The sequence below is a fragment of the Schistocerca gregaria genome, chromosome 1 (assembly GCF_023897955.1).
Source record: "Schistocerca gregaria isolate iqSchGreg1 chromosome 1, iqSchGreg1.2, whole genome shotgun sequence".
NCBI lineage: Eukaryota > Metazoa > Arthropoda > Insecta > Orthoptera > Acrididae > Schistocerca > Schistocerca gregaria.
In genome coordinates this window covers 1,136,434,813-1,136,506,901 of record NC_064920.1, presented here as the reverse complement: position 1 = coordinate 1,136,506,901, position 72,089 = coordinate 1,136,434,813, and the positions used below count along the sequence as shown (strand labels likewise).

The 72,089-nt window shown below is 44.1% G+C and overlaps 1 protein-coding gene across 1 annotated transcript; it reads left to right on the top strand.

The window, feature by feature from the left end:
- The first annotated feature begins 22,889 nt into the window (after positions 1 to 22,889).
- Positions 22,890 to 63,607, top strand: LOC126318397 (uncharacterized). The gene is made up of 3 exons (XM_049993380.1): positions 22,890 to 22,994; positions 45,145 to 45,456; positions 60,794 to 63,607. The coding sequence occupies exons 1-3, from the start codon at positions 22,990 to 22,992 to the stop codon at positions 60,930 to 60,932; spliced, it is 456 nt and encodes a 151-aa protein (XP_049849337.1). The 5' UTR covers positions 22,890 to 22,989; the 3' UTR covers positions 60,933 to 63,607.
- The last annotated feature ends 8,482 nt before the right edge of the window (positions 63,608 to 72,089 follow it).

Below are 72,089 nucleotides of genomic sequence, written 5' to 3'. Positions count from 1 at the left end.
TGTTCTCTAGACCGAAATATGGGAGTTTGTCTGGTTTTTGTTCAAATGGTTCAAATGGCTCTAAGCACTACGGGACTTAACATCTGAGGTCATCAGTCACATAGATTTGAAACTAATTAAACCTAACCAACGTAAGGACATCACAACCATCCATGCCCGAGGTAGGATTCAAACCTGCGACCGCAGCAGTCACGCGGTTCCGGACTGAAGCGCCAAGAACCGCCCCGTCACAGCGGCCATCCCACTTGCCATCTGTCTCCCCTTAGCGACCGAGAGCGAGTAGATATGTCACTGATAACAGACAAGCAAAAGTCCTTGAAATACCCAGAAATCAATGTGGGACGCACGCCAAATGTATCCATTATGATAGTGCGGCGATATTTGACGGTAATGGCCTGTGGCAGCAGACATCCGACTCGAATGCCTTCGCTAACAGCACAACATCGCCTGCGTCACCCCTTCTGGGCTCGTGACCATATCGGTTGAACTCTAGACGACTGAAAAACTGCATCATGGTCAGATGAGTTCCGATTTCAGTTCATAAGACCTGATGGTAGGGTTCGAGCGTGGCGCAGACCCCACGAAGCCACAGACCCAAGTTGTCAACAAGGCACTGTGCAAGGTGGGGATGGCTCCTTTATGGTGTGGAATGTGTTTACATGGAATGGACTGGATCCTCTAGTCCAACTCAACGGATCATTGGCTGGAAATGGTTATGTTTGGCTACTTGGAGAGAAATTGCAGCCATTCATGGCCTTCATGTAGGAAACCTGTCATTGGGCCACAACTGTTCGCTATTGATTTGAAGAACATTCGACACTTCGAGCGAATGACCTGGCCACCCAGACCGCCGGACGTGAATCCCATAGAAACAATTTTGGGGCTTAATAGAGAAAGGTCAATTAGTGAAGAAAATCCTGCACTTTGACAGTCCATGCAAGCATACCACAAAAAACTTTGGTCATTCCCTGACGAGAAATCACATCGCCTCAGTTCGTCGAGCCTCCATAACGCCCTTGAGACGCGTCGCATTAAGCTAGAGGCTCTCCTTGATATGATGCAACAGAGCTACCAGACTGCTGGGATGCTGACTCTCACATATTAAGGACCCTGGCTGTGCCCCGCCTTGCACGTCTCCACAATGTTACCTTTCAATTACACTAATGGCCATTAAAATTGTTAAACCACGAAGATGACGTGCTACAGACGCGAAATTTAACCGACACAAGAAGATGCTGTGACATGCAAATGATTAGCGTTTCAGAGCATTCACAGAAGGTTGGCGCCGGTGGCGACAGCTACAAAGTGCTGACATGAGGAAAGTTTCCAACCGATTTCTCATACACAAACAGCAGATGACAGGCGTTGCCTGGAGAAACGTTGTTGTGATGCCTCCTGTAAGAAGAAGAAATGCGTTTCCGACTTTGGTAAAGGTCAGATTGTAGCCTATCGCGATTACGGTTTATCTTATCCCAACACTGCTGCTGCGTTGGTCGAGATCCAATGGCTGTTAGCAGAATACGGAATCGGTGCGTTCAGGACGGTAATACGGAACGTCGTGCTGGGTCCCAACAGCCTCGTATCACTAGCAGTCGAGACGACAGGCATCTTATCCGCATGGCTGTAACGGATCGTGCAGCCACGTCTCGATCCCTGAGTCAACAGATGGGGACGTTTGCAAGACACCAACCATCTGCACGAACAGTTCGACGACGTTTGCAGCAGCATGGACTATTAGCTCGGAGACCATGGCTGGGGTTACCCTTGATGCTGCATCACAGACAGCAGCGCCTGCAGTGGTGTACTCAAGGACGAACCTGGGTCCACGACTGGCAAAACGTCATCTTTTCTGATGAATCCAGATTCTGTTTACAGCATCATCATGGTCGCATCCGTGTTTGGCGACATCGCGGTAAACGCACATTGGAAGCGTGCATTCGTCATCGCCATACTGGCGTATCACCCGGCGTGATGGTATGGGGTGCCTTTGGTTACACGTCTCGGTCACCTCTTGTTCGCATTGACGGCACTTTGAACAGTGGACGTTACATTTCAGATGTGTTACGACCCGCGGCTCTACTCTTCATTCGAGCCCTGCGAAATCCTACAATTCAGCAGGATAATGCACGACCGCATAATGCCGGTCCTGTACGGGCCGGTGTGGATACAGAATATGTTGGACTGCTGCCGTGGCCAGCACATTCTCCAGATCCGTCACCAATTGAAAACGTCTGGTCAATGGTGGCCGAGCAATTGGCTCGTCACAATACACCAGTCACTACTCTTGATTAGTGTATGGTATCGTGTTGAGTTGCCTGGGCAGCTGTACATGTATACGTCATCCAAGCTCTGTGTGACTCAATGCCCAGGTGTATAAAGGCTGTTATTACGGCCAGAAGTGGTTGTTCTGGGTACTGATTTCTCAGAATCAATGAACCCAAATTGCGCGAAAATGTAATCACATGTCAGTTCTAGTATAATATATTTGTCCATTGAATACCCGTTTATCATCTGCATTTCTTCTCGGTGTAGCAATTTCAATGGCCATTAGTTTACATATCCCAAGATGGCATTTTGCCAGTGGTTTGGCTGTTCGGCTGGTATACTGGCCAGCATGTATTCCATATGTCCCTTCAATGGAAAAAATTTTGCCATGGTTTGCCGAGAGAATGGCTCGCCATTACTGGTTATTTATCTTGGCATTTAGTTAGCATGGAATGTCGTAACCGCATCTGTCATCCAAATTCAGTTGGACATTATGCCCAATGCGAGATATAACCGTTTTTGCTTCCAATGGCGGAAGTCTATATACTATATCTCACCCCATGAATGTCCGTCAGTAAGCCATTGGGAGAGCACCCCACAGATCGACGTTGGAGCCAGTGTCTTGCCCCATCAATAACGTCTCATTTTCCACGTGCAGCTTCGCGCGAAATGCATCATTCATCGGGCCAAACAGATGGAGAAAAATGTGACAGCCCCATGAAATTTGTCGTAAAGAATGAGAAGTTCGGTTGCATTTTTGTAGCGACGAGCACGCTCAAGTGGTTTCTTCATTTCCCAAAGAGCAGCCCATTCCATGCAGCATGAGGGATCATTGCAGCATCAAACAGAATAGCCCTTTCAGAGTCGCAGAAGAACGTCGCCCTGACTTAACCGGCTAAGAGTTCTGTTTGAAATTTTCTTCAGATAAGGGGTAGTGTGGTGCCATTCGATGGATTGCCGTTTTGTTACCGATTCGAAGCGATGAACCCATGTTTCATCGCCTGTGAAGATGTTCGTCAAAAATTGTCACGATCAGCCTCTTGATGTGTAAGCAGTTCTGCACAGATGGTCCTTCGTTGTCTTTCATTGCGCCGACCGGCGTGGCCGCGCGGTTCTAGGCGCTACAGTCTGGAACCGCGCGACTGCTACGGTCGCAGGTTCGACTCCTGCGTCGGGCATGGATGTGTGTTCTGTTACTAGGTTAATTATGTTTAAGTAGTTCTACGTTCTAGGGAATTGATGACTTCAGAAGTTAAGTCCCATAGTGCTCAGAGCCATTTCAACCACATATCCTTCATTGTCTTCTGTAAGGTGGCAAGTCCAGCGGGCACACACTTTAGTGAACCCCAATTGGTGTGCAGGAGAGTGTCAGCACTACCATCAGAGTCATCCAGATGTGTAGCGAGGTGTTTGATTGTGATCCAGCGATCACCTCGAATGGGAGTGCCAGCAGTACCAACAGTGTTGGAGTCACTGCTGCCTGAGGCCGGCCGGCAAGAGGAGATGGGAAAGGTTTGCACGGCCTTGTTACGATGATAAATAAGCCGCCTTGTTACGTCAATTTGAAACTGGACGAGAAAAAAAGTGTTGCCTTACTTATTTATCACTCTTTGCATTTTTTAGAATATTGTTTCGGAGTCACGTCTTCTGACTGAATCGATGCGGCCCACCACTAATTCCTGACGACTCTCAACCTCTTCATCTCAGTATAGCACATGTATCGTACTCTTATCTTCCCGTATAGTTTATCCCTGTAGCATCATTGACGTTATTCTTTGTGGTCTTAACACATGTCATGTCAGCCTGTTCCATTGTCTTGTCAGTGTTTTCCATATCTTGCATTCTTTGGCGGTTTTATGGAGTCTCCTCTTTCCCTATCAAACTGTCTCATTTTCAATATCCTTCAGTACTACTACGTGACAGAGGCTTCGTTTCTCTTCTTTTACAGTTTTTCCCACAGTCCATGGTTCACTGCCTTGAAAGACTGTGCTGCAAACTTACATTACCCGAAACGGCTTCCACAGATTAAGATGTACAGTGGTCAGGATTGGCCACTTAGCTTGTGTTAATCCGCATTTAATGTCCCCTTTGCATTGTCCGCCGTGTGTTATTATCCCTCCAAAGTAGCAGAATTCCTTGGCTGCGCCCGTAGTCCCTAATTCTGATGATAAGTTTATCGGTATTCTTATTTCTCCTCTTCCTTATTCCTTTCCTCTGTCTTCAGCACTCTCAACAAACATATTCTATACTCATTACACTTTCCAAAAAGAATCAGAGACGATTGAGAGTTTCAGAGGAAATATTAGTCAACTTTTGTCTCAAATAGGTAGAGGGGAGCCAGTAGAAGACGTTCAAAAATGGTTCAGATGGCTCTGAGCACTATGGGACTTAACATCTGAGATCATCAGTCCCCTAGACTTAGAACTACTTAAACCCAACTAACCTAAGGACATCACACACTTCCATGCCCGAGGGAGGATTCAAACCTGCGACCGGAGTAGCAGCGAAGTTCCCGACTGAAGCACCTACAACCGCTCGGCCTTAGCGGCCGGCTACACTTTTCATTCCAGTGAACACATTCTCAAATCTTTCCTCAATTTCACTGAGAAGCATAATCAGCGAACCTTATCATTGATGTCTTTTGACCCTTAACTTCAGTCCCCTGTTACACCCTTATTTTAGTTTCGCCATTGCTTCCTTATTGTATAGACTGAGCCGTAGGCGTGAAAGACTACATTCCAATCTCAGGCAGTTCATCTCGACGAATTCCTTCAAATATTTCAAGACATAGACACCCACGTACTACCTCTCACGAAGAACTGGTTGAAACAAAGTATTCCCACAACTTCGGTAAATCTAGACGGCTACATCTTTCTAAGACACGACGGATGTAACAGGCGAGGGGGTGGAGTATGAGCGTACATAAGCTTTGGTTTATCACCTACTATGCCACACATATCCAACAATAATGAAAATAAAATAGTGGAACATATGTTGATAAAGATCAAATCTCTCATCCGAAAATGTCTAATATGTCTCCTCTACAAACCTCCTGCTTCGAAACTGCTCTCCGAAGTCTTGAATCGACATACGAAAATATTATCATACCTGATGACGCTAAAACAAATTTTGTATACAGTATTCCGTCCAATGTGAAACTGACGGTTTCTTCTTCAAACGTGCTCCTATCCGGCATGTGAAAATCAGTCATGGGTATATTTGCAACAAAATCCTCAAATATCTGCACCTTGCACCTTGCATGTTCACCCATGATAATTTTCATGACGTACTCGTATTGCAAAAAGAAACGGCAACTGAATCCATACCGAGACATCAAACACATTGAAACTTCCTGGAAGATTAAAACTGTGAGACTGACCATTGTTTGTTCTACAGGGACCACGCGATTTCGCGGGTAGTAGAATCAGTCTCTAGGCGACACGGACCTGTAGTTTTGACACCATGTTGCAGTAGATTACGGAGCGTCTTATGTCTCAGACATTCAGGGAATCTGCCGGTTCATCGAATTAATCAGTTTGCAGTCCTGTAGCTCTCTAGTCACGAGAATTAGACAGATCGTAGTTACGTCTAGTGCCGCTTACTCTTAATACACAAAGAGCCTCTCGGCAGCCCTCACTTTTGCTTGCTTAACCTCTGTACTCGTTCATGTTCCATGATTTCTTGTGAGTCATTCCTCTTTACTAGGCAAGCACTGTATCCCGGTCGTTAAGCAATAATACTCTGTAGCACCTGCATTACTGCCAATAATATCCGTGCTTTTTCATAATTAAAAAAATGTTTCAATCTTCTTGGAAACTTATTTACAAGTCGCTGTTTGGATTCCGTAGAAACACTGGAACACGTGAGGCAATACTGACCTTACGACGTATCTTAGAAGAAAGAATAAGGAAAGGCAAACCTACGTTTCTAGCATTTGTAGACTTAGAGAAAGCTTTTGACAATGTTGACTGGAATACTCTCTTTCAAATTCTAAAGGTGGCAGGGGTAAAATACAGGGAGCGAAAGGCTATTTACAATTTGTACAGAAACCAGATGTCAGTTATAAGAGTCGAGGGATATGAAAGGGAAGCAGTGGTTGGGAAGGGAGTAAGACAGGGTTGTAGCCTCTCCCCGATGTTATTCAATCTGTATATTGAGCAAGCAGTAAAGGAAAAAAAAGAAAAATTCGGAGTATGTATTAAAATCCATAGAGAAGAAATAAAAACTTTGAGGTTCGCCGATGACACTGTAATTTTGTCAGAGGCAGCAAAGGACTTGGAAGAGCAGTTCAATGGAATGGACAGTGTCTTGAAAGGAGGATATAAGATTAACATCAACAAAAGCAAAACGAGGATAATGGAATGTAGTCGAATTAAGTCGGGTGATGCTGAGGGAATTAGATTAGGAAATGAGACACTTAAAGTAGTAAAGGAGTTTTGCTATTTGGGGAGCAAAATAACTGAAGTCGAAGTAGAGAGGATATCAAATGTAGACTGGCAATGGCAAGGAAAGCGTTTCTGAAGAAGAGAAATTTGTTAACATCGAGTATAGATTTAAGTGTCAAGAAGTTCACAAAAAAAATGGTTCAAATGGCTCTGAGCACTATGGGACTCAACTGCTGTGGTCATTAGTCCCCTAGAACTTAGAACTACTTAAACCTAACTAACCTAAGGACATCACACACATCCATGCCCGAGGCAGGATTCGAACCTGCGACCGTAGCAGTCGCATGATTCCGGACTGCGCGCCTACAACCGCGAGACCACCGCGGGCTGTCAAGAAGTCATTTATGAAAGTATTTGTATGGAGTGTAGCCATGTATGGAAGTGAAACATGGACGATAAATAGGTTGGACAGGGAGAGAATAGAAGCTTTCGAAATGTGGTGCTACAGAAGAATGCTGAAGATTAGATGGGCAGATCACATAACTAATGAGGAGGTACTGAATAGGATTGGGGAGAAGAGAAGTTTGTGGAACAACTTGACCAGAAGAAGGGATCGGTTGGTAGGACATGTTCTGGGGCACCAAGGGATCACCAATTTGGCATTGGAGGTCAGTGTGGAGAGTAAAAATCGTAGAGGGAGACCAAGAGATGAATTCACTAAGCAGGTTCAGAAGGAAGTAGGTTGCAGTAGGTACTGGGGGATGAAGAAGCTTGCACAGGATAGAGTAGCGTGGAGAGCTGCATCAAACCAGTCTCAGGACTGAAGAGCACAACAACAACAACATAAGACAATATATCTGTTGAATCTGCATTCGACTCTTATTGGAATACGAGGATGGTTTGATAATTCTGGTAAAAAAGCAAGAAAAAATATTTGTTTCGTCGCCAGCTCACCTTACTTCTCGACGTAGACTGCTTTGAGGAATATACACTTCGTCCAGCGATCCTACAGTTATTTTATCCCACAGGAAAAGTAGGTACTGTCAAACTCTTCAAAACACTCGTGGACTTCAGCTATCCCTTCCTCTTATGAAGATATCTTCGCAGCAAGCCAGTGTTTCAGCTTAGGAAACAGAAAGAAGTGACTTGGAGCTAAGTCTTGTGAATAGGGTGGATGCGGGAACTATTCAATGTCCAGTTCGTGTAATGTCGCTATTGTAATCGCTGGTGTGTGGACGGTGCGTTATCGTGGTGAAAGAGTACTATTTTGGGGGTCTACCTTGGTCTTTATTCATCCAAAGAGGGTTAAAATGATCCAACAACAAAAATTATAGAATCCAGTTATGATTCTGCCTTTCTTCCAGTAATTTACTACAATTATACCTTGGGAAGCCCGGAAAATAGTGGCCATCATCATACCAGCTGACAATATGGTCCTTGTCGTCTTCGGTACACTTTCGCCAGCCTTTGTCAACTAATGATGAATCCAAATTTCATCAAAAGTCGCAAATCACCTTTAAACCTTTTGGGAACTGCGATTAAATATCGCCAGACATTCTGCTGAAACGTTATGCCACATAAGCTTTTCGTCAACTGTGTGCACTCTCATTAGGGAGGACGACGGTTCAAACCTGCGTCCGGAAATCCCGATTTAGGTTCTCCGTGATTTGCCTAAATCGCTTCAGGTAAATGCCGAGCTGGTTACTTTGACAGGGCACTGCCGATTTCCTTCCTCATCCGTCCCTAATCCAAGCTTCTGCTCCGTCTCTAATGACCTCGCTGTCCATGGGATGTTGAACACTAATCTCCTTCTCCTCCTGAACTGTGTGCAGTCGCGCTACCTATCTCACACACAATTTGTTCATAGACAGTTCTCCATGCAGGGTATTATGCACTCGTTCAGCTGAGATGCCTTTAGTCTCAGAAATCTCAGAATCTATTCTAGCAATTGTGAAGTACCGTATCATAGATTTTGTCAATGCTTTCCTTTGTGGTGATCTCAGTTGGTCAGCCGGGGCGCGCTTCCTCCTCGGTGCTCGTCCGACCACATTTAAATTCATTAATCCAAAAGTAAATGGTTTTAAGTTATGTTTTAGAACCCATGTGAACTTCTGTTTTGACTTGTGAAGCAATTCAAACCCTCAAATGAAAATGGTTAATTACATCAAGAAACCCGGTTTTCTCCATTTTCAAATGGCTCAAATGGCTTTGAGCACTCTGGGACTTAACATCTGAGGTCATCAGTGCCCTAGAACTTAGAACTACTTAAACCTAACTAACCTAAGGACATCACACACACCGATGCCCGAGGTAGGATTCGATCCGGCAACCGTAACGATAGCGCGGTTCCACACTGAAGCGCCTAGAATAGCTCGGCCACTCCGGCGGCTTTCCATTTTCAACTGCAGTTGACTTACTAATCAATTCAGAGTGCCGTCAGTAATGAATTGTACACATTACACTGTTACAGTTCTCTATACGGCACTTTGAATAACCAAGCTTACCAACCATGTAGGTGCTACAAGATTGTTCCATTCTTTCACGGAAATTTACCAGACTTATCACACCGCCTTCCTATAGTACTATGCGGTTTTGTCTTTAATTTTGTTACTTAGGCCTCCACTTGCCCTCCCATCCCGCGAAGATAATTGCGCCAGCTGTAAGGGAAGTGTTTGATGCTTAAATAAACGGTCAGGAGAGCGAGCTGGGACAGACGATTATGCATTTTAAGCTACGAAGGTAAGGTGAAAGACTTTTTTTCCAAGCGGTTTTAGTCGAGAAGCTCCGTCGAGCAAAACATCAATGAAACTGGACAGGTAAAGTAAATTTTTTTCCGCTAGAAACCAGGACCCAGCACTTGGCGAGAGCTGTGTGCACACCTGGAAGGACTTGGACAGCACACCTATCAATTTCTTTCCCCCTTTTTTTTTCCTCCCCTCTCCTCACAACCCACTGGTTGGGCCCCAGGGCTAAATCCTTAATATACGACGTCGCAATATTCTGCCGGACCGGGAACTCGGGGGGCAGTGGTGGTAAATAAATCCCGTTATCGCAGGCTGTTAGAGCGCACACGGAAGACGGTAGCGGCGTCCGTGAAATATGGCGGAATATTCTTTGTGAGCTGCGGGTCCTAGTGGCCGGAGCGAGCGGGCTGTATCAGATGCGAGCGCCCTATTGTCTGTCGTGTTAATTTCCTGTGCCGGCCGACCCTTGCGGACGCCGACGCCGTATGTCACCCGGGCGGCCGTACGTCCACTGCATGCGGCGTCGCGTTGGACCATCCCCCCCTTGCTGTGACGGAGGGCACTCCGAAGTCCGGGCGTTGCTGCGGCATCTGGTTACAAACCGGGGCAGTCGTCTCAGTAGTGGATGACATGTAGTCAAGAGTGACGCACGAATGCACAGCTTCTTAATGGTGTTTGTTGTAACAGTCTCAGCTGCAAATAGTCACACTTGTTAACTTCTCTGTCCACTTACCTTAATGTGACCACCGCCTGTGATAGACCTCAACTACACAGAGACGGGGCAAGTGGCAACACTATCAGTGGAACATACACAGGATGTTACAAAAAGGTATGGCCAAACTTTCAGGAAACATTCCTCACACACAAATAAAGAAAAGATGTTATGTGGACATGTGTCCTGAAACGCTTAATTTCCATGTTAGAGCTCATTTTAGTTTCATCAGTATGTACTGCAGTTCCTCGATTCACCGCCAGTTGGCCCAATTGAAGGAAGGTAATGATGACTTCGGTGCTTGTGTTGACATGCGACTCATTGCTCTACAGTACTAGCATCAAGCACATCAGTACGTAGCATCAACAGGTTAGTGGTCACCACGAACCTGATTTTGCAGTCAGTGCAATGTTTACAAATGCGGCGTTGGCAGATGCCCATTTGATGTATTAGCACGGGGTAATAGCCGTGACGCGGTACGTTTGTATCGAGACAGATTTCCAGAACGAAGGTGTCCCGAGAGGAAGACGTTCAGACGTTCGAAGCAATTGATCGGCATCTTAGGGAGCACGGAACATTCCAGCCTATGACTCGCGACTGGGGAAGACCTAGAACGACGAGGACACCTGCAATGGACGAGGCAATTCTTCGTGCAGTTGACGATAACCCTAATGTCAGCGTCAGAGAAGTAGCTGCTGTAGAAGGTAACGTTGACCACGTCACTGTATGGAGAGTGCTACGGGAGAACCAGTTGTTTCCGCACCATGTACAGCGTATGCAGGCACTATCAGCAGCTGATTCGCCTCCACGGGTACACTTCTGCGAATGGTTCATCCAACAATGTGTCAATCCTCATTTCAGTGCACATGTTCTCTTTACGGATGAGGCTTCATTTCAACGTGATCAAATTGTAAATTTTCACAATCAACATGTGTGGGCTGACGTTCTGTGAACGTTTGGGCAGGCATTGTTGGTGATGTCTTGATTGGGCCCCATGTTCTTCCACCTACGCTGAATGGAGCACGTTATCATGATTTCATACGGGATACTCTACCTGTGCTGCTAGAACATGTGCCTTTACAAGTACGACACAACATGTGGTTTATGCACTATGGAGCTCCTGCACATTTCAGTCGAAGTGTTCGTACGCTTCTCAACAACAGATTCGGTGACCGATGGATTGGTAGAGGCGTAACAATTCCATGGCCTCCACGCTCTCCTGAGCTCAACCCTCTTGACTTTCATTTATGGGGGCATTTGAAAGCTCTTGTCTACGCAACCTCGGTACCAAATGTAGGGACTCTTCGTGTTCGTATTGTGGACGACTGTGATACAATACGCCATTCTCCATGGCTGCATCAGCGCATCAGGGATTCCATACGACGGAGGGTGGATGCATGTATCCTCGCTAACGGAGGACATTTTGAACATTTCCTGTAACAAAGTGTTTGAAATCACGCTGGTACGCTCTGTTGCTGTGTGTTTCCATTCCATGATTAATGTGATTTGGAGAGAAGTAATAAAATGAGCTCTAACATGGAAAGTAAGCGTTTCTGGACACATGTCCACATAACAGATTTTCTTTCTTTGTGTGTGAGGAATGTTTCCTGAACGTTTGGCTGTCCTTTTTTGTAACACCCTGTATAAGGCGTGTCCGGTGGGGGAAGAGGAGGAGAGGGGAGGGCGGGATGCTAAAAAAAACCCACAGTGAACTCGCTGCTGTAATTCGGAAAAGGGCAAGATCATTGGCTTTCCGGCCAAAGGTGGAATCGTATCCGAAACGGCTATGTTTCAAAAATGACTTTGAGCACTATGCGACTTAACTTCTGAAGTCATCAGTCGCCTAGAACTTAGAACTAATTAAACCAAACTAACCTAAGGACGTCACACACATCCATTCCGGAGGCAGGATTCGAACCTGCGACCGTAGCGGTCCCACGGTTCCAGACTGTAGCGCCTAGAACCGGCTAAGTTTGCAAACAGTTCGTGTGCTGCCGTTGTTAAAATACACCCTGCGTGAAAAAACAGCGCTATCCAAAAGTGGAGCCTAGATAGATGGTACACCATGGCCCTTAGATAACAGGTGTCAACGATGGCTTTCAGGAAGTGTACGTACGAACGGATGTGCTCAGATGAAGCAAGGTGGCTAAAAACGGTTCAAATGGCTCTAAGCTCTATGTGACTTAACTCAAATGGCTCTGAGCACTATGGGACTTTACTTGTGAGGTCATCAGTCCCCTAGACATAGAACTACTGAAACCTAACAACCAAAGGACATCACACACATCCATGCTCGAGACAGGATTCGAACCTGCGATGCTAGCAGCAACGCGGGTCCGGATTGAAGGGCCTAGAACCGCTCGGCCTCAACGGCCGGCGAAGGTGGCTACCAACGGTGTCTCCAACAAGACCGTTCAGCGAACGTTGCTTGTGTGGGCCACTGCTGCAGGGGCCTGGTTCTGACTAATTTGGCACAAATGTGCATTTTTAACTATCTCATTTAGATAGACAAGATGACAGAATATAATTCACGTAGTACCAATATCATATGCGTCGTAGGCCTACTAGCAGCAAACCGTTTTGTGTTAGGAAACAGATTCACATTTCATTTGTACGATCCAGTATCTCAGGATGAGACCGAAAAAGTAATAATAGTTCGAAATTTTAATATAATTTTGGAATCGTCGGTAAAGCAGATGCCAGACTGAGATTCATTGGAAGAATCCTAAGGAAATGCAAACCGAAAACAAAGGAAGTAGGTTGCAGTACGCTTGTTCGCTCACTGCTTGAATACTGCTCAACAGTGTGGGATCCGTACCAGATAGGGTTGATACAAGAGATAGAGAAGATCCAACGGAGAGCAGCGCGCTTCGTTACAGGATCATTTACTAATCGCGAAAGCGTTACGGAGTTGATAGATAAACTCCAGTGGAAGACTCTGCAGGAGAGACGCTCAGTAGCTCGGTACGGGCTTTTGTTAAAGTTTCGAGAACATACCTTCACCGAAGAGTCAAGGAGTATATTGCTCCCTCCTACATATATCTCGCGAAGAGACCATGATGATAAAATCAGAGAGATTAGAGCCCACACAAAAGCATACCGACAATCCTTCTTTCCACGAACAATACCAGACCGGAATAGAAGGGAGAACCGATAGAGGTACTCAGGGTACCCTCCGCCACACACCGTCAGGTGGCTTGCGGAGTATGGATGTAGATGTAGATGTACTTCCGTATAATTTGTGTGACGTTCCCGTTTCTTCTCCTTCCTCTTTCTAACAAACAACTTGGTCATCACTAATACTGTAACTATTCCTGCCATTGTCGAAACGTATTCTCCGGTTCACATCGCTAACCCTGCCAGAATTACCGGTTTAGTTGTCCCACATTTCTTCTCCGATTAGACATTATTACGTATTAGACAACGCATTTTCCGCACTATTCTGAAAACAGAATTACGCAGTTATTAATCCTTAGTAGAGCAGCGGTCTGGCTAACATTTTCTATCAAAATTTCATTTTATTGCGTACTCCGAGCAGATAATGTTCAGTCTTTGTTATACCCGAAACGGCTAAGTTTTAACCAGTTCGTGTGCTGGTGTCGTTAAAATCATCGTGCATGGCAAAATAGGTCTATCCAAAAATGGAGACTAGGTAAGTGGTACACCATGGGCCATAGATGACGGGGATGAACGACGGCTTATAAGTAGGCTGTTAAGGTTTTAATGTTGGTAGCACCACGTAGAGCTCTGTATGAAAACCACTGACTGTGCTGTGTGCAGTCTGTGGCTGGTTTGCACTGTTGGAATATTTGCTATTGTAGTGTTGGGCCGTTGGATGTGAGCAGCTTGCAGCGTTGTACAGTTGGAGGTGAGCTGCCAGCAGTGGTGGATGTGGGGAGAGAGATGGGAGAGTTTTCAGAGCGGACGATCTGGACGTGTGTTCGCCAGAAAAAGGAAATTTGTAACACTGGATGTCATAAACTATATATGACTTTTGAACACTATCAAGGTAAATACATTGTTTGTTCTCCATCAATATCTTTCATTTTCTAACTACACTTCTGGAAATTGAAATAAGAACACCGTGAATTCATTGTCCCAGGAAGGGGAAACTTTATTGACACATTCCTGGCGTCAGATACATCACATGATCACACTGATAGAACCACGGGCACATAGACACAGGCAACAGAGCATGCACAATGTCGGCACTAGTACAGTGTATATCCACCATTCGCAGCAATGCAGGCTGCTGTTCTCCCATGGAGACGGTCGAAGAGATGCTGGATGTAGGCCTGTGGAACAGCTTGCCATGCCATTTCCACCTGGCGCCTCAGTTGGACCAGCGTTCGTGCTGGACGTGCAGACCGCGTGAGACGACGCTTCATCCAGTCCCAAACATGCTCAATGGGGGACAGATCCGGAGATCTTGCTCGCCAGGGTAGTTGACTTACACCTTCTAGAGCACGTTGGGTGGCACGGGATACATGCGGACGTGCATTGTCCTGTTGGAACAGCAAGTTCCCTTGCCGGTCTAGGAATGGTAGAACGATGGGTTCGATGACGATTTGGATGTACCGTGCACTATTCAGTGCCCCCTCGACGATCACCAGAGGTGTACGGCCAGTGTAGGAGATCGCTCCCCACACCATGATGCCGGGTGTTGACCCTGTGTGCCTCGGTCGTATGCAGTCCTGATTGTGGCGCTCACCTGCACGGCGCCAAACACGCATACGACCATCATTGGCACCAAGGCAAAAGCGACTCTCATCGCTGAAGCGACACGTCTCCATTCGTCCCTCCATTCACGCCTGTCGCGACACCACTGGAGGCGGGCTGCACGATGTTGGGGCGTGAGCGGAAGACGGCCTAACGGTGTGCGGGACCGTAGCCCAGCTTCATGGAGACGGTTGCGAATGGTCCTCGCCGATACCCCAGGAGCAACAGTGTCCCTAATTTGCTGGGAAGTGGCGGTGCGGTCCCCTACGGCACTGCGTAGGATCCTACGGTCTTGGCGTGCATCCGTGCGTCGCTGCGGTCGGGTCCTAGGTCGAATGCACGTGCACCTTCCGCCGACCACTGGTGACAACATCGATGTACTGTGGAGACTTCACGCCCCACGTGTTGAGCAATTCGGCGGTACGTCCACCCGGCCTCCCGCATGCCCACTATACGCCCTCGCTCAAAGTCCGTCAACTGCACATACGGTTCACGTCCACGCTGTCGCGGCATGCTACCAGTGTTAAAGACTGCTATGGAGCTCCGTATGCCACGGCAAACTGGCTGACACTGACGGCGGCGGTGCACAAATGCTGCGCAACTAGCGCCATTCGACGGACAACACCGCGGGTCCTGGTGTGTCCGCTGTGCCGTGCGTGTGATCATTGCTTGTACAGCCCTCTCGCAGTGTCCGGAGCAAGTATGGTGGGTCTGACACACCGGTGTCAATGTGTTCTTTTTTCCATTTCCAGGAGTGTATGCCTATCAGTAGTTAGTGCATTCAAGAGTTTGAATCTTTTATCTAGCTGGTAGTATTTGCGCTCGCTGTATTGCAGTAGTGCGAGTAACGAAGATTTTTGTGAGGTAAGTGATTCACGAAAGGTTTAGGTTATTGTTACTCAGGGGCATTCTTTTGTAGGGATTATTGAAAATTAGATTGCGTTGCTCTAAAAATATTGTGTGTCAGTTTAGTGTTGATCAGAATAAGTAAAGAGTGAAATGTCTGAGTACGTTCAGTTTTGCTCAGCTGTTTGAAAATCAAATAACGTAGAGGTTTTCCACCACTGTCAATTATAATTTTTTTTCTAAGGATATGTTTCAGGCTTTGGAGATGTGTACGGTCGAACACACGTGCAACTGTTGAGCAACTTACCGCTCAGATGAAGCAAGGAGGCTACCAACACTATCTCCCTAACGACCGTTCAGTGGACGTTGCTGCGCATGGGCCTCCGCTGTAGGTGCCTGGTTCAGGCAACCCATACGGACTGCTCTCCATCGGTGTCAAAAGGTGCAATTTGCGCGCCAGTACTGAAACTATATTTATACTGTGTGGCGGCAGGTGGCCTTTTCCGATTCACGTTTTATGCGCCATCAGACAGATAGATGCAAGCATGTACGTTGCGAAACGTACCCTCCATCACACACCGTCAGTTGGCTTGCGGAGTATGGATGTAGATGTAGAAACGTCTGAAAGCAAATAAGGACGAAGCGTCATGGTCGGCGTAATGTTTTCGTGTCTTTCACTGGGTGATCTCGTGATTCTGTGGGTCAACAAAAATATGCGCCTATTCCTGGCGACACCGTTCATCCCATCATACAGTCGGATTTTCCTCGGAACAGTAGGATCTTCCAGCAGGACAATGCAACATGGTTCGAAGAGGACAAGGATGGGTTAACTGCACTCCCCGGGCAACCGTGCACCCCGTATATGAAACAAGTTGAGAATCTGTGAGAACACCTTCATCTGTCTGTTCGTGCCGTGGATCCGCAGCCGAGAAACCTAGCGCAGATGGATGCGGTATTGGAGTAGGAATGGTTCCATAAAGCTGTCGGTACCCTCCAGAACCTCACTGATTCTTCTTCTATGTGTCGTAACTGTCTGTACTGCAAAATGTGGCTATTCGGGCTTTTGAAAGGAGGTCATGTTAAGGGAAGGTCTACTATCACTTGGTTCAAAGAATCGATTTTTTACACTGCATTTTTGGATCCATAAAAGTGTTTAGAATCAACTCATGAAACGGATTTTCGGAATACGGAACAGAAATGTTTGTTATTCACGGTGGAACAAAGAAATGTACCTGCCTGAAATCGGCCGTTTTCACTTACCAGTTTTTTTCTTTCTTTCGGAGGACGAGTTATTGTACCGGTGCTTGGGAGGAAACACTTAAACTCAAATGAATGTTTGAACGCGTGTGTTTGGAAGATAGCCCCCAAGCATTTGCATTCAGGTGGGAAGACTGCGGAGATTGCGACTTTTCTGGCAGTGAGCAGCTTCAACGAAGGGTATTCAGCAATCCTGTAAGCCATAACTACGATGGACTCAATTCGGACGACCACCAGATTCAAGCGGCCGAAAACCGCTTGACACCGGCCGTACGAGCGGCTCTCGAGCAGCACAGGATATCCCAGATCGAGCAGAACGCCCTCTATGAGGAAGAGGAAGGACTAGTTTAGGGACTCTGAATAGCAGATTGAAGGTAAATTGCATAATATTGAATTTATATGTAGTCAAAACTTCAGACGCGTTTTTCTCGAAATGACTTTTTTTTATCGCGCGGTATGCTAATGGCAAATCTAGTGAACCGGTGGGCGCTATTCTTTATTTCCAACGAAGCTAACTAAATTGTCTAGGAGTTGAACCACTTTTATTCCGATCCATCAACTGTAAAGATTTTTACTTGGCCGACGAAGTCGAAAACACGGTGAAAAAACACTATTTCTTTGAAATGGCCGCCATTTTGTTTCCTGTGGTACAAATAACTTAAGCGAGGTACAACTCCTAAATAATCTTATATACTTCACTAATGTCAACTCGATTTTCATTTCAGACGCGCCGGCTGACCTGAGACATACAGCGCTTGGAGTTCTACATCGAAATTTTGTTTCGTTCCGACGGCACTTCCGCCATTTTCACCAAATTTGACATTTACATCTACAATACGTGGTAGGGAAACTAGAAAATCTGTAAAGGGAAATGCAAAGGCTCAATCTAGATACAGTAGGGGTCAGTGAAGTGAAGTGGAAGGAAGACAAGGATTTCTGGTCAGATGAGTATCGGGTAATATCAACAGCAGCAGAAAATGGTATAACAGGTGCATGATTCGTTATGAATAGGAAGGTAGGGCAGAGGGTTTGTTACTGTGAACTGTTCAGTGACCGGGTTGTTCTAATCAGAATCGACAGCAGACCAACACCGACAACGATAGTTCAGGTATACATGCTGACGTCGCAAGCTGAAGATGAACAGATAGAGAAAGTGTATGAGGATATTGAAAGGGTAATGCACTATGTAAAGGGGGACGAAAATCTAATAGTCATGGGCGACTGGAATGCAGTTGTAGGGGAAGGAGTAGAAGAAAAGGTTACAGGAGAATATGGGCTTGGGACAAGGAATGATAGAGGAGAAAGACTAATTAAGTTCTGTAACAAGTTTCAGCTAGTAATAGCGAATACCCTGTTCAAGAATCACAAGAGGAGGAGGTATACTTGGAAAAGGCCGGGAGATACGGGAAGATTTCAATTAGATTACATCATGGTCAGACAGAGATTCCGAAATCAGATACTGGATTGTAAGGCGTACCCAGGAGCAGATATAGACTCAGATCACAATATAGTAGTGATGAAGAGTAGGCTGAAGTTCAAGACACTAGTCACGAAGAATCAATACGCAAAGAAGTGGGATACGTAAGTTCTAAGGAATGACGAGATACGTTTGAAGTTCTCTAACGCTATAGATACAGCAATAAGGAATGGCGCAGTAGGCAACACAGTTGAAGAGGAATGGACGTCTCTAAAAAGGGCCATCACAGAAGTTGGGAAGGAAAACATAGGTACAAAGAAGTTAGCTGCGAAGAAACCATGGGTAACAGAAGAAATACTTCAGTTGATTGATGAAAGGAGGAAGTACAAACATGTTACGGGAAAATCAGGAATACAGAAATACAAGTCGCTGAGGAATGAAATAAATAGGAAGTGCAGGGAAGCTAAGACGAAATGGATGCAGGAAAAATGTGAAGACATCGAAAAAGATAAGATTGTAGGAAGGACAGACTCAGCATACAGGAAAGTCAAAACAACTTTTGGTGACATTAAAAGCAACGGTGGTAACATTAAGAGTGCAACGGGAATTCCACATTGAAAGCCTCTATGAGGGTGAAGATTTGTCTGATGTGATAGAAGAAGAAACAGGGGACGATTTAGAAGAGATAGGGGATCCAGTATTAGAATCGGAATTTAAAAGAGCTTTGGAGGACTTACGGTCAAAAAAGGCAAAAGCGATAGATAAAATTCCATCAGAATTTCTAAAATCATTAGGAGAAGTGGCAACAAAACGACTATTCACGTTGGTGTGTAGAGTATATGAGTCTGGCGACATACCATCTGACTTTCGGAAAAGCATCATCCACCCAATTCCGAAGACGGCAAGAGCTGACAAGTGCGAGAATTATCGCACAATCAGTTTAACAGCTCATGCATCGAAGATGCTTACAAGAATAATATACAGAAGAATGGAAAAGAAAATTGAGAATGCGCTAGGTGCCGATCAGTTTGGCTTTAGGAAAAGTAAAGGCACGAGAGAGGCAATTCTGACGTTACGCCTAATAATGGAAGCAAGGCTAAAGAAAAGTCAAGACACGTTCATAGGATTTGTCGACCTGGAGAAAGCGTTCGACAACATAAAATGGTGCAAGCTGTTCGAGATTCTGAAAAAAATTGGGGTAAGGTATAGGGAGAGACGGGTCATATACAATACGTACAACAACCAAGAGGGAACAATAAGAGTGGACGATCAAGCACGAAGTGCTCGTGTTAAGAAGGGAGTAAGACAAGGCTATAGCCTTTCGCCCCTACTCTTCAATTTGTACATCGAGGAAGCAATGATGGAAATAAAAGAAAGGCTAAGGAGTGGAATTAAAATACAAGGTGAAAGGATATCAATGATACGATTCGCTGATTACATTGCTATCGTGAGTGAAAGTGAAGAAGAATTAAATGATCTGCTGAACTGAATGAAAAGTCTATGTAGTACACAGTATGGTTTGAGAGTAAATCGGAGAAAGACAAAGGTAATGAGAAGTAGTAGAAATAAGAACAGCGAGAAACTTAACATCAGGTTTGATGATAACCAAGTCAATGAAGTTGAGGAATTCTGCTACCTAGGCAGTAAAATAACCAATGACGGACGGAGCAAGGAGGACATCAAAAGCAGACTCGCTATGGCAAAAAAGGCATTTCTGGCCAAGAGAAGTCTACTAATATTAAATACCGGATAATTTGAGGAAGAAATTTCTGAGGATGTACGTCTCGAGTACAGCACTGTATGGTAGTGAAACATGGACTGTGGGAATACCGGAACAGAAGAGAATCGAAGCATTTGAGATGTGGTGCTATAGACGAGTGTTGAAAATTATTTGGACTGATAAGGTAAGGAATGAGGAGGTTCTACCCAGAATCGGAGAGGAAAAGAATATGTGGAAAACACTGATAAGGAGAAGGGACAGGATGATAGGACATCTGCTAAGACATGAGGGAATGACTTCCATGGTACTAGAGGGAGCTGTAGAGGACAAAAACTGTAGAGAAAGACAGAGATTTGAATACGTCAAGCAAATAATTGAGGACGTAAAATTATCAAAAATCATGCTTTTTTCGGGCCAAAGATAGTAAACCTCCCTTTAAAGTGACTGGAGGCCGCAGTTTCGATCATATTTAACAGTCATTGTCACATCTAAACATAGAGCCTTGTTAGGCGCACAGTTGTTTACCCCATTTTCGGTCATTGCAACGGTGTGTCGTGCAAGAGCAGCAGGAGAGCGGACGAGGGGAGCTCCTGATTGGTGCAAGTGACGCCGTGGTCGAGCTGGCCGCAAGCACAGACGGTGGGACAACCAGCTGCAGCAAGTGAAACCAGTAACATCTTCTGGAGGCAGAGCCATCAGCACAATGCAAGCAGTGGACAAGCCTGCGGGTTGTTCAAAAAGATATCGGGCTTGCAGCCGGTCGTCGTAATCTTCATTGCACGATATTTCGGCTGGACAACTGTTAGCCATCTTCAGGGGAGTCGAACGAGGACTGACAAAGACGTTCTCCGGTCCGTCTTATATAGTGCGCTGATGGTACTGCCGCCCATGAGTTCCAGTCGCGGAGACAGCGACAGCGCCCTCGATGGTGGAACTCCAAGACTAAGCTGCCGTCGGTATTGTCGCAGGCCGAAGCTGTCGTAGTCTTCTGGAGTCTTCGTCTCGAGTAAATTTCGGGGATGAGGAGATTCCACGCGTTATTCAATTGGTAACCACTGTCCCGGTTCATCAGATTTCCTGCGATGTGTATTTCAACGGATTATTTGCTAACAGAATCCCAAAAGCTGTTGCTGTGGCCATACTCCTTTGAATGTCCGTTGGAAATACAATGTTCCGCAACTGCAGACATACTGGATTGCAGTAGGCGACTGCTACGTTGATTTTCTATACAACGCTCTTCCACTGTACTGCGTTTTATGTCCTATACCATATTGACACGTTTTTGTAACTGTAAGCTTAGTCAAGACAAACAGAAATATGTACAACTTCTGGTTCTCTTGCTGTCACAATAAATAAGACCCGACTGAGGTTGCACAGAGATCCCGTACGAGAACTATAAGTATGCTTCTAAATATTAGAGTAATAGTAGTAGAAAGAAGTAAAGACCAGGAAAAATAGTATTACAGAGCCGGCCGTTATGGCCGAGCGGTTCTAGGCGCTTCAGTCCGGAACCGCGCAACTGCTACGGTCACAGGTTCGAATCCAGCCTCAGACATGGATGTGTGTGATGTCCTTAGATTAGTTAGGTTTAAGTAGTTCTAAGTTCTAGGCGAATGATGACCTCAGATTTTAAGTCCTATAGTGCTCAGAGACATTTGAACCATCTTTTAGTATTACAAACAATGTAAACTTAATTCAATATTCAGAACAGAAAAAATATGAAAAAGGAAAACAAGTAGGTTATTATGAAAATTCACGTAAATGTAGTTCAATATGCAAAGGTTCGTTGCTTCAATCAAGAGAGTGGGCTAAGACACACAAATAAATAAGTAATTTAAGAAAAATCGTCAACATCACAGTCATTATGCTTTATTACCAACCCGTTGCATATATTGGTATATGGACGTTTTTTGAATATTTCCCCGGGGTAGTACTCTAATGTTATCGCTTCCAAAACATTGACAAGACAGTGGAAATAACTGGAAATTTCAATAGTTGTATTTTTGCACAAAACATGATATTGTACCGTTAACACAACAAACTGCCGCCGAATGTAAACATTGTTTGTGTGCTTCATGTAACAATAACTTGGGTTGTAAATTTCACTAAACTGCATTCACTTCACTGTTAATAAGGTAATTTTCTGTCGGATCGGCTGCTGCGGACGACAATACTCTCACCTCACCGATCTCATTGTCAAAATTTCCTACCCATTCGGAGTGAGTGATTGCATCAACTGCTCTTATTTTCACAATCATAAATCCCTTTATTCATTATCTTCACCGCTGTTATTATCTGAAGTGGTCAAATAAAGTGTAAATCTAGAGTTTTTCATTTAATTTTCATATGACGTGCGACCCAGAACGCAAAATCGTTCGAATTTCAGTACTCTGGCACGCGATAAATTTATACCACACACATTTGCTTCTGAACAACGGAAAAGGTGGTTGTAAGAGTTCCTAGATTTATAAAGCGATTAGAAAGGCCTAAATTGAAACTCACAATGTGTTGACAGGTAACCAGAGTTACAGTAGTTCACAGGACACTGGCAAGCTATAATCCATTAGACGCTTTCGTAGGACAAAGATATTAATTGCTTTTGTATCGATTGGCGTGCTTCGTGCGTTAGATGTTCTTTAGAAAATGAAATAACAACTGTTTTCTTCGGACGCGTTGGACTATACGTATCGAACGACGTACTACACACGTTAGACGTGCTTTAGAAAATGAAATAACTCGTTGCTTAGGAAGCGAGGGAACGTACGTCAGCAACGTAGCTGCGAACGTATATAAGACTGTTGTCTGAAAACCCTGGCTCAAGTTCTCCATGGTCAGCAGAATCTTCCCACGCCGAAGTTCACGTGGCTCAATCTAACGCAATCATCATACTGCAATACGATCCTCGCCTTTACCGTGGCAACTTTATGGAGTAAGTACACTCGAAACGAAATTTACTAGAAACAAACATAGATTGTTGTCAAATTATTGTAATGTTGGAATGAACGTGAAATCTAAAAAAAAAAATGGTTCAAATGGCTCTGAGCACTATGGGACTTAACTTCGCAGGTCATCAGTCCCCTAGAACTTAGAACTACTTAAACCTAACTAACCTACGAATATCACACACATCCATGCCCGAGGCAGAATTCGAACCTGCGACCGTAGCAGTCGCGCGTTTCTAGGCTGAAACGCCTAGAACCGCTCAGCCACTCCGGCCGGCCGTTAAATCTAAGATGCTGTGCCAAGTTCCCCGTTTTAAAATAGCGATTCACCACTGAGAGGTCGTATTGAAACCATAGTTTGTACAAGTGCGTGAGAATTAATAGTTACTGGACGAGTTCTCAAAGCTACGCTGTCACCAGAGGGACTGTGCCTCAAATTCACAGGAACAGCTGATTGTGCTCTGATTAAAAGTGTACCTAATAGAAGTTTTCCGCGTATACTCCAAGGTATCCGGTCTCTTTAACGATAATAATAAAGAAACGGCAACAACGCCACAACAGATATGGCTCTAACCACTATGGGACTTAACATCTGAGGTCATCAGTCCCCTAGACTTAGAACTACTGGTCTAGGCAGGATTCGAACCTGCGACCGTAGTAGCAGCGCGGTGACGGACTGAAGCGCCTAGAAACGCTGGGCAACAAATGCCGGCGTAGCCACTGTACTTTCGCAGTATACTAAACGAGGTATCGAAGTTACCTACGACTGAATTCATGCCATCATTTGATTTCATGTCCATACCAACTGTTATATGAAGATATTTTTATGGGTTGACTGATTTCAGTTGTAATTCAATGATATAGTACTTTTGGAGTGCATTATGTAAAGTCCACACTTTTACATTCGTGATGTCTAAAGCAAGTTGCCATACGCCGCATAACTTTAAATCTTATTAAAATCTCACTGAATATTTGTGTCTCTTTGTTTCAGACAATGCACCGTCATAGATGACTGCATCATTTGCAGAATGTCTAACACATTTTCCTGCGGCATTTTTCGGTGACTGTCAGCCATTGTAACATGCTGCGTCGATCCTATCAAGAAATCCTGAGTACAGTCACAAATTCAGTTTGAATCTAATGATTCTCGACAATAAAGAAATATTACTGACGGTGTTTCGCATGGTTTTCAGATTATTATATCAGAAAAAGCGCAAGTTACTCTTCACTTTATCAATGTCTTCGGAACCGCTAGGCCACAGCGGCCGGTCACAACAGATAAGCTATATGAAACACGTTTGGCTGTCAAAATGGCAATCCTTTAAGCTTTTAATGACTATTGCAGCAGAATTTCAACGAACAACTCCCACAATGCTTAAAGGTCTCTGGTCCTATGCAAAGGCAGTTAGTGGTACCAAAGTTAATAAGCAGACACTCATGAGCGAGACTTGGACTGAAACTGAGGGTAACACAGGAAAAACAGAAACCTTGCTCTCCACTCTCAAATATTGCTTTACAGATGAAAATGCAAGTTTCTCACTACTGCAAAGATCACTGGCGTTACCGTTAAGACTAGCTGGAGCTAAGAACACTGAAAAAGACCTATGGAAACACAACAGATTCTGTACGTAATTGGCGGCTGAGGTAGATCTTCTTTTAACCATAATATACCGTCGATTCCCCTAACAAAACATTGCGCCCGCTAACTAGAAGAAAGCATATGTTACTTATTACTGCAAGAAGTGTAGTTTGAAAAGAATTACCTCTGCTATACTAAGCACCATAAATTCCGAAGACATTGATAAAGTGAAGAGTAACTTGATCTTTTTCTGATATAATAATCTGAAAACCATGCGAAACACCGTCAGTAATATTTCTTTATTTTCGAGAAGCATTAGACTCAAACTGAATTTGTGACTGTACTCAGGATTTCTTGATAGGATCGACGCAGCATGTTACCATGGCTGACAGTCACCGAAAAATGCCGCAGGAAAATGTGTTAGACATTCTGCAGATGGTGCAGTCATCTATAACGGTGCATAGTCTGAAACAAAGAGACACAAATATTCAGTGAGATTTTAATAAGATTGAAAGATATGCGCAGTATGGCAACTTGCTTTAGACATCACGAATGTAAAAGTGTGGACTTTACAAAATGCACTCCAAAAGTACTATATCATTGAATTACAACTGAAATCAGTCAACCCATAAAAATATCTGCATATAACAGTTGTTATGGACATGAAATCAAATGATAGCATGAATTCAGTCGTATGAACCGTGCGACTGCTACGGTCGCAGGTTCGAATCCTGCCTCGGGCATGGATGTGTGTGATGCCCTTAGGTTAGTTAGGTTTAAGTAGTTCTAAGTCTAGGGGATCGATGACCTCAGATGTTATGTTCCATAGTGCTCAGAGCCATTTGAAGCACTTTACAGTGCATATAAAGGAGTTATTTACAAAGCACTCGTGCGACCTGTCTTAGGAGACTGATCAAGAGTTTGGGAACCATACAAAATGGAACCAGCAGGCCCTGTTCAAGGTACGTAAAGAACGGCAGAACGTATAATAATAGGTTTCTAGGGATTATCGAAGAAATGATGAAGCACAGAAACTGCTAGATGCTTGAAGACAGACGCGAACTTTCCTTCGAAAGAATACTCAGCGGAGTTTCAAAAGCCGGCCGCGGTGGTCTCGCGGTTCTAGGCACGCAGTCCGGAACCGTGTGACTGCTACGGTCGCAGGTTCGAATCCTGCCTCGGGCATGGATGTGTGTGATGTCCTTAAGTTGGTTAGGTTTAAGTATTTCTAAGTTCTAGGGGCTAATGACCACAGCAGTTGAGTCCCATAGTGCTCAGAGCCATTTGAACCATTTGGAGTTTCAAAATCTAGCAATAAGTGAGGAATGTCCGCCCCTGGTAGCTGAGGGGTTAGCGCTATGGAATGTCGTACCTCACGGCCCGGGATCGATTCCCGGCTGGGTCGGACATTTTCTCCGCTCAGGGACTGGGTGTTGTGTTGTCCGCATGTAGCCGAAGTGGCGTCAACTAGAAACACCTGCACCAGGCGAACGGTCTACCCGACGGGAGGCCCTATCCACAAGGCATTTCCATTTTGAAATCAAGGAATAGATTTCCCAGTGTGATTCCAGTGTGGGATTAGTCTTATTACAGCACATACAGATTCATTTAAGCAGTAATTTTTACCGAACGGTATACGCAAACGAAAAGGAGAAAAAAAATAACTTAATACATGGTGCAATGTGATGTATCCAATACCACGCAGCATAGCTCGCAGAACAGGGGAGCATCTGCTTTACTAATTGACCAACGGAAACTGACCATACATGAGGTATTTGAAAGTAAATGCCGCATACTAGGGGTACTTGAGGAGGTGGTACAGTCAAAGCTAGAAGAACAGTTTCTGTATTGATAAGTCCAACCAGCCAACTCTGAGACAATACAAAACGACGCACCAAGAATGAATTATCCCGTTTGGACGGAAATCGGTAGATGTGACTCAAATTAAAAAAGCGTATGACTTCGTTGGTCGGGAGGCCTATCCGAGAGAGTTCGGCAGCCAAGTGCAAATCTTATTTCAGTCGACGCCACACTGGGCGACTTGCGCGCCGGTGATAAGGAGGAAATTATGTTGTGGGCAACACAACACCCAGTCAGAAAATCTACAACGCGTCAGGGAATCGAACCCGGGTCCGCTTGCATGGGAGGCGAACGCGTTACCACTCGGCTAAGAAGGCGCACGGTAGATGTGATTTACATTCATAGACAAATGGTGTTGTTGTGGTCTTCATTGTGATTTTTGATGCAACTCTCCATGCTACGCTATCCTGTGCAAGCCTCTTCATCTTCGAATAACTACTCCGACATACGTCCTTCTGAAGCTGTTTACTGTGTTCATCTCTTGATTTCCCTCTACGACTTTTACGCCCAATGCATGCCTCCAGTACTAAATTGGTAGTCCCTTTATGTCTCAGAAAGTGTTCTACCAACTGATCCACTCTTCTAGTCAGGTTGTGCCACATAGTTCTTTTTTCCCCACTTCTATTCAGTACCTCCTCATTAGCTAGGTTATCTACCCATCTAGTCTTCGGTATTCTTCGGTAGCACCATATTCAATAACCTCTATTTTTCTAATCTAAGTTGTTTATCCATATTTCACTTCCATACAGGGCTACACTGCATAAAATTGTTTTCGATAAAGGCTTCCTGATACTTAAATCTATATTCGATGTTAACCAAATTCTCTTCTTCAGAAGTGCTTTTCCTCCCATTGCCAGTCTACATTTTATATCCTCTGCATTCCTGCCGTATTCAGTTATGTTTCTTTCAAACAGCAAAACTCAATTACTCCTTTAAGTGTCTCATTTCCTAATGTAATTCCCCAGACATGACCTGATTTGATTCGATTACATTCCATTATCCTGGTTTTGGTCTTTTTATGTCCATTTCTCTGAACTGCACTTCCAAGTCATTTGCTGCCTCTGATAGAATACAATGACATCAGCAAATCTCAAAGATTTTTTTTTCCTCTCTCTGGACTTCAATCTCTGCTCCAAATTTTTCTTTCGATTCTTTGTTTGCTTAATATACGGACTGAATAATATGACGTACAGGTTACAACCCTGTATTAATCCCTTTTCAACCACTGCTCCTTTATTTTATCCTGTTCCATCTTTTAAAAGGCCTTTGTGCAGTTTCTTCAGTTTTAAACTGTAGTTCATAACCAATAAATCGTGGTCAGTGTCCACGTCTGCCCCTGGAAATCTCTTACAATTGAAAATCTGGTTCTGAAATTGAAACGCGGGTCTTAGGGAAAACAGGCAAGGTGTCGACGGGGCCTAATCAGTTACCGTTGGTTGCACAGAAAACACATACACTTTATTTTTAAAAAAAATAATCTTCCAACAATCATTTTTAGAAGATTTTATTACACTGACGGCAGAAAGCCTTGTCAGAAAAGTTGCACGTTATTACTGAAGGCCACTACAATGTTACACACAATCAACGGCTGAAGACCTGATTAAGTAGGTTGAAAATTATACGTGGGCTGAAGGCTACTAGCAATTTCAGAATACACAAGGGGTGAATGCCTTCATTGCCAATAAGGTGGACAATTACACCTAAAAATGCTAAAACCCTTTCTAATAATCTTAATAACTTGTAACAAGCTATAGTGATGGCTGAAGGCCTCACTAAAAATTATTTGTCGGCTGAAGGCCACAAGCAATGTAACAAACAATTAACGGCTGAAGGCCTGATTTAGAAAGGATTCAAAATTATTGGGGGCTGAAGGCCAGAAGCCATTTTCAGAATACTCAATGGCTGAAGGCCTGAATTACAAAAAAAATGGCTCTGAGGACTGAAGGACTTAACATGTTAGGTCATCAGTACCCTAGAACTGAGAACTACTTAAACCTAACTAACCTGAGGACATCACACACATCCACGCCCGAGGCAGGATTCGAACTTGCGACCGTAGCGATCGTGCGGTTCCAGACTGAAGCGGCTTGAACCGCTCGGCCACTCCATCCGGCGCCTGAATTACAAGTAAGGAAGACAGCTGCATGTTAAAACACTAAAACCTGTCTAAAACAATCTTAACTAACTGTAAGAGGCTATGGTGACGGCTGTATACTTTATTAAGAGAAAATAAAAAGAAATAATTTATTCGCTGAAAGCCACAAGCAATGTTACAGACAATTAACGGCTGAAGGCCGGAATTACAAGTTGTGAAGGCAATACCATGTTAAAACATAGGGTTAATTTCAAATAATTATGACAACTTGTCTCAATAAGACAGAGTGATCCACAGACAGTGCTCCCTGGATCGACCTGAGGAAGGTGACTACATCTGTGTAAGTGGTGAGACAGCCACCCAAGAGTTGTACTCACGTAACATAATGGCAACTCACACTATGGGTAGCTTCAGCTCCAACCGACCGTCTAGCCAATCCGCGTAACATCCGATCACCGGAACAACGATGGAATATTTTTAGGCAAGACAGAAGAGACAGACAGACAGCATCACGTCTTCAGAAATACACCCAAGGCCGAAGCAAACACTAGAACCAAGGTAGACGTCCCAAAAACAGTTGCACAGTACAATTCAAGAGGCTGTCAAACTACACGCCGTATCAGACAGTATCAACACGACGAGGACAGGTACACTGCGGGAAAAGTACGCTAACCTCCAGGACAGGTAACTTAAGGTGTCAGGCAAATCCAACACCCTCCATGAAAACCCTGACATGATAAGCAAATCCAGTAGTATGTCACATAGCTCCGAATAAATCGTGACATTAAATTAACCAAAATAATACGAGTAACGAGTGAGTAAATGGAATACCACAGACTAACACAAGAATGCCTAAATGCATGTCATACCTTCCCAACGTGAGACAGACGCAGGTCTGAGGGGAGAAACGAGAACAGAAGCCGAAACCAGAACCGTGTTAAGCTAGAAGGCCCTAGGATAAGGGACGGACACCCACATAGCCAGCTAACCGCCAGGACCACCCCCACCCCATGTTAAAAGCTAGAGCCCTCCAGAAGAACAGTATAGATCTTACAATAACACTAAAAGTGCCACACCAGCCGCAAGTTTTAGCATGAGACTTTTTCGTGTCTGTGTTACGTTGCAAACGTTAAAAACATTTTCCCTCCACGAAAAGTAACCGCCAGGACCACCCCCAGCCCATGTTAAAAGATAGAGCCCTCCAGAAGAACAGTATAGATCTTACGATAACACTAAAAGGACCACACCAGCTGCAAGTTTAAGCGTGAGACTTTTTCACGTCTCTGTTATGTTGCAAACTTTAAAATGTATAAAAGTATAATGTTTCTCAGTGGGTAGACAGAACGTTTGTAGGCGGAGCTTAAGGTTCACGTTGAGCCCCTGACTGGTCAGATGAAAACACAGCCAGATAGTTTTTTTCAACCAACTTCGGTAAATTGCAACAAGGAGAAGTTAGGAGAGAGTTGCTTCCGAGACGGCGAGCTGTATGGAGCTGCGCCGCCCGCTGCCCCCCTGACGCTGCCTAACCAACGACAAAGTAACGAACGCACTCGATTCCGCATAACAGCGCATAAATCTTCACTCAGAACTGCGGAAGTCGTATCTGTTACACCCCCTTTTTGCGTAATACTAGTGTCGATTGTCAATTAAAGCTCATGGTATTCACATTTGCTACGTAAGTTAAAATCTGAAACGCGATGATTTTTCTGTTATATAATTATTGAGAAGCCACATCAGCCACTGTAATTTACGACAAGTTAGATAAGTAATTAAAGATAATTGAGGGTCACTGTAGACCATTTTCTTAGTTTTCTCTTTTATGAAACTTAACATAAATCTAGATTATAGATGTGATATGGCATAGGTCATCCTTTGATCCATTATAGAACTTGGAAACCCATTCAGGGAATATTCGTTCACATTTTTGTTGAATGCAGTTGGCTTCCTCTTTCAGTCATTTCCCCCAGCCCATATTCACCAACTATTTTTCCTTCTCTCCTGTTAAAACTTTCGAATTCCAGTGCACCATGACTGTTAAATTTTCGTCTCCCTTAATTATCCGAAAAATTCCTTTTATCTCATCCTACAGAGAAATAAATGACTACAATTTCAGAAGAAAATTGATTTTATTGAAGAGAAAGAGCTTCACAAATTGAACAAGTCAATGACGCGTTGGTTCATCACTGGCTCATATGCAAGCTGTTACTCGGCTTGGCATTGATACATAGACTTGTTGGACGTCGTTCTGAGGGATATAATGTCAAATTCTGTCCAGCTGGCGAGTTAGATCGTCCAACCCCGAGTTGGTTGGAAAGACCTGCAATTAATGCTCAAAATTGAGGAGAAATCTGGCTACCTTGCAGGCCAATGTAGGGTTTGGAAACCACGAATATAAGCAGTAGAAACACTCGCCGTGATCATGAGGGCATTATCTTGATGAAATGTAAACAGAGGATGGCTTGCCATGAAATGCAACAAAACTGATTTAAGAATATCGTCGATATTACTGTACTAAAGGACGCCAAGGATGACAACCAAAGTGATCCTGTTATGAAATGAAGTGGAACCCCTAACGACCACTCCATTTTATCATGTCATATGGGGGCAACAGACAAAGGACAGGGGTATCCCACTACTGTCTGAGACACCTCCAGGCTCGTTGCCGTTCTGGAATCTCAATGACTGGAGTCACTGCAACTCCCTCAAAGGGCTCGCAACTCTTTTGTGAGTACTTGCTTGGCTACTACGGCGCCACAGCCTTTACAACACTACTCCCTTTTCTGTACTGCAAAACCTATACTTCCACTATACCGTTCGCCCTTTGCCTTTCCCTTAGATGGTGTTTCTGCAGTAGATCCCGCTTAGGCATGATACATGATTTATGACTCTGGGTTTCCATTCCGCATCCAGAGCCCTTTACGTCTTTTCATTAATAAATACATGGTTCCCATTGTTGGATTTTGCCTGCCACCAAGTTTCCAAATTTTTCAGTAATGTGGATGATGCATGGAAGGTCGCCTATTGTAATATCTGTTCCACCTACGTGCCTTACCACCTTAGCACACTTCGTTTCCAGTAAGGTAGTATGCCCAAAATCCAGCATGGTAGCCGTCCCACTGTGTGGGATGTCATCATGTACCTGAATGGTAGGAGGCCCCCAGCCACACAGAGATCGCACTGTTGGTGCCTGAGCTGATACCTTCCCATGTATGCCAAGGAGTGTTTGCCCATCCTGACTGGGTCACAGGGTCTCTTAGCGACAAAAAACTAGTCAAGTAGCTGTTGCTGTGGTTGAGTGGCGCCCATGGGGAGAGCCCCTATTTGGAGTGCACCCACTCGTGGGCACCATGGCACATGACTTACATATGAAGCGGATGAAGCTTTATCCCCCTGGTAGTCACAGGGCCCCATCTGTCTTTTCAGTAGGAAGGAATTCGTTCAGCGCAGAGAGATACGACTCAAAACTTCTCCTTCCCCATCTATTCTATGAGAGGAACTCAGGCTAAGTGACAAGCAGAGAAACTTCGTCCCCAATATCTGATTTGCACAAGGAGAAAAGGGTATACTTTTCCGGTCACAAAATTATTATTCTTTGTAGAGACTATAGAGGAGGCTGTAGCAGTCTCCAAAATGAAGACTAGGCCAATTTTTATTGAAACAGCATCGCCGCCCAGTAAAAGGCGTCGCTTACTTGTGACAAGCTGGGTACCGTTCCGGTGACTATCATTCCCTATAATAGTCTAAGGTCAAGGCATCATTTTCCGTCATTACCTCCACTTGCACTCTGATAATAGTGAGCTACACACCAACATGGAGCAATCTGTCATGTCAATAGGGGGCCAATTGACAGTAGGGTTGCTACAAAGGCCTTCATCTTGGCCTTTGAAGGCGATTCATTGCCTGAAAAAGTCAAGGCGAAAGTATACCCCTGTGGCGTCAAACTTTATGGTCTCCTGCCCTCTATGCGTTGCTTCAAATGTGTGAAATTTGGGCACATATCTTCGGACTGCGATACCAGCCCAGTCTGTAGTTATTATGGGCAACAGTAACCTGAAAGCATTTCTTGTGTTTCTCCCCAAGTCTTATAAACTGTGGAGAGTACTACTCCCCCTTCTCACCAGACTGTACTGTCTTTCAGTGAGAGAATAAAATTACAAGAATATGAGACTGGAGAGACTGAAAGTATGAGCGCCTACATACACCATGTATGGATGTATGACAGTGTCGTATGCCACAGCTGTGATGAGGCAGCTCTCTCTGCCGATGGTACTCTCCTCCATTACGCATCCTACAGTGAGCCCTCAGGGCCGCTTGGCCATGCCTGCCCCCTGATGGTTGGACAATCTCCTCCTGCTTCTTCCCCCACACCCATTTTGACAGCAATGGCTGCCCACCTAGCAGGAGTGCCAGTCTCAATCCCCCAGCTGGAGACACATCATACTCGTCTGAAGGAGCCACAGGCTACTGGTTGTAGGGCTTCAAGATGTGCTTCGGTCCTTGAAACTAATTCAGAGAAACCATTCCAGTCGTATACATACCCTAAAGAAAAGAAAGAAAGAAGTCTTTCGAGACTAAAGAGATTCCAGCTCCCTCCGTGCCACTGGATCCCACATGTTTTGCTACTGAGACTGAGGCCCCTGAGGCTGCTCCATACCGCCACACGACATGTATCAGAATCTATGTGTCTTGAGACCACATCAGTAACATGGACCCCTGTCCTTTATAGCTACTTTGGATATTTAAGAGCTCTGATTGTGACAGGGTGTCAGGTGCAGACATGTTGCGATATCTGTATATAGGATATAGTGCACTTGTGCCTCTTGATACAACATTGGAGGCTGTGGTTGTTTGGATATGAGCATTTCAGAATTATACATTTCGCAATGTTTACCTCCCTCCCAAAGGTGGAGTGCCTTGGAACTTATTTTCTATATTGGTTTCTCAGCTTCCCCCAACTTTCCAAATATTGGGCGACTTTAATGCTCATAACCCTTTGTGGGGCGAACCACAATCACTGGCCATGGTAAAGACATCGGAAACTGGCTGGTAGATCTCGACCTATCTCTTGAATACTGGTCACCCCAACACATGGAACTTGGCCATTGATCTTTCTTTCTGCAGTCATTGCCTTCTCCCATCCATCCATCCACTAGATGGTCCACAATGAACTGTGTGGTAGTGACCACATCCTAATCTCCCCCTCGAGCTCTCCACAATGGCAACTGGGATGCTTTCACCTGCATTGTCTTCCTGAGATCCCCACTAAATGTAGGCATTAACAAGGGTGTGAGTAGTGATTCTCCAAGAGAAAGAGGTTCCTACTCAAGGGTATGAAGTTGACCACAGTAGTGGTCGAAACGGGTAACCTTGATAAATAAATCGTGATCAAGACTGTTTTTAATAGTAAATTGTGGTGTCCAGGTTTAGCAGCCATTCTATCAGCAGCCAACTTAGTGATCCCCTAGCCGTTGTAATCTGCAAAGCAGTACCTTGGTGGTCCTAGGAAATCAAATGTTCAAATGTATGTGAATTCCCAAGGGACCAAACGGCTGAGGACATCGGTCCCTACACTTACACACTACTTAAGCTAACTTTAACTAACTTACACGAAGAACAACACACACACACCCATGCCCGAAGGAGGACTCGAATCTCTAGCGGGAGAGGCCACGTAATCCGTGACAGGGCACCTCAAACGAGGTAGCCACTCCGCGTGGCACCTAGGAAATCGCCGAGGCCATTAAAGATTGTAGGTGGGCTCTCCAGTTGAGCACCTCATTGCCTTTAAATAGTCCTATGAATGGTTCTGCCACTTAACAGAAAGATGGAAGCAAGCATGGTGGGAGTGGTGTGTTTCCACCATTAGACCTAATACAGCTCTCTACAAGTTTGGATAAAGATCGAACGCCTCTATGTATACCACTCCTCTGCAGGTATGCTTGGTATTTCCTTGAATTACGCTGTTTTCATTGATCCAGATGCTGTAGCGGAACATTTTGCCCTGCATTATGCTAAAGCCTCTGCATATGAGAAGTATCAAACTGCATTTTGGGTCGTTAACAACAGATTGGGAGACTGCACTTATATTTCAGGACACGTCACCTCAAGCCTATAAAGCCCCATTCAGTCCGTGAGAATTGTTCAGTGTTCAGGACCACGCGATACCCACAGCAAAATGCTTAAACACCTATCAGTGGACTGTCAACGTCATTTCCCTACCGTTATGAAGAGTATCTGGAGCGAGGGTGAGCTCCCGTCTTAGTCGCTATTGAAACTAGATAAGCATTCGCTAGAGATGGACAGTTGATGCCCAGTTTGTCTCAAAAATGTTCTCTTAAGTTGACTGAACACAAGGTGAACCATCAGTTATGTTGGACTTCTAGCAAGGACACCATAGTGATATACTGGCTCCAGTGACCAAAATGCTAAGGTGATGCCAAACCATATGGCAGACTCATATGATCAAGAAAGGGCAGGGTCAGTGCTTTATAAAGCTGCAGAATGGAAGTCGAGTTTGTATCCCAGCTGGTGCTGCTGCAGTGAAGTGCACTCTACTGTAACCAGCCTCTTTGCTTTAAGGTGGTGAAAATGGGGAAGCCACATCAGCTGGGCATTGATTACCAGTCCCAAAAAGTGATAAGTCTCCACTTCCTTCGATAACTGTCATCGAACTAGCCCTACACGATCTACTGAGTGGAACGGTCGACTAAGCAAAAATACGCATTAATAACAATCTAAAGAAAGTCGAAAGCATTGAGAAGCAGCAGAAATGAAATTATCAAATAATTTGGCACTAAAATTGGATATCGTGTGTTAGAAAATCTGAGAGTATTCTCTTATCTGGAGACAAAACAACGAATGGCGGTCAAAGCCTGGGGGACATAAAATAGAAACCAGGTCAGACGAAGAGAGCAGTCATCGCCTAAATGACTGTCAGTATCATACACAGATCTTGACTTGAGAAAGAATATTCTGAGATGTTATGGAGGAATGCTGAAAATTAAGTATACTGTTAAGAAAAAGGTAGCAGAGATAAAATACAGAGAACAAACAGTTATTGCGGAATTGTGTACAAACAAGACGGCAGTTATAAGAACCGGAAAGCTATGATTGAGAGGGGAGTGCAGCCCACCCCTGAAGTTATTCAGTCTGTACAGTAAGCAAAAAGTGAAATTTGGATAGGAATTTAAGGTTCGGGGAGAAGAAACAAAAGTTTCTAACGTTTGCCATTGGCACCGTAATTATGTCCGAGACTTAAAAGACCAGTTGAACGGAATGGTTAGTGTCCTGAAGAAAGATTATAAGCTGAACATTAACCGAAGTGAAAGCAGGGTAATGATTTGTAGTCGAATTAAATCATGCGATGCTAAGAGAATCAGTTTAGGAAATGAAACGCTGAAAGTAGTAGATGAATTTTGTTGTTTGGACTGCATAACACTGGCGATGTGCGAAGTTGTAGAGGCGATCTAAAATGCACATTCGCAATAGCAAGAAAATCAACTTGATGTGGAAGTCTTTTCTATATGTGGTTGTCGGTAGTGAAGTCGTGTATGAAAGAGAAACGTGGATGGGTAACACCTCAGATTAGAAAAGAAGAGAGGCCTCCGAAATGTCGATATGTTGAGGAATGTTGATGATTAGGTGGGTATACCGATTAAATGAATGGAATAGGTGAAAAAAATACGGCAGTACTTTAGCAAAACAAGTTATCGGTTGATACTGAGTCATCGAGAAACATATAACTTTTCTGAAACCTTCTTGTGGTCAGATTAATTTAAACTGTGAATCTAACAGTTGTGTCGATGTCAAACACAACAAAATTACGTCGGCCGACTCTGACAGAATCTGGAACGCAAAAGCCTTCTTATCGGTGCTGTTCTCACAGTTACTATAAAAGGATGTTTACAGTGGTAAGTGGTACTTAATGGATATCGATCTGCATGCCAGTACTGCATCCTCGAAGGCCAGCCGCACTGGTCCAACCTACTAAAGTCCGCTGACCTTACCTCTAGAGCAGTTATCAATATCCTCCGCTCCAGCGTATGAACTCTGCTTAATTAAGTTTCTATAACAACCGAACCTGAGGAACTTGAATACAACTACCAACACAGAATTAAATGTTTAGAAACAAATTCCAAGTTGTTACCTATCCGAATCCACAATGCGAGTTTCCTGTTACCAATGCTACACACAGAACTTCACTCATGTAAGAGTCTTTTATAAATACCACAACAAACCGAATCTGTATTGAGAATATGTTGTTAATGCTGTTTTTCACTCAGTTCTTCTCACACCTTTCCAGTACAGTTAGGAAAGCCGTGAAAAATAATTTGATAACCTCAAGGCCAGGTGATACGGGAAGATTTCACTAGGATTACATGACGGTCAGACAGAGATTCCGTACTCAAATACCGGATCGTAAGGCGTACCCAGGAGCAGATATAGACTCAGATCACAAAATAGTAGTGATGAAGAATAGACTGAAGTTCAAGAGATTAGTCAGGAAGAAGTTCAAGAGATTAGTCAGGAAGAAAAAATAAGTAAAGAAAAAAAATGGTTCAATGGCTCTGAGCACTATGGGACTTAACCGCTGTGGTCATCAGTCCCCTAGAACTTAGAACTACTTAAACCTGACTATCCTAAGGACATCACACACATCCATGCCCGAGGCAGGATTCGAAGCTGCGACCGTAGCGATCGCCCGGTTCCAGACTGTAGCGCCTAGAACCGCTCGGCCACTTTGGCTGGCAATACGTAAACAAGTGGGATACGGAAATACCAAGGAATGACGAGATACGCTTGAAGTTATCTAAGGCTATGGATACAGCAGTAAGGAACAGCTCAGTAGGCAGTGCAGTTGAAGAGGAATGGAAATCCACAAAAAGGGCGATAACGGAAGCTGGGAAGGTAAGTACGAAGAAACCGCGGGTAACAGAAGAAATACTTCAATTTATCGATGAAAGGAGGAAGTACAAAAACGTTCGGGGAGACTCAGGAATACAGAAATACATGTCGCTGAGAAATAATATAATTAGGAAGTGCAGGAAGCTGAGACGAAATGACTGCATGAAAAATGTGAAGAAATAGAAAAAGAAATGACTGTCGGTAGGACTGACTCAGCATACAAGAAAGTCAAAACAACCTTCGGTGACATTAAAAGTAAGGTTTTTTTTAACCGTTAAATGCAGAAGATAGAGCGGAGAGGTGGAAAGCATACAGTGAAAGCCTCTATGAGGGGGAAGATTTGTCTGATGTGATAGAAGAAGATACAGGAGTCGTTTCAGGAGAGACAGGGGGTCCGGTATTAGAACAAGAATTGAAAAGAGCTTTGGAGGACTTAAGATCAAATAAGGCACATGGGAGAGACAACATTCCATCAAAATTTCTAAAATCGTTGGGGGAAGTGGCAACAACACACTATTCACGTACATAGAATGTATGAGTCTGGCGACATACCATCTGACTTCCGGAAAAACATCATCCACCCGATTCAGAAGAGGGCAAGACCTGACCAATGCGAAAATTACCGCACAAGCAGCTTAACAGTTCATGCATCCAAGAATAAATTATAGACAAGAATAAATTACAGAAGAATGGAAAAAAAATTGAGGATGCCCTAGATGACAATCAGTTTGGCTTCAGGAAAGGTAAAAGCACGAGGGAGGCAATTCTAACGTTGCGGTTATAATGTAAACAAGACTAAAGAAAAATCAAGGCACGTTCATAGGATTTGGTGACCTAGAAAAAGCATTCGACAATGTAAAATGTGCAATATGTTCGAAATTCTGAGAAAAATAGGGATAAGCTGTATGGAGAGACGGGTCCTATACAAAATGTACAGCCAAGAGGGAATAATAAGAGTGGACGACCAAGAACGAAGAGCTCGTAAGGGTGTAAGAGAAGAATGTAGTCTTTCACCCCCACTGTTGAATCTGTACATCGAGGAAGCAGTGATGGAAATAAGAGAGAGTTTCAGGAGTGGAATTAAAATACAAGGTGAAGCGGTATCCATGGTACGATTCGCTGATGACATTGCTATCCTAAGTCAAAGTGAAGAAGAATTACATGATCTGCTGCACGGAATGAACATTCTAATGAATACAGAGTATGGATTCAGAGTAAATCGAAGAAAGACGAAGGTAATGAGAAGTACTAGAAACTAGAATAGCGAGAAACTTAATTTGAGGATCGATGGTCACGAAGTAGATGAAGTTATGGAATGTTGCAACCTAGGCAGTAAAATAACGAGTGACAGACGGAGCAAGGAGGACATCAAAAGCAGACTAGCAGTGGCAAAAAGGGTATTCCAGGCCAAGAGAAGTCTACTAATATCAAAAATCGGCCTTAATTTGAGGAAGAAATTTCTGACGATGTACGTCTGGAGTACAGCATTGTATGATAATGAAACATGGATTGTGGGAAAACCGAAACAGAAGAGAATCGAAGCATTTGAGATGTGGTGATACAGACGAATGTTGAAAATTAGGTGGTAAGGAATGAGCTGGTTCCACGCAGAATCGAAGAGCAAAGGAACATGTGGAAAGCACTGATAAGGATAACAGGATGACTTCCATGGTGCTAGAGGGAGCTGCTGTTGAAGCAAAAACTTTAGAGGAAGACAGAGATTGGAATAGATCCATCAAATAATAGAGGACGCAGGTTGCAAGGGTTTCTCTGAGATGAACAGGTTAGCACAGGAAAGGAATTCGTGGCAGACCGTATCAAACCAGTAAGAAGACTGATGACCTAAAAAAAATGACCAGGCTACAGTCTTCCAGTCGTTTAGGGTTTAACCGATATGGTCATAGCCCAGGAGAGGTCCTGCAGGCGATGTCGCGCTGTTAGTGAAGACACTCGCGTCGAACATCTGCTGCCATAGCCCATTGATGCCAAATTTCGACGTTCTGTCCTACCCGATACATTGGTCGTACGTCCACTTCGATTCCTGCGGTTATTTCACGCAGTGTTGCTTGTCTGTTAGCAATGACAACTCCAGGTAAACACAGTTGATCCCGGTCGTTATGTGAATGCTGTCAGCCACTACGTTGTTCGTGGCGTGAAAGGTAATGCCTGAAATTTGGTATTGTCGGCAAATACTTGACACTTAGAATCTATGAATACTAAATTCCCTAACGATTTCCCAAAGAGAATGTCCCATATGTCTAGCTTCGACCAATATCCTGCGTTCAGAGATAGTTCAGTTCCCGTCGTGGGGCCACAATCACGCCGGAAAATGTGACGGTAACACCGACCACCTTAAGGGACACTCGATGCTAACCTTGTACTTCTGCGAGGAATTTTTGTAAGTTGTGACCGTTAGATAACCTAATGAACAACCAAACTGGGTTTCGTCTCCGAAACACTCCAGAACAGTATAACCAACAATAAATGGTGGGTCACAAACAAACGTTGTCCAAGCGCAAAATCAAGTTGCAACAATTGTAATATTAATACCGGTAGCCAGCCTAATTAGGCATTTTTGTGTCAAGCAGAATGATAAAGCAGAAGGCTGTGCTAAGGCTAAACTAACCTTTCTTAAACCACACGCTAAACTCTTTCACACTACAGCACAGTAACCTAACCTTGTAGATAAGTATGCTCCTAACAATTAATTCAGACAAGAAATTGGCCAATGAGACAGTAAACAGTAACACATGCCTCTTCACTAACACATACCTTAAATGAACTAGGAGCAACAGCTTATTACACCAACTACAGACACACATGAAACTGGTAGCAATACTGAACAGGGGAAAGCTTGAAATGATTATGAATTTAAATGAGGGTGGTCTTATGATGATCACACTCTATAATTTCATTCCTTAGTACAGGGTCTCTATGCCTGTGCATTAACCAACTTGTATTACAAAAGATAACGCACTGAACAGTTGTTTCTTAAACTCGGTTTGAAGCAACTAAACAGAATGGAAACCTAACTACACTGCTCTGAAGGAGCCTTTGCTTTGCTTCATTGTTAATCATGTAAAGCACAACAAACTATAACTCTTTAAATAAGAAATGTGTTTTTATAAGCAGTCTTTTAACTTCAAAATAAAATTGCATGTGCAAATTCCAACACAACTTTAAATTCAAGTACAGCCAATTTCTTGTGGAATTAATACTGATAACACTTCGTAGTTCAGATCAATGTGCATAAATGCAACAATTAATCATCTTTTTCATTTATGATTATACACTAATGGAAATTGAAATAAGAACACCTTGAATTCATTGTCCTAGGAAGGGGTCAGATACATCAGATGATCACACTGACAGAACCACAGGCACATAGACACAGGCAACAGAGCATGCACAATGTCGGCACTAGTACAGTGTATATCCACCTTTCGCAGCAATGCAGGCTGCTATTCTCCAATGGAGACAATCGTAGAGATGCTGGATGTAGTCCTATGGAACGGCTTGCCATGCCATTTCCACCTGGCGCCTCAGTTGGACCAGCGTTTGTGCTGGACGTGCAGACCGCGTGAGACGACGCTTCATCCAGTCCCAAACAGGCTCAATGGGGGACGGATCCGGAGATCTTGCTGGCCAGGGTAGTTGACTTACACCTTCTAGAGCACGTTGGGCGGCACGGGATACATGCGGACGTGCATTGTCCTGTTGGAACAGCAAGTTCCCTTGCCGGTCTAGGAATGGTAGAACGATGGGTTCGATGACGGTTTGGATGTACCGTGCACTATTCAGTGTCCCCTCGACGATCACCAGAGGTGTACGGCCAGTGTAGGAGATCGCTCCCCACACCATGATGCCGGGTGTTGGCCCTGTGTGCCTCGGTCGTATGCAGTCCTGATTGTGGCGCTTACCTGCACGGCGCCAAACACGAATACGACCATCATTGGCACCAAGGCAGAAGCCACTCTCATCGCAGAAGACGACACGTCTCCATTCGTCCCTCCATTCACGCCTGTCGCGACACCACTGGAGGCGGGCTGCACGATGTTGGGGCGTGAGCGGAAGACGGCCTAACGGCGTGCGGGACCGTAGCCCAGCTTCATGGAGACGGTTGCGAATGGTCCTCGCCGATACCCCAGGAGCAACAGTGTCCCTAATTTGCTGGGAAGTGGCGGTGCGGACCCCTACGGCACTGCGTAGGATCCTACGGTCTTGGCGTGCATCCGTGCGTCGCTGCGGTTCGGTCCCAGGTCGACGGGCACGTGCACCTTCCGCCGACCACTGGCGACAACAGCGATGTACTGTGGAGACCTCTCGCCCCCACGTGTTGAGCAATTCGGCGGTACGTCCACCCGGCCTCCCGCATGTTCACTATACGCCCTCGCTCAAAGTCCGTCAACTGCACATACGGTTCACGTCCACGCTGTCGCGGCATGCTACCAGTGTTAAAGACTGCGATGGAGCTCCGTATGCTACGCAAACTGGCTGACACTGACGGCAGCGGTGCACAAATGCTGTGCAGCTAGCGCCATTCGACGGGTAACACCGAGGTTCCTGGTGTGTCCGCTGTGCCGTGCGTGTGATCATTGCTTGTACAGCCCTCTCGCAGTGTCCGGAGCAAGTATGGTGGGTCTGACACACCGGTGTCAATGTGTTCTTTTTTCCATTTCCAGGAGTGTATTTACTATTTTAGGGAGCTTTTCAAGTAAGGCACATTGTTTAAGAAAATAACTGCAGACTGATTTAAAATAGTACTGGGAGCGGAGTATTTCTTAAAGTATAAAACTGAACTTTAAATATTATAACTCTACACATTAGAAACCAATCACAACACTCTTTTTATAGCTGCCGAAGACGCGTTTCCATAATAACCAAGGACAAAAAATGGTTCAAATGGCTCTTAGTTCTGTGGGACTTAACATCTGGGGTCATCAGTTCCCTTGACTTAGGACTACTTAAACCACTTAAACCTAACTAACCTAGGTACAGCACACACAGCCACGCCCGAGGCAGGATTCGAACCTGCGATCGTAGCAGCAGCGCTGTTCCGGACTAAAGCGCCTAGAACCGCTCGACCACAGCCTCCGACAATAAACAAGGGCTCTTGTAATTAAATTCACTAGGATGGGTTTCCTGTCCAGATTTGTGATTTGGGATAATCACGGGTTCAAGATAGAGGTTTTAGCAACACTATGATTATTATTAAAATCAACCAATTTCAATAATGTCTGGTCCATTTACAGCCAAATATTTGAAACTATTTTTATAGCTGCCGAATACGTCCTTCATAATAAACAAGGACACTCGGAATTAAATTCTCTAGGATGGAATTCCTGTCCAGGCCCTATAACTGATCTTCTTGGGGTAGAGATTGTATATTTCTAGTAGCAACAAACCATGCCATGATAAAAACATCAGCAAATACAGCATCCGAGGCCCATACATACTGGTCGTAAGCTCTTCTGGCCTCAAAACTCCAAGAATATGAGCCACAGTGATCTCCTGCTGCTAGCGAGGTGTTAACCAGAGCACTGCTCAGCCCAGACTTCTCACCCATCACAAAGGACGAGTTGCCACGCGCGCCTACCACACCTTTTCCACTCCGCCAGGCTAGTTCCGTAGCTGTGGGGCTTCCCGACACATTTTACATTCAACACCACGTTCCCTGACTATGGACCAAGTCATCTGCAGTACCCTGTGTAACAATCATTTCAGTAGTTATTTAAATTCACAAGCACATTTTAAACAACATCGTTCAAAAGTTCACATAACTTTAATATATACATACATAGTCAAAGAATTTCCGTAACAGATACAACAGTCTATATAAGAAACACTACAAACTGTTAAAGAAATATCGATACAGATTCAAAATAGGTCGAAAATAGGTGTTACAAAACACTTGCACGTGACCCACCTGAGTATAAGTGACAGCTCATCCAGTGCACTGCCCTTTCATACACTATGTAATCAAAAGTATCCGGTCACCCCCAAAACATGCGTCTTTCATATCAGGTGGATTGTGCTGCCACTTACTGCCAGGTACTCCAGATCAGCGATCTCAGCAGTCACTAGTCACTATACATCATGAAAGAGCAGAACGGGCGCTCCACGGAACTAACGGACTTCGAACGTGGTCAGGTGTACTTGTGTCATACGTCTGTACACGAGATTGCCACACTCCGAAACAAAACTAGGTCCACTGTTTCGATGTGATAGTGAAGGGAAACGTGTAGCACAAAAGCGTACACGCCGAACTCGTCTGTCAAGTGACCAAGACCACTGACAGTTGAAGAGGGTCGTAATGCGTAATAGGCAGACATCTATCCAGACCATCACACAGGAATTCCAAACTGCATCAGGGGACTGAAAGTACTATGACAACAAAGCGGGAGACGAGAAAACTTGGATTTCATGGTCTAGCGGCTGCTCATAAACCACACGTCACGCCGGTAAATGCCAAACGACGCCTCGCTTGGTGTAAAGAGCGTAAACATTGGACGATTGAACAGTGGAAAACCGTTGTGTGGAGTGATGAATCACGGTACACAACGTAGCGATACGATGGAAGGGTGTGGGTATAATAAAGGCCCGGTGAACGTCATCTGCCAGCATGTGTAGTACTAAATGTAAAAATCAGAGGCGGCGGTGTTATAGTGTTGCCGTGTTTTTCATGAAGGGGGCTTGCACACCTTGTGTCTTGCGTGGCACTATCATAGTATAGGTGTACATCGATGATTTAAACACCTTTGTGCTTCCCACTGTTGAAGAGCAATTTGGGGATAACGACTGCATTTTTCAACATGATCGGGCACCTGTTCACAATGCACGGCCTCATCTGAATCCAATACACCACCTTTGGGATGTTTTGGAACGCCTACTTCGTGCCAGGGCTCACCTACCGACATCGATAGCCCTCCTTAGTGCAGCACTCCGTGAAGAATGGGCTACCATTCCCCAAGAATCCTTCCAGCACCTGAATGAGACTTTCCTCCCCAGCGGAGTGTGCGCTAATATGAAACTTCCTGTCAGATTAAAACTGTGTGCCGGACCGGATTCGAATTCGGGCCCTTTGCCTTTCGCTGGCAAGTGCTCTACCATCTGAGCTACCCGAGCACGACGCACGCCCCGTCCTCACAGCCTTACTTCTGCCAGTATCTGGTCTTCTTCCTTCCAAACTTTACAGAAGCTCTCCTGCGAACCTTGCAGAACTACCACTCCATGTCTCCGCAATATCCTTTCTTCAAGGAGTGCTAGTTCTGCAAGGTTTCAGGAGAGCTTCTGTAAAGTTTGGAAGGTGGGAGACGAGATACTGGCAGAAGTAAGGCTGTAAGGTCAGGGCGTGAGTCATGCTCGGGTAGCTCAGATGGTAGAGCCCTTGCCCGTGAAAGGAAAAGGCCCCGAGATGGAGTCTCGGTGTGGCACACAGTTTTAATCTGCCAGGAAGTTCGTCCAGCATCTGATTGAGAGTGGAAGTTGTCATCAATGGTAAGGGTAGGTCAACACCATACTGAATGCCAGTATTAACGATGGAAGGCGCCCAGAACTGGTAAGTCATTTTCAGCCAGGTCCGGATACTTTTGATCACGTAGTGTACCTTCTATAAGCGATAATACCGCCCCCTGTATATGTGCATACCGCTGTCTCACGACACTTGTCTCATTAGTACAAATACATTTTACTGTTTCAGAAACACGCAGAGCTTCATTGCTGCGGCTCGACCGATGTGGCTGCTGTGCAAGGCTTTCGGCTTGCTTCCCTACTGGCTACCGACGACCGCTCCGACCTCGGAGCCCTTCCAGCTGAAGCGGTCGTCACTGGACTCTGGCTACTGCCTCGTCGCCCTGCTGGGCCACGCGTCGCTGTTCGCGGGCAGCTTCTGGAGCATCGTGTCGGGCGATCGCCCGCAGAGGGAGCGCTTCCTGCTCGCCCTCAAGTTCGGCGCCTCCGTGGCCACCGTCGCCGTGGCCATCCTCAGCGACCTCCTCTACAACAAGCCCAAGTACGAAGCCCTGCTGTCCACTCTCGGCCAGATCGACAAGGACATCGAACGCTACATCGACACCTTCCCCGCTACCTCCTACCGCAGAATTCGTTTCTTCGCTATACTGACAGTTTCGCTGTTCCTACTCGTCTTTATTCCACTTCTCGTCTACTGCCTCTTGACAGACAGGAATGAGCGGGAGGGCGTAAGAACCCTCTGCGGCCACGGTCACGTCTTCCTCTTGGTCACCTGCTGCATAAGATTCACCTGTTGTGTTTCCGTGATCGCTATGCGCCTTTCCCAGTTGAGGAAGTGCCTCGCTTTGTCCGTTTGCACCGAAAAATGCAGAAATCGTCACCGAGAAGTCGTCTGGCGTAATTGCGCTGTACCCGCGCAAGACACTGCATCCCCGCTCTACTTTCCACTGGGAGACCCCAGCCTGAAACAGACAACATATTACGCCAGGAAACACGTACCTAAAACTTGGATTTGTAAGGGCAAATTGCTGAAGACTGGGAGAGGGCAGACGGGACGAAACCGCGGGATGGAGACTGGCCACAGATGGGCAGTGACGTGCAGCGGTCGACAAGCTCCCAGCTGCGCAGGCATCGCCGACCTGCGCGTGACGTACCGGCAGCTGTGCGACGTGTCGTCCGACTGGACGGCTTGCCACGAGCATACGCTCGCCTGCGGCCTGTGCCTGCTGTTGATGACGCTCATCCTCTGCAGCTACATGCTCCACACAGCCACCTCCAGCACCATCTTCGTACGCTACGTGGTCATACAGGTGCTCAACGTCACGGCGCTTTTCCTCCTCGTACTGCCTACCCGAGCGACACTGGTGCAGGCTGAAGGGATCAGCTATCAGGTAACCAAGAGCCGTATTCCTGCTCGTTGTAGTACAATATACTGCGTTTGCGAAGCATAAAACACCAACGACGAGACAGGTCTTTACAGTCAAATTTAATCCGCGGACTGTGGTGTTGCAGCATGACTTTTATTATGGGACACTAGCCTGTTTAATTACACTACTCGCCATTACTACACCACGAAGATGACGTGCTGCAGACGCGAAATTTAACCGACAGGAAGAAGATGCTGTGTTATGCAAATGATTCGCTTCTCAGAGCATTCACACAAGGTTGGCGCCGGTGGCGACACCTACAACGTTGACATGAGGAAAGTTTCTTTTCTTACACACAAACAGCAGCTGACTGGTGTTGCCTGGTGAAACGCTGTTGTGATGCCTCACGTTTCCGACTTTGATAAAGGTCGGATTGTAGTCTATCGCGATTGCGGTTTATCGTATCGCTACATTGCTGCTAGCGTTGGTTGAGATCTAGTGACTGTTAGCAGAATATAGAGTCGGTGGGTTCGGGAGGGTAATACGGATCGCCGTGCCGGATCCAAACGGCCTCGTATCACTAGCAGTCGAGATGACAGGCATCTTATCCTCATGGCTGTAACGGATCCCTGAGTCAACAGATGGGGAAGTTTGCAAGACAACAACCATCTGTAGGAACAGTTCGACGACGTTCGGAGCACCATGGACCATAAGGTCGGAGACCATGGCTGCGGTTACCCTTGACGCTGCGCCTGCGATTGTGTCATCGACGACGAACCTGAAGACCGATGTGAGTGCCTTTGCTAACAGCACAACATCGCCTGCAGCGCGTCTCCTGAGCTCGTAAACATATCGGTTGGATCCCAGACGACTGGAAAACCGTCCCCTAGTCAGATGAGTCCCGGCTGCAGTTGGTAAGAGCTGATGGCAGGGCTCCAGTGTGGGGTAGACCACACGAAGCCATGGACCATGCTGTCAACAAGACACTCTTCAAACTTGTGGTGGCTCCATAATGGCGTGGCCTGTTTTTACATGGAATGTTGGACGGTCTACTCTGGTCCAACTGAACCGACCATTGACTGAAAATGGTTATGTACGGCTACTTTGAGACCACTTGCAGCCTTTTTCTTTTTTTTTTTTTGGTTGATTAGCGGGAAGCGACCAAACAGCGAGGTAGTAGGTCCCAAAAGATGGGGAAAGAAGTCGGCCGTGCCCTTTCAAAGGAAGCATTCTGCCATTTGCCTGAAGCGATGTAGGGAAATCACAGAAAATGTGAGTCAGGATGCCCGGACGCGGGATTGAACCATAGTCCTGCGAAATGCTAACCCAGTGTGCCAAACACTGGGCCACCTCGCTCGGTTTGCATCCATTCATTTACTTCGAGTCCCCGAAGAAAAATGGAATTTGTGTGCATGTCAATGCGCTATATCATCGGGTCACAGTTGTTCCTGTTCCGCTTGAAGAACATTCTGGACGATTCGAGCGAATGATTTGTCCACTCAGATCGCCCAACATGAATCCTATTCAATGTTAATGTTACATAATAGAGAGATCAGTTCGTGAAGTTCCCCTACTATGGATGGCTATAGAGACAGTATGGCTGCAGGGAACTTCCAAAAAGACATGTTTAGTCCATGACACATCGATCTGCTGCACTACACCGGGCAGAAGAGGGCCCGACACGATATTAGGAGGTATCCCATGATTTATGCCACCTCATTGTATGTTTAGGTAACGTACAGGTGGACTCTGCCGGCAATTTCTGATGCTAGGGGTGATTTAAACAATGGTAGTTGGTCATTCTGATTAAATCCCTGGCAACAGGAACAACTCCAATGAGCATTAATTGGCGTGTATGCAATCAGCGCTTAGTCGGACCAATGGTTGATGTGTACATTGGAATATTACTGAAGTGTCTACAGTCATACCAAAAGCAATGGCAGTGCCACTGCTCATGTCTTCTTCTGTTTCCCTAACCAAATGTTTCATATGTTCCCAGAAGAATAAATCCAGACACGAACGGTTGCGGGCTTTCAATTAAAAATATGACCCTCAACTATGTACTCTTAGACTCAGAGTTGAAATATTAAATGTTTTGGCTGGTTTCGTTGTCTATGGACTGGGATACGTAGTTACCGCATTACAAGCAAAATACTGCTCCGTCTAAAGTGTTGTTGATGTGGTCTTCAGTCCTGAGACTGGTTTGATGCTGTCCACCAATACTAAATTGATGACCTCTTGATGCCACAGAACATGTCCTACCAACCGATCCCTTCTTCTAGTCAAGTTGTGCCACAAACTTCTCCCCAACCCTATTCAATACCTCTTCATTAGTTATATGATCTACCCATCTAATCTTCAGCATTCTTCTGTAGCACCACATTTCGAAAGCTTCTATTCTCTTCTTGACCAAACTAGTTATCGTCCATGTTTCACTTTCATACACTCAATACAATTACTTTCAGAAACGACTTCCTAACACTTAAATCTATACTCGATGTTAACAAATTTCTCTTCTTCAGAAACGCTTTCCTTCCCATTGCCAGTCTACATTTCATATCCTCTCTACTTCGACCATCATCAGTTATTTTGCTTCCCAGATAGGAAAACTCCTTTACTACTTTAAGTGTCTCATTTCCTAATCTAATTCCCTCAGCATCACGCGACTTACTTCGACTACATTCCACTATCCACGTTTTGCTTTTGTTGATGTTCATCTTATACTCTCATTTCATGACACTGTCCATTCCGCTCAGCTGCTCTTCCAAGTCCTTTGCTGTCTCTGACTGAATTACAATGTCATAGGCGAACCTCAAAGTTTTATTTCTTCTCTGTGGATTTTAATACCTATTCCGCATTTTCACTGCTTGTTCAATATACAGATTGAAGATCAACGGGGATAGGCTACAACCCAGTCTCACTCCCTTCCCAACCACTGCTTTCCTTTCATGCCCCTCGTCTCTTATAAGTGCCATTTGTTTTCTGTACAAACTGTAAATAGCCTTTCGCTCCCTGTATTTTACCCCTGCCACCTTCCGAATTTGAAAGAGAGTATTCCAGTCAACATCGTCAAAAGCTTTCTCTAAGTCTACACTGCTAGGAACGTAGGTTGGCTTTTCCTTAGTCTAGCTCCTAAGATAAGTCGTAGGGTCAGTATTGCCTCACGTGTCCCAATATTTCAACGGAATCCAAACTACTTCTACCAGATTTTCCATTCGTCTGTAAAGAATTCGCGTTAGTATTTTGCATCCGTGACTTATTAAACTGATAGTTCGGTTATTTTCACATCTGTCAGCGCCTGCTTTCTTTGGGACTGGAATTATTATATTCTTCTTGAAGTCTGAAGGTTATTCGCCTGTCTCATACATTTTCGCATCAGCTGGTAGAGTTTTGTCAGGACTGGCCCACCCAAGGCCGTCAGTAGTTCTAATGGAATGTTGTCAACTCCCGGGGCCGTGTTTCGACTCAGGTCTTTCAGTGCCCTGTCAAACTCTTCACGCAGTATCGTATCTCCCATTTCATCTTCATCTACATCCTCCTCCATTTCCTTAATATTGTCCTCAAGTACATTGCCCTTATACAGACCCCCTATATACTCCTTCCACCTTTCTGCCTTCCCTTCTTTCCTTAGAACTGGGTTTCTATCTGAGTCTACAGTATACAATATGAATATACACATGAATCGAATGGTCGAAGGTTCCTGTCACTCGGCAGTTGCGAATGTTGAATATAACATTGAAATTAGTAAATGAAAGATTGCAATTAAATAAAATCTGCAGGCACTGATTTTATCGACTTTAAATGATGAGTACGATAGCAGAAGTACCTTTAAGAATACCGTTTATTACAGCAAAACACTTATTGATGTCGATGGTCCAGCAATTACACAACATATTAGTAGGATAACAGGCGAACAGTAGATTCCTACTTCACGTAATCAGTTACGAACAAAAACATGGCTGGCAAGATATTCACTCTAAACGCATACTACGTCTTCACTACAGAAGTCACAGAAATCTCAGAAGTACACAAGTCGGCACTACGAAATATTTATATCTCTCGCGACCACACGAAAACTGCTGAACACTCTCCAAGTATTTCCTGCAACTGTCTGCCGTTCCTTCCCCTCCAGCACTCCCCCATGCCCTGTGTGACCCGGCGCTCCTCATGCACTTCCGTAGAGTCTCTCCATTGACTTCAGTAGTCGCCAATCGTAGCAACAGGCGCTGTGATTGGCTAGAGCGCTGCCGCTATGTCTCCAAGCCAACGCAGACTCACAAACATATTGAAACACATACGAAAGACTGGATTTAGCTTTATGTAACTTGAAATTAAGTAAATATTCCTGTAGCTGGATCATAAACTACACATTATTAAATACATAAACAAATTAAATAAACTTATATCATAGGAATAGAATCAATGTAATCTAGAAGCCTAATGTCTCTGTTCTTTCTAAAACACAGTAAATATTAGACCAATTTCTTTATAGACAGTATATATCGGATGCAAAGACGTAGACAAATAAATACATTTATAAGCATTCTGCTACCGTTTTTTCGTGTAACTGTGGCCTGACGCGATCAATAGTAATCGGCCATTTTGACCTCCACTAATTTATGTACTATTCGAGTTACATGCCTGTAATTCACACCAGTTTAGGTTTACACTAATAGCATTCTAAGGACATGTTGATCGACAAAATCAGATGAACCGTTTAGATTTTAGAAATTCTTGCTGGGTGTTACTTGTATAGTTGACAGTCAGATACTAAACCTTCAACTAATGAAGATATTGAAAATCTTAATACACCATCAGAATCGTTGTGCAAATAATTGTAATGTACATGTTCCTTTTTAAGGTATCATGATTCCCCTGGCTATTATTAATTTCTACATGAACTGTGAAATGTCTGTCATTAAGATTTCACGAAGTCCGCCATCTTTGGCAGTCCTGGCATACAAATCTTTATCGACACAAATACCATTCCCCCACACAGCGTCAACATGGATTTCCCAGCCATGCGGCCAGACTGGACCACGAGCTGGGGCTACTCCTCTTGCTCCGGCTAATGTTTGGCACCACGCAGTTTCTGACGAGCCCCAGCTTTCCGAGCGACCCTTGCGGCCACGCCAACTGCGAACTTAGAATATTTTCATGGCGCCACAACTCGCCCGTTACCTCACAAGGTCAACTAACCTGCGCGGCCAGGTCACTGGGCCACCTCGTCCTATCCATTGATTCCCTAAATTTGCTCTCAGATGATTCCTCACACCAGTCCTGCAATGGGCTAATGCCCCGTCGTGCTGGAAGTACATCCATTGTCTGACAATCATGCAGCAGTTCAGGCTACACATGTTCCACGAAGATGTAATTTCTCCGTCCGTTGACAAAATGAAGAAATGTATGGCCCAATCAACATGTCACCGAGGATGCCGGCCCCCACATTAACACCGAATTGTTTCTGATGAGGACGAGGTTGAGTAGCTAGCGGATCCATATCTGTCCAGACATGCTAATTGTCGATATTTGAATGTCAGTGCACAGTCTCAGTCAGTGACACCGACACAATTGACTGCCGTGGTTCCGCAATCTTGATTGCACTTTTTTACCTTCAGACGGTAGCTCTCCCCACTTCTTCCAGACGTTATTACTGAATATGGCTTTTTACAAAGAGGCACTGTTCTGGAAGATTATTTGGTTTTATTATCCAGGTTACAAGCAGCTTTTAATTCACAATTCATGTTCCAACTCTTTAGTAATACAATTATGACTGGACTGTTCCAAGGCTATTGGTCAGCGTTAACCATTTTCATGGAACTTCACCTTGGAGTGGCTCCATGACGATACGCACATCGCTGCGGCTACCTGCGATGATACAGTTCAACCATATGACGGTGGTTCTTCGCCGCACGACGCCGAACGACGCCACATGCCACAAAGAAACCAAACCCAACTAACCCAACTTCGTGTAACACTCCTACTAACCCTAACAATGAAAGTTAAAAAACCGCGATTTCTCAGTTATGTCAGCTATTTGGTTTGATGGTCGTTACCTTCAGTATTAATTTGAACGGAAAGTTTCGGAACACCCTGTATAAATTAATGTATGATATTTCGTCTATAGAAATACAATTGTCGTCACTAATTCGTATCTTTATTAGAGAAGTGTATTTCCCTTAAATCATGTAACATGCGGCGATTACTAAACACAGTGGATTCTGTTACCATGTCAACCAAATTTATTCAGATTATAATCCGTATCAGTTCACTATGGAAATACAATAAGGGGAGATGGCTCTGCACACATAAGCTATAAGCTGCTTTGAAGCCGGCACCGCCTTGTTAGATGCCATAGTACATTAGCATACTACTGATCACGATTCCTTCTTGTTCTTAATTTCTGTCGCGCGAACGCAGCAGTTGTTCCAAACAAAAACGTTTACAGTGCTTTCGTTAGTAACATGGTGTTAGGAAAGAATTTTCAAACAGTTCTCTCATCTTAAATGCATATTTCATCCAGTAATGCAATGCATTTGGGCTCGTTACTATAACTTCGATTTTGTTTTACTTTCAAACAACCAAGAAGGGAAGTTTGTGTTATGATAAAGCATCTTTCGTAATCCAACATCTTCGTTAATGCTGACTTACAAAAATTGATGTTCGGTCTATGTCTCCAACCGGAAAATGCTGAGAACATACACTGAAGGGAAAAAAATTGCAACATCAAAAATAATTGATGTAGAGTAATGCAATTTCGGGGATACATTTGCCTAGATAACATATTTAATTAAGTGATAAACACTGCAAGATCGCAGGTTAATGTTAACGCAAGATAAGCCATTGCAAGTGTGACATTCTGGTGAATGAATAACAGAGTAACTGCCAGAATGTTGAATGCAAGCATGAAAACATGCTTGCATCGTGTTGTACAAGCGCCGGATGTCAATTTATGTGACGGAGAGCCATGCCTGTAGCACTTGGTCGGTCAGTACAGGGACAGTTAATGCTGGTCCTGGATGGTGCTGGAGTTGTGCGACGATGTCACAAATTTGATCGACTGGAGGCACATCTGGTGATAGAACAGGCCAAGACGACATGTCGACATTCTGTAGAGCTTGTTGGTTCACAACAGTGGTATGTGGGTGAGTGGTACCTTGTTGCAAAAGACCCCTAGGGATGCTGTTCATGAATAACAGCAAAACAAATCGAATCACCAGACTGAAACACAAATTTGCAGCTAAGGTGCGTGAGATAACCACGACACTGCTTCTGCTGCCATAAGAAATCACCCCCCAGACCACAGGTGTACTTTCAATGAGCCTAGCAGGCGCAGAGAGTTGTTGCAGGCTCTCAACTGGCCTCCTATCCAACGCGCGGTCGTCACGGCACAGAGTCTGAACCACCTCTCACCAGAAATCACAACAGACCTCCACCCTGTCCTCCAATTAGGTCTCGCTTGACACCATTGATGTCGCAAACGGCAGTTACACTACTGGCCATTAAAATTGCTACAGCTTGAAGAAATGCAGATCATAAACGGGTATTCATTGGACAAATATATTATACTAGAACTGACTTGTGATTACATTTTCACACAATTTGGATGCATAGATCCTGAGAAATCAGTATCGAGAACAGCCATCTCTGGCCATAATAACGGCTTTGATACGCCTGGAAAATGAGTCAAACAGAGCTTGGACGACGTGTACAGGTACAGCTGCCCATGCAGCTTACACCATACCACAGTTCATCAAGAGTAGTGACTGGGGTATTGTGACAAGCCAGTTTCTCGGCCACCATTGACCAGATGTCTTCAATTGGTGAGAGATCTGGAGTATGTGCTGGCCAGGGCAGCAGTCGAACATTTTCTGTATCCAGAAAGGCCCGTACAGGACCTGCAACTTCAGGTCGTGCATTATCCTGCTGAAATGTAGGGTTCCGCAGGGATCGAATCAAGGGTGGAGACACGCGTCGTAACACACCTGAAATGTAACGTCCACTGTTAAAAGTGCCGTCAATGCGAACAAGAGGTGACCAAGACGTATAACCAATGGCACCCCATACCATCACGCCGGGTGATACGCCAGTATGGCGACGACGAATACACGCTTCAAATGTGTGTTCACCGCGATGTCGCCGAACACGGATGCGACCATCACGATGCTGTAAACAGAACGTGAATTCATCCGAAAAACTGACGTTTTGTCTTTCGAGCACCCAGGTTCGTCGTTGACTACACCATTTTAGGTGAACCTGTCTGTGATGTGGTGTCAAGGGTAACCGCAGCCATGGTCTCCGAGTTGATAGTCCATGCTGCTACAAACGTCGTCTAACTATTCGTACAGATGGTTGTTGTCTTGCAAACGTCCCCATCTGTTGACTCAGGGATCGAGACGTGGCTGCACGATCCGCTACAGCCATGCGGAAATGATGCCTGTCTTCTCGACTGCTAATGATACGAGGCCGTTGGGATCCAGCACGATGTTCCGTATTACCCTCCTGAACCCACCGATTCCATATTCTGCTAACAGTCATTGGATCTCAACCAACGAGAGCAGCAATGTCGCCATACGATAAACCGCAATCGCAGTAGGCTACAATACTACCTCTATCAAAGTCGAAACGTGATGATATGCATTTCTCGTCCTCACAAGAGGCATCATAACAAAGTTTCACCAGGCAATGCCGGTCAAATCCTGCTTGTCTATGAGAAATCGGTTGGAAGCTTTCCTCATGTCAACACGTTGTAGGTGTCCTCACCGGCGCCAAGCTTGTGTGAATGCTCTGAAAAGCTAATCATTTTCATATCACAGCATCTCATTCCTATCGGTTAAATTTCGCGTCTGTTGTTGTTGTTGTTGTCTTCAGTCCTGAGACTGGTTTGATGCAGCTCTCCATGCTACTCTATCCTGTGCAAGCTGCTTCATCTCCCAGTACCTACTGCAACCTACATCCTTCTGAATCTGCTTAGTGTACTCATCTCTCGGTCTCCCTCTACGATTTTTACCCTCCACGCTGCCCTCCAATGCTAAATTTGTGATCCCTTGATGCCTCAAAACATGTCCTACCAACCGATCCCTTCTTCTAGTCAAGTTGTGCCACAAACTTCTCTTCTCCCCAATCCTATTCAATACCTCCTCATTAGTTACGTGATCTATCCACCTTATCTTCAGTATTCTTCTGTAGCACCACATTTCGAAAGCTTCTATTCTCTTCTTGTCCAAACTAGTTATCGTCCATGTTTCACTTCCATACATGGCTACACTCCAAACAAATACTTTCAGAAACGACTTCCTGATACATAAATCTATATTCGATGTTAACAAATTTCTCTTCTTCAGAAACGCTTTCCTTGCCATTGCCAGTCTACATTTTATATCCTCTCTACTTCGACCATCATCAGTTATTTTACTTCCTAAATAGCAAAACTCCTTTACTACTTTAAGTGTCTCATTTCCTAATCTAATTCCCTCAGCATCACCCGATTTAATTTGACTACATTCCATTATCCTCGCGTCTGTAGCACGTCATATTCGTGGTGTAGGAATTTTGATGGGCAGTAGTGTATTTGGGGTCAGTGGAACGCAAGCTATAGTATGTCTGGCTTAAAGCTGTCCTTGAAGTAATCGATTTGTAGCCGTTTGTTGCGTCGCTGCAGCTCAAATTGCTGCTGTAGATGCAGCACATTGAACCATTGTCTTATCGTCGATCGCAATGGTAATGCCACGCGACTTTACAGAACCCGGTCTTCTTGCGACTGTATATTCTCCTGAACACCACTGCCGGCAATCATGTACAGTGGCTAAACTCCTGCAAAGGCTTTCTACAGTATCGCAAAAGTGACTGCAGGAGGATACAAGATGACTTGGACGGGATTTGTGATTGGTGTAAAAAATGGCAGCTAACTCTAAATAAAGATAAATGTAAATTAATGCATATGAATAGGAAAAAGAATCCCGTAATGTTTGAATACTCCATTAGTAGTGTAGCGTTTGACACAGTCACGTCGATTAAATATTTATGAGTAACATTGAAGAGCGATATGAGGTGGGACAAGCATGTAATGGTAGTAGCAGGGAAGGCGGATAGTCGTCTTTGGTTCATTGGTAGAATTTTGGGAAGATGTGGTTCATCTGTAAAGGACACCGCTTATAAAACACTAATACGACCTATTCTTGAGTACTGCTCGAGCGTTTGGGATCCCTACCAGGTCAGATTGAGGGAGGACATACAAGCAATTCAGAGGAGGGCTGCTAGTATTTGTTACTGGCAGGTTTGATCATGACGCAAGTGTTACGGAAATGCTTCAGGAACTCGGGTGGGAGTCTCTAGACGAAAGGAGGCGTTCTTTTCGCGAATCGCGATTGAGGAAATTTAGAGAACCAGCATTTGAGGCTGACTGCAGTACAATTTTACTGCTGCCAACTTACATTTCGCGGTAAGACCACAAAGATAAGATAAGAGAGATAGGGCTCGTACAGAGGCATATAGGCAGTCATTTTTCCCTCGTTCTGTATGGGAGTGGAACAGGGAGAGACGATGATAGTTGTGGTACGAGGTACTCTCCGCCACTTACCGTATGGTGGATTGTGGAGTATGTATGTAGATATGTAGATGTAGATGTAGCTTTTCTCGGTTCTATTACACGACCTCGTTCAAACTGAGTGGGGTGTAGATTACGGCGTCTGTGTCAACCTGAGGGCACTGCTCCAACATCAGCTCACCTCGTCCAGTTTCAGTGGTAACTAGAGCTCACGACCGTTAGAGTGTGTACTTGGAGTAACCCTGATTTGCACCCTCGTAGTGGTGCTACTAGCACACCCTTAGGCGACTGCTGCGAAATTTCAATGGACGCTATTTTCCAGATATAGACACGTACCTACCAACTTTCATTTGTGTCGCACAACTCCTTCTTCGTGTTGCGATTTTTCCTCTGTCAATGGATTTTACTATATTCGTTTTGCAAATAAACACATTTTTCTTGCTGCGTTTTATTTTGTTCCATACGCGTTTCGCCTTTTAAATTCAGGCATCTTCAGTGGAATATAGATTAATTCAGTTGTGTAGATACCAAAACAGTTCGCATCTTGTTTTTTTTCGTGAATAAAGTTATTCAAGTTTTTGGATCGCACCTGAGTCTCCTTTCATCTGATCACATAGTACGACCTCCAGCATGTGACCAGATGAGAGAAAGAAACAAGACACGTAGTCTTTTATAATCTACAAATTTCGCAAATCAAAATAAAACTGTGTCATTTAAGATTCCACCTAAGATTTCTTAAAGTAAAAGGAGAAGCGTACGTGGAATAAATAAAATATATTGCAGCAAGAAAGAGGCGGTTTTTATTCACAAAACGAATATTTCTGTGTTTGCTGGGTATGATGGTTCCGCAAACAAACTTGTTATATTACACTATGTAGAGTCGGTTTGCAATCTTCCCTTCTCACAGCACGGCCCTGCTTTAGCCAAGGCGAACTATTGTACGTTGTTGGCCTTACTTGAGCTCAGTTGTTGTCTAGTTACTTATTCAACTTATTACTTGCAGGTAACTTTAATGTTAGTGCTGTCGCTTAGTGTTTTGGTGCTGCGTGCTGTAATGATACTTTCTAATTGTTGATAAGTTTATAACAAGGAAGGAGAACCGATTTTCGTTCGTCTGCTAGCGTTATGATAAATTAAAAAATGTACATACTGCTATAATTTCCTAATTACCTATTTACAGCTGTTTAATGTGAGCAGAGGAGCCGTTATTTGGACGATGTTAGAGCTTAGCGGGTACAATATTTCAGTATTTCACAAGGCAGCGGAACGTTAAAAATAATTACAAATTATGTTATATTAAAATCAGTGCTTAAAAATACACTTGGATTAGCCTACGACGCACAAATATCGCTTTGAATGTCAGAAATACCATCCAAACACGGGTGGTTGCATTCGTTTAAAAAATTTGCCCCAAGTTCTATCATTGGTAGTCGAAATGGAAAAATTGCACCCAATCTAGTCACTCAAACGATACTCAGTTATGAAAACCGGTTCCAACGAGGAACGATGTAGACGGATTTGTGTAGAGCAGAAGGGGTATGTGATGGTAGCACATTTTATTGTTCGTTGCTTTCTACGCAATTTTTTCAGTGTTCTGCGTGTATTGTCCAAGCCGACAACGCCCTACGTCCCCACCCCGTCCACTTTTCGTAAAAATTTATTGACACTCGGGTAATGCTGTAGTAACTGAGGCCAGTAATTCCGTGCACGATTAAATCTTAAAACATGCAGGCATTCGTGCACTACCAAATCACCAAACGAACATTTAAAGGGAAAACACGCAATATCAGAGTTCCTTCTTTTGTTATGATGCAGTTTATTTTATTACAATCAATTTACAACAATCTGTTTTTTCTAAATTATCCACTAACCGTGTTAGATCTGCGAGTTGAGTGGCTGAGCTACTAGTCCCTGGAGAGACCAGTTGGTTCGAATCCATCTGCTGGCAACCTTGAAAACCGATTTCTGTGGTTTCCAATTTCAATTTAGGCCAATGCCGGTGTTGGTCTCTTATTAGAGGCTACTGCCAATTCCTTCCAAATACCTTCCTTTCCCGACAGATTGCAATTCCCTTCTAGATTCCGATTCTGTCTCTTTCCTTAAATGAAAAGAGCTGCATCGAAGTTGAGTGAAATATCTCTTCAGAGACTCCCGGCAGGAAAAGATATACCATATATAAATAATAATCCAAATTCTCCTTATTTAACAGGGCATTCTTCAATGCAGAAAATGATGTTTATACATTGTAAGGATCGACAGATGATTACGTAACTGAGAAAATTATCGGTATAAACCAGAGGTTGCAATCGCAGCCAGCAGATTTATACAGAGCCGGTATTGAAAAACTTGTGCCATGGTTTGACAGGTGCCTCGGTTTAAATGGCGATCACGTAGAAAAATAGCTTAAGAGTGTTCGTTCGGAATGCATATTATGAAATTTGGCTTTTCCATATTGTTAATTTTTTATTGAAGAACGTCTGTTACTTTGTGGGTAGCCCCACATGTCACTGAATGAAACCTAGTTCAGGAGATATAATGTCATAAACACTGAGCTGAGTGGAAAAAGAAACTGTAGGGCGAAATTCTCAAGAGATACTGGTGAAATATGTGTGCAAAAAGTGTGAAATACGTTGTATGTGCCTATGTGGGTTGACATAGGTAAAATACCTCTCACAAGATCGATTTCAGCCCATCATGGTACATATGTTACTTAGTATCTTGAGGGAAATATTGAGATGGTAAGAGCCAGCAGCCTCAGACTGGGGTGGGGTTGATGATGTGGAAAGAGGAACCTGGAGGAAGAGATGAACAAAGAGAGAGGGAGGACGAAATGGACAAAAACAGAAGTGGAGGAGTTGGGTAAAGAAATGTGAGTGGTCTACAGGGAACGAAAAGAGGAGGAAATGAACAGAAAGAAGAGGGAGAAATGGATTGACAGAGAGAGTAGGAGAAGCAGATGGATAGACAGATGAGGAGTAGGTGATGGAAAAAAAAGGTGCAGAAGTTGGATGGAGTTGGAAGAGGTGGGGAGGAGGTCGAGGGGGGAGGAGGACATGGACTTACAAGGGGAGGAGGTTGAAAATGGCTCTGAGCACTATGGGACATAACATTTGTGATCATCAGTCCTCTAGAACTTAGAACTACTTAAACCTAACTAACCTAGGGATATCACACACATCCATGCCCGAGGCAGGATTTGAACCTGCGACAGTAGCGGTCGCGCAGTTGCAGACTGTAGCGCTTAGAACCGTTCGGCCAGCTAGTTGGCCAACAAAAACGCTTCCATTCTGTTTCTAAAGCTGACTAGATTAAAACGGAGAACGCTTGGAAAAATTTTGTGTAGCTGTTTGGAGCACGCAAGACTGCAAAGTTAGCCAGCAGCTCCCGCCGCTGTTGTAAAGGACAAGACGTGTGATCTCTGCGGTGGTTTTCCTTTTTTAAGAGTTTAGTTATCCTTGTTTTATTAGCAAGGTTGCTTTACCAACAAAAAAATTATACAAGAATTCGAAAGAGCGCTACAGTCTGCAGGTCTGTAATTCTACTTCAGCAATTTCCATTTTACCCATGAGAAATGTAAAGCAGTGAATGTGTTTTTTCTCGTCAGGAATTAAACCCCTGTCAGGACTTGGTGTTATATGAAGAAGACTAAGCAGACGAAATCTAACTGAGACGAATAATTATGCATGTTTCTATGAAAACGTGAAGCATGTTGGTTTTGAATGTGTTTTCACTACTGATTGCTTACTCTCATCCAATTTCTGTTACTGTTATGATTATTAGTAAAGTGGTTAGGCACCACCTGGAAGCAGTGCACATTTTTCAGTTCATTGGTCGAGTCACAGAATCTTTTTGAAAGTTGGATAGCTACAGCACTGCAGTCCCGTTGTTTCCAAACCGTTGATGTTCTTCCATGCTTTCAAATGTCATGTCAACCTGAGCGTGTATTGAGCACAGTTGTTTGTCAGGTGTGGCGATTGCTGGAGGCTCCGTGCTGTTCCGAGGCGAGACGGCAGCTGCTGGAGTTCTCACAGCTGCTGTCAGCACGCAGCCCAAGAGTCAGCTTCTGCGTCTACGGGGCCTTCACGCTCGACACCTCCCTACTGATGGGCATCGCCTCCTCGCTCACCACCTATCTCGTGCTCGTCTTCACACTCAAAGTCTAGGCTCAAGCCGCGGTGTGGCGCCTGCTAGAGACACGGTGCTGTCCCAGCGGCGAGGCAGCAGCTGTTGGAGTTCTCACGGTTGCTACTGACGCACCGCCCCACAGTAGGCTCCTACGTCAATGACAGCCTCGCTCTCCACACCTACGTCGCCTCCTCACTCACCACCTACCTGGGACTCGTCTTACGGCCAACGTCTAGGCCTATAGCCAGAAGTGGGGCCCGCTAGAGGCCCTCTGCTGTCCCACAGCCAGCTGTTGGAGTTCTCACAGTTGCTGTCAGTATGCAGCCCAGGGTCAGCTTAGCTTCTTCGGCGTCTTCACACTCGACACCTTCCTGCTGGTGGGCATCGCCTCCTCGTTCGCCACCTACCTGGTGCTCGTCTTCACGCTCATGTCTAGCCTAGCAGCCAGCTGCTCAAGAGCTCTAGATAAAAAACGGTATTAGAGCTGCTATTTCAACAGTAGATTTACTATGTTGTGGTCTTTGGTCTGTAGACACTTCTGAAGCATTTCTCTATACTAGTCTATCCTGCGTAAGCCTCCATCTCTTCATAACCATTTCTACATGTACATCTACATAGACACTCCGCAAGCCGCCATTCCGTTCGTGGCTGAGGCTACACTGTGCCAGTAGAATCGTTCAGCCAGTCATTTATTAATGCCGGTTCTCAATAGCGTTTCTCGAAAAGATTCCCATTTAAGCATCTCTGTAACACGTGTTGCTTGAACCTACCGGTAACAAATCTAGTAGCCCGTTTCTGAATAGCTTGTATGTCTCTCTTCAGTTCGACCTGGAACAGATCCCAAGCACTCGAGCAGTACACAAGACTTGGCCGCAACGTCCTATATGCGGTCTCCTTTACAGGTGAACCACTCTTCCATAAAATTCTTCCAATTAATTCGTATCACACCTCTTCATGCTGGTTCCATTTCATATCGCTTTGCATCTCCCAGATATATAACGACTTGAGTGTGTCAAGCAGGACATTAGTAGTACTGTATCCAAACATTACTGGTTTGTTCCTCCTTTTTCCCTCATTACCTCATCCCTTCAACACACATCCACTTACACGTACTCAAACCAGTCACTCTCTACGTTTCCCCCCTAAACATCCCTCCATTGCCAGACTAACTTTTCCGTGATGCGTCACAATGACTAAAGAATCAGGGGTTTGGGGTTCGATCGTTGGTGAGTCCTAGGTTTCGTATTTGTTACGTCTGACGTCGTTAACTTCTAGCAGTGGTTTTCGATTGGAAAAATGCCTAGATGCACCGTCATTTGTAGTCCACGTTAAACTGTAAACCCTCTGTGACTGGATGGATAAGTCAGTTCAAAGGTCAGAGGAAAGCAACGATATACAACCTGCAACAGAATCGTAATGCACCATGGTGTTTTGCCTTAGAACTGACGACTGCTTTACCTTATTTTTACTCGCACCTTGTTAGTTATTCCGCCTACCCATCCAATATCAACATTCGTCTGAAAAGCTGCTATTTAAAACTTTCTTGACGGAAATGATTATCGTCCACATTTCACTTTAGTAGAATGCTACAAACAAGGTAAATAACTTCAGAAACAACTTCTCACCACCGGTATTTATAGTCGATATCGTTATTGACAGTTTGCATTTTATACTGTCTTTACTTCGCAAATTTTCAGTTATTTTACTGACCAAATTTCAGAACTCATCTACCACTGTTCTGCTATATTTTCCTTAGCATCGTCTGATTTATTTCGACTGCACTGCCTCTGGTTTGCTTTTGCTGACACTCAGGTTATCTGTCGCATAGTATCTATCGGTTACACTGTCGGCCACGTACTTTAAGCTCTCTGAAACAATTAGAACCTCATCAGCTCACATCAAAGCTTTTGTTCCTGTTCCCTGAATTTTAACATCCTTGGTTTTCTTTACTGCTTGCTGAAGCCACAGATTAAATAACACTGTGCATAGAGTACAACCATGTCTCACTCCCTTCTCGGCTATGACATCCTTTTCATGTGGTGCTTTTTTGATGACAGTACACTCGTTACTGTACAAGTTGTAGATTAAATATTGCTCTCCGTATTTTCCCTTCTACCTTCAGAATTTCAAAAAGTATATTCCAGTCAACACCGTCAGAGACTGGTGTCTCAGTATAGTCCTATGTTTGGGGAAAATTCACTTTTCAACAGACTCTCAGTGCATGTTAGAGACGAGAGCAGACCAGGTAGCGAATCGATCGCTCCCACGTGAAATTTGGTTTGTCGGAGTGATCAAGGAATCACACTGATGTGTAGTTCTAAAAGTTCTTTAGCCTTTTCGTAAGAGACAACAATAGCAGTGAATCTGTCTCAAGATGCAAAAATTTGCAAGCTTTCATCTCCGTATTGTGTTTGTGCTACTATGGATTTGATGTTAATAATTAGAAATTAGTTTTGAAATTCTTCGTAAGAACCTTATCACGCTCATGCAAGAGCTGCTGCTCTCAAATTGATGATTCTTTTGCTTCTATTCCTTGTTTTATAGTAACATGTATAATGTTCCCTTCCTGTTAACTGAAGTGATTACATCACATTTAAATCGCACAAAATATGTATTAACACTGTATGCTGAAACAAAATAAACAATATAAAAAACTAAGTTTTAATTGTTGATTTAACAGCTCATCTCAAATAATACGCTTAGTAGTCTCTCAAACTCACATTAATTTTGGCTGAATAATTATGTCAATCTTGATGATACAGTCATAATGCTAAGATGTGATTGTAAGTGCTGTAGCAAACGGACTTTGGAATGCCCACATCCATCCAATTAAGTCAAACATGTCCATAATTTTCTGTTCTAAAGGGAGAATGCTGTATGCACCATCTACGAGGGTGTGCTGAAAATTATTGCCTGCAAAGTTTTTGTGTGAAAACTCTTGTAAGTAGGCTGTTTAGGTTTTCTTATTGGTAACGCCACGTAGCGCTCTGTATGAAAATCGCTGGCTGTGCTGTGTGCAGTCTGTGGCTGGTTTGCGTTGTTGTCTGCCATTGTAGTGTTGGGCAGCGGCAGCTGGATGTGAACAGCGCGTAGCGGTGCGCAGTTGGAGGTGAGCCGCCAGTAGTGGTGGACGTGAGGAGAGAGATGGCAGAGTTTTGAAATTTGTAAGAATGGATGTCATGAACTGATATATATATTTTGACTGTTAAGGTAAATACATTGTTTGCTCTCTATTAAAATCTTTCATTTGCTAACTATGCCTATCAGTAGTTAGTGCCTTCAGTAGTTTAAATCTTTTGTTTAGCTGGCAGTAGTGGCGCTCGCTGTATTGCTGTAGTTCGAGTAACCAAGATTTTGTGAGGTAAGTGATTTGTGAAAGGTATAGGTTAATGTTAGTCAGGGCCATTCTTTTGTGGGGATTTTTAAAAGTCAGACTGCGTTGCGCTAAAAATATTGTATGTCAGTTTAAGCACAGTCTTGTATAATTTTTCAAAGGGGACGTTTCAACTTGTATACATTGAGATTTAATTGCCATTCCCTGCACTATGCGTCAATTCTCTGCAGATCCACCTGCATTTTAGTACAATTTTCCATTGTTACAACCTCTGGATATATCACAGCATCATCCGCAAAAAACCCCAGTGAACTTCCGATGTCATCCACCGGGTCATTTATGTTTATTATGAATAGCAACGGTCCTACGACACTCCCCTGCGACACACCTGAAATCACTCTTACTTCGGATGACTTATCTCCATTGAGAATGACATGATGAGTCCTGTTATCTAGGACCTCTTCAATCCAATCAGACTATATTAACATTCTACATCTTCTTTCTCTATGTCATGTAAAGACCTCTGCCGCTAGACGGCTCCAAATTGTAGCGTGTAACATGGCGCAGTTTAACGTAACTATGCCGGTGTGTTAGAAACGGCATAATATAGTCGAGTATGGAATTCGGAGAGCACTGTACCGTACGAGAATGGAGACCACACGCTAACCCAGTCGCATACGCAACAATTCGACGCCTCGCGTTGGCTGTCACAGATCAATTTCCATACAGTCCCGACATGACCCCATACGATTTTCATCCGTTTCTAAAACATCATCGAGGATCCAGTCAATTCCATGCAAACACAGCCCATACCATTGTGGAGCAAGGTGGGGTGGTGGATCCGCTAACAAAACCAATGGCCCTACAGCGATGGTATCAACGAACTGGTCCCTCGTTGTGAGAAATGTTTTCGTCGTCGGGATGACTATGTTGAGAAATAAATATGTAAATATGAACACTAAAGATTAAGAATGTTAATAACATTTGTTGTATTTAAAAGGATTTAAGAGTTCATTTCCAACTGTTAAAGTTTTGTTTCTGAGGCACTCACTCTGAGAGACGACATTAAGAGTCAATAGTACGCTTATAATTTCGAAAAAAAAACTGGAACAGGCCATGTCGAACAGCCAACATTATTTAAAGAACTAAGTCTCATAATCAAAGGCGAAAATCTTGAATCAGATCACTTTGAAGAATAACGCGTTTCATTTAAGTCTGAAGTTAAGTATACTTTAAAGTTAAGTATACTTTCACTTTAAACTTTTCCTCCTCGGTGAATAGAAACACACTGTTATCTATTTGTTTCCTTATTTCTGTTGACGGGGCCCCCCTGTGTGGCCCTCTTGCCCGCGGCGATGGACATCAGACGACTGAGCGGACCGCGGCACAACACCGAAATGGCGGGAAATACGGAAGCAGACCGTAGAGGAAAACAAGTTCACACCGTCACCATAGATATATAAATCGCCCTATGTTTTTTAGATCGTATAAAAATGATAATTTTACTGTTTTTTTATTAATGCTGACAAGTACTGATTTTTACCTTAACATCTACATATTTTAACTAAGTATTTTTAATTAATAAGAAAAGGATTTACTGAATACAGTATGTGCAAATGGAATGTAACAAATGTACCAGACGCCACCTGTCGTAATAGTGTTATAATTAATATAAATGACGTGCACTCTGCCAACCAATTTTATGTGACGTAGCATGTGAAAATTGCTGGATTTGGACGGGTTACTCCTGTAACTGAAATATCAGGTACGCTCTGGTACATCTGATGTTGATTAGATAGAATGAAAAAGATTTGCTTCTGTGAAATAGTAAATTAGTATCATTATTTTTACAGATCTGAAGATGGTTCTGAATGAACCGAAACCGGTCACATGAATAAAAAAATTTTCAATCAAGACGGTTCTTATGTAACATTCTAAATAAGTGCCGAGAGCTTCAGTCAAATAATATCGTAGCACGTTATCTCTGTAAATAATATTGTAAAACTTGAATGATAAATGCGTGAATTGACACGATATGGTGGTTTATTACACAATATTAGTCACTTCCTAAAGAGCCGTAAGGAAGAAGCGTTCCCAGGTGTTGGGGCGAGTTATAAATTACATGCTTCGTAACTATCGCCAATTTCCATAGTCCATTAGTTATTACGAATGAAATTTTCTATCTGTGTTCGCTTCCTAAATAGTGTTAACTTCAGGTTATCTTATTAAACGTCACTTCTGTCGAATACATGCAAGTCCTCTACCTGAATTTTAAATAACGTAATATTTGAAGTCAAAGTATTGTTTCATTGCGTCATAGTAGATCGCAATAATCAATTCTGAAAAGGCAATCTAATTGCGCCTACATATATGAGCATTCAAAAGTATGACATGCTTCTGCTAACTCTCGTAACGTAGTGACAATGGATTGAATTATCCTTAGCCATTACTCACGAATCTCAATGAGTACTTACACGGAGTATTCTTTGGGAACGTTGGTTCTACTTTTCGAATTTTAATTATAACGATTTTGCGATTTACTATGATTTTGAATTTTGAGTTTGATTTTACTGGAATCCTATCTTTTTTTTCGTATGTTAATAAATTACTAAGTATTAGATTTCTGATTCAATTACTGATTAATATCCAAACAATAGTGTTAACTGGAAATATGTTTTCTTGTTCTTTTGCCTAGGAATTTGGAACTTGTTCTGTGGAAATCTTTGGGAATTTTGCAGCTAATTTTTGATTTTCATTTCTCGTCCGAGGAAGTGGCATTACACGCAGACCCCAAGAAGCAATGGGCACAAGCTATCAACAAGGCACTGTGCCTTGCGGTTGCTCCACAATGGTATGGGCTGTGTTTGCATGGAATGTGGATCTTCTCGTCTAAATCAACCGATTATTTACTGAAAATGGTTATGTTAGGCTACTTAGAGCCCGTTTGCAGCTATTCAAGGATGGATTTTATATGGATGATAATGCGCCAAGTCACCGACTTGAAGAAAATTCTCCACTACTCGAGCGAATGGTTTGGCCACCCAGACCGTCCGACATGAATCCAATCGAACGTTCATGGCACATAATCGAGATGTCAGTTCGTGCACAAAATCCTGCAGCGGCAACGCTTTCGCAGTTGTGGACAACTATAAAGGCAGCTGGGCTGCACATTTATGCAGGGAACTTCCAACGACTGGTTGAAATCATACCACATCGAGTTGCTGAACTACGCGCGACAGAAAAGAGGTCCAACGCGATATTAGGAGGTGTCCCATGACTTTTTTCACCTCGATGTATATCCACTGTATATCGTGAAGCTGGAATAGGAGTCGTTGATGAATCTGTTGGTACTATGTTGCGGGCTTTCCAAAACAGAAAAAAAATGAAATGAAATGAGGTGACCCTCAACTACGTACCCTCAGACTCAGAGTTGAAATATTAAATGTTTTGTCTGGTTTCGTTGTCTAGGGGCTGGAATACGTAGTTGCCGCATTATAGGCCAAATACTGCTTAGTCTAAAGTATATGATAAGATTACACACATGAATCGAATGGTCGAAGGTTTCTATCACTCGGAAAGTGCGAATTATGAAAGCAACATAAAAACCTATAAATGAAAGATTGCAATTAAATAAAATCTGCAGGTCACGTTTTAACGACTTTAAATTATGAGTACGATAGTAGAAGTACTTTTGAGAAGCGGTATATTTCTGCAAAACTCTTATTGGTGTCGATGGTCCAACAATTAAATACAATGTAAGTTGAATAACAAGGAAACAATAGCTTCCTGCTTCACGTTATTATAGTTCAATTCTTTTATCTTGGCAGTTCGCGCATGCGTGCCCAGACGCGGGAGATTGCTGCTTTGCCAGTTGAACGCGCCAAGAGAAACAGCACTATAGTATAGTTCGCAAACTTACGTTTAGGGGGGAGCGCCCAGTTTATAAAGGAAAGTAACAGCGGTCGTAATAACCCTTTCGCTGCTACAGAGACGTGCTCCCCGCATTCCGCGATGTGTACGATTTTGTCATCATTGCACTGCTCGCCTGTGCAGACACATGGTGTTTCGACTGCTTTGACACACTTTATCATTCTATTTCACAAAAACTATTTGGCCCAAAAATTTGATTTGTACACATCATCTTGACTGATACCTTCCCCCCATAAATGACTCAATTTTGTTTCGATGTTCAACACAGTTATTCTGCAGCATTAGATGCAGTAAACCATTGCACGAAATTTTGAAGAGTTTGCACAGGTAAAAGTCCATAGCGTATACTTTCCGTAAGGTCGATTTTATTTGCCACTAGATATTACAAAAAATTATATTCAAACGAATAAAATTCATGAAGTAAGACACTTCGATATTGTTTTTAAATAAAGAAAATATTAAGCACCAATCTAGATTTGATCTCAGAATCTTACGCTTAGCATTCACACACTTATACCATTACGCTAATGCAGCTCATCGTTCAATATATGTCCCGGAGGGATTTAAACTATCACGCAAAATTCCGACAAACACTTTTGGTATGATTATGAATGACTCACGTTTCGTCGAAGTACGATACGAAATAAACAATTACCGCTGTTCTTTATTGCGAAAAAGTTGTTAGTGAGAGTGATACAAACACCTTTCCTTGCTATCGCCTGAATTAGGAGGCTTATTGCTTGTTTGGTTTAATTAATTAATAGAATATGAAGCAATTGGTATAAATAATGCTTTTTCCAAACTTTCTATAAAAGAAAGTCTGCTATCAAGATATTGCTTTTGTTCAATTACTTTATTTGTGACTGAACGTTTCTAAAACTGAAGACACTCGTCAGTGTTCGGCACTTCACTCGATCTCTGGCAACGTCGTTCTGTGTTAATTGGTTGACTGTGTTTTGTGACGTCAGATGCGCAGAACGAACCTAAACTCGACCGTCGTCATAAATGACGCGCACTTTAGTTATGAACGACAACATAGCTCGCTAGATACTCACTTCTAAACGCATATTACGTCTTCACTGTAGAAACCTAGGGAATGTCACAAGTTCACAAGTCCGCACTCCAAAGTATTTCTATCTCTCGCCACCACATGCAAACCACTCCACACTCCGAGAATCACTCGCGACCGCGCGTCCCTCACGCCGTCGCGTCCAGCACCTCCCGTGTCCTGTCTCGAAACGATCGTGCTCTCCCACTTCCATACATCTCTCTTAATAACGAGCGCTGTGATTGGCTAGAGCGCTCCCTCCAAGTTTCCAAGCCAACGTACACTCACAAACATATTGAAACACATACAAAATACTGTGTTTACATTTAAATAACTTGAAATTAATTAAATATTCCTACGGCTGGACCATAAACATACTCTAACACACGTTTTTAAATACAGAAACAAATCAAATAAACATATATCCAAGGAATAGCAACAAAATGTAGGCCAGTAGCCTAATGTCTCTGTGCTTTCTAAAACACAGTAAGTATTTAACCAATTTCTTCATGAATAGTATACATCGGATAGAAACCAAGACACATATCAATTAATATATTTATAAGCATGCTGCTACCGTTTTTTCGTGTAACTGTGGAGTACTTGTGGCCTGACGCTAACGGCAGTAATCGACCACTTTGACCTCCAATACCTCATGTGCTATTCAAGTTACATGCCAGTAATTCATACCAATTTAGGTTTACACAAATAGCTTTCTAAAGACACCGCGATCGTCACAATGGGATGAAGTGTTTAGATTTTGGAAATTCGTTGCTTGGTGTTTCTTGTATAATTTATAGTCAGATATTAAACTTTAAGTTAATAAAGATATTGGAAATCTGATTACACCATCAGAATCGTCGTGCAAATAATGGTAATGTACATTATTCTTTTTTGAGGTATCATGATTCATCTGGCTACTATTAATTTTTATATGAACTGTGAAATGTCCGCCATTATGGTTTCATAAGGTCCGCCATCTTTGGCTCTCCGCCAGCCGGAGTGGCCGAGTGGTTCTAGGCACTACAGTCTGGAACCGCGCGACCGCTACAGTCGCAGGTTCGAGGTTGGTTGGGTTGGGTTGTGTCAGGGAGAAGACCAGTTAGCGAGGTCATCGGTCTCATCGGATTAGGGAAGGACGGGGAAGGAAGACGGCCATGCCCTTTCAAAGGAACCATCCCGGCATTTGCCTAAAAACGGCTCTGAGCACTATGGGACTTAACATTTCAGAACTTAGAACTACTTAAACCTAACTAAGGACATCACACACATCCATGCCCGAGGCAGGATTCGAACTTGAGACCGTAGCGGTCGCGCGGTTCCAGACTGAAGCGCCTAGAACCGCTCGGCCACACTGGCCGGCGCGATTTAGGGAAATCACGGAAAACCTAAGTCAGGATGGCCGGACGCGGGATTGAACCGTTGTCCTGCCGAATGCGAGTCCAGTGTGCTAGCCACTGCGCCATCTCGCTCGGTATCGCAGGTTCGAATCTTGCCTCGGGCATGGATGTGTGTGACGTCCTTAGGTTAGGTAAGTTTAAGGAGTTCTAAGTTCTAGGGGACTGATGACCTCACAAGTAAACTCCCATAGTGCTCAGAGCCATTTGAGTTAACTCCCATAGTGCTCAGAGTCATTTGAAGCATTTTTTTTAGCGCTCCCGGCATAGACATCTTCTTCATCGACACAAAGCACCGTCCCCGTCACAGCGGAATTCCCAGCCACGCGGCTGGACCATGCACTGGGGCTACCCCTCTCGTCCGGCTAACATTCTGCACCACGTGTTTGCTGCCGGGCGCCGGATGGCCGAGCGGTCCGTGCGGCCGCCTCAGCTCCGAACATCTAATATTTTCAGGGCGCCACAACTTCCCCGTTACCTCACAGGGTCTACAGTTGTTGCACACTACACCCATCTACATGAAAGGACGGGCAACTCTGTCGTTGAGAAGGTGCAGGAGTGTCACAGAAATCGATAAAGCACTCCAGTGAGACTGTAAAGTGTGTGCCAAAAGGCGGCCTTATTGCGTCCGACGACATTCTTGTCGACCGCTTCGCTATCTGCGTCCTGGCTGTGACTCTTGTTCTCTTGCCTTGCTGCCGCCTACCTCGCGCTCCTGGGGAATGAGTCACGGAGACAGGTAGCCCTGAGCCGCCCCCCAGCGTGCTCGGATACACCCGCGGCCCGCGGCGTACGCACCTCTACAATTAGCAGCCTCTGGAGGGGCCAGCACCACGGCGAGTAATTAACCCGGCCCGAAGCACAAAGCAGGCGCGCACGCAGCACAGAGACACGCATTCCTGCGACGTCACCGAGGGACGCCACCTGCGGTCTTCCCCTGTTGTCAGCTTTCGTCGTCTGCCGCTGACCGCCTCCGCTAATACACTCGGAACCTCTGGACCTTTGCGCTCCCTACTGCTATGGCTGCCTCCGAGTTCAAATTCTGCAGCTGTTCCCTAAAAATATGCAGCTGTATTTCAACTCCGTCGGCATCGTCTGCGTCATCATTTGTAACCTAATAGCGGTACACTTAGTCAATGAAACGGGCCAAACCATCCAATCAATAACTGTTGGATCTATCAAACACTAAAACTCAGCGTAGAAAACCGAAGTGTTCAATACTGCATTTAAAATTATTTTTACGTAAACACAAACACCAAGGATACACCTATCAGCAAAACATTACGACCACCTTCTAAATAATGTGGTGGTCACTTTTGGAACAGTTTCTCAGCAACCGTACAAAAGTTGCAAATAACCGGTTGCAAATAACTAATTGGTACGTACACCTAGGTTTCGACACCTGTAAAGATATCTTCATCAGAATG

What these genes read in the sequence shown, in the direction of transcription:
- LOC126318397 (XM_049993380.1), top strand. An exon ending in CTCCTCTACAACAAGCCCAA is followed by an intron (nt 45,457 to 60,793) that starts GTACGAAGCCCT and finishes GTTGTTTGTCAG; the next exon opens with GTGTGGCGATTGCTGGAGGC.